We start from the raw sequence: 72,089 nt of genomic DNA on the forward strand, positions 1-72,089 counted from the left end.
GGATGCACTGAAGTCTTCTGTCTTGGTGTCAGACGGGTAACTTCTCTGCCAGATCAGAGCTTGATTTGAAAAGTCTCATGTCCTAAATGTTTTGTTCCATTAGAGAGCTGGTAAATCACTCCTTCTAAACATTTTAATACATTTCTAGTCTTGGCAATTTATGAGACATCACATTGGTGAACATCCTAATAACCTTTACAGAAAATACGTAGTCATTTATAAAATGTATTTCTTACTATTTCTCTCTCTGATTAGTGCATGCCTGGTCAGAGGGCCAGGTTTAGAAAAGTGTTCCTATTTTTAAAGGCCAAATTTTTTAGAGAGCTCAGCATACAGTGATTGACTCTCGTGCTGCTCATGGCTTTGGACACCTCTTGGACAGGGGCCATCTTTCCATTCTGTGTCATTCTGTCAAGCACTGATTCACAACTATATTTCAGGCAATATCATGCAGTTAATAATGATCATTAGCAACTGTACATATCACCTGAGGCACTAAAACTAGTCAGGAGAGATACAAAGTTAGTTCTAAGAACTCCTGAAACATTTCTCAAACACTTTTTTAACGCTGCATGCCAATGATAGGTTTGTAGTTGTGAATTCCTATTAGGATCCGTTTGGAATGGCTTTGCACTCCAACTAGGGAGAAGTCTCTCTGTGAGTACATGCTTGCACGGAGCACACATCACATCTGACACAGCAATGTGCCTGGTGTTCTTCTCATTCTCATTAGTTTATTAAAACATCCAAAAAAACCCCAACATGGTGTATCACAGGAGTCACTGGCCATGAGCTTTGCTCTGGAAGACATGACAAATATCTAAGCCATAAGACATTAAACTCCATCACGCATTATGCTTGTTAATGTTATCTTAGGCTAGAGAGAATATTGTGTACAGTCATGGATGAGGGGGAAGGGTCCTGATCCTGCTGTTTGAGTAAAAGTTGAGGCACAGTTCCCCAGATAAGATTATAGTCCTCTTTCTCACCACATATAAACACATTTTCCCTTCCTCCCTTCTCAGTGTATGTAAGAGCTCAGTGGAACTATGATGCTGAATTGGCCTTAATATAGCTGCATGTATAATAGGTGAATAGCTATTTTCTCAACTGGTTCCCCTAGCAGGATATCTCAATAGCAATACAGTGGGTTAGCTTGATCTTGCCCAGTTCCTTGGAAACTGTGGTCAGATGTTCAGTTCTGGAGCTTTAAGTGATGCTTTTACTCTTGGGCCACAGACCTGTACAATTGTTCCAGTGGTTCTGAGATCAGACAGTAAAGAACAAAATGAACTCAGCTTTGTTCTAGTCCTTGTGAAATACCTGACACATCATATGTAATAAAAGAGAATCCCTAGGCCCCATATTAGATGTAGTGCAAAAAAGCAGTTTGAAGCTCAGTCTCCATGTTGATTTATGCTGGATTCAATTTTCTGCAAACATACTAAAAAATGGTGGCATTATTTCCAAGGGAGCAGGGAATCTTCCTCTCATTGCTGTCAGTCAGAGCTACATCAGCTTGGCAGTGAACAGGGTTGGGAATGGTGTTGGGAGGAAAAAGCCTTTTGGTGTCCTATAAACATTGTTCCTCCATTTTGGGTTTTTGGATTATTTTTAAAAAGCAAAAGTGGTTGAAATGCCCACATTTAAAAATCTCAGCCAGCTGAACTCCTTTCAGTTAAATAAAATCACAATCTCTTTGCATTTGGAAAGAAAAAAGGAAGAAAACAAAGTACTTCTTATATTTTCCCTGTTCAAATTTAAGCGAAACAAAATGTCTTCCTATTATCCCATTGGACAAATCTAACCAGAGGTATTGAAGAAATTCCCCCCCAGAGCTCAATGCCTCTGTCTATAATGAAATACAAAGGAAAACAACCACTAACACAAGTAGACTTTGTACTGCGTGAACGACTTTTCCTGTATTAGCAAAGCAGACTACTAATATGATATGATGGGACATTACTAATGCAACAGAGTGTAGCTAATGCAAACAAAATATGTTGGAGTGCCTAGTTGAACTGAATAGAGAATTTGTTTGTCTGGGACCCAGATTCTGAAAATCAAAGTAAATCCCACAGAAATAAATCTTGGGGATAATTCAATAAACAAGCCAAGCCCATCAGATGCACCAAGCCGTTTGTGGATGCTGGAGGTACGGATAGATCCAGGCACCTAATTCCCACACTGACTTTTGAAGGGAATTCGGTGCTCGGCTGTCCTTGGCACTTTGGAAAATCTCTTTTTGTATAAATAATAAATGATGATAATTTGCATTGACATAATAACTAAGTATATGTGATTATCAGTAAAGGCTGTAAAACTGCTATTCAATTCTTCGAGAGCGTTGCTGTCATTGAATTCAAGGCTGTGTGTTCGTAGCAAGTTCATCTCTGAGAAACAGCTGGTTATAATGCTCTCTTAAAAGGGTAGCAGTGATTTTTTTTTTTTGCCTCCGTCCCTCTCCTCCCACTCTCGGCTCTTAATGACGATATTGTCTGCTGTAAATGGATAGGTTTGAGCAAATTAGAGAATCTTATCCCTAGTTTCAGCTGAGCGTAATATCTCCCACAGCAAAGGGTCTGCTTAGGCTATGATGCATTTCACTCAAAAGACCGTCTATTAAATTGAATACTTGTGTACTCTCCCGCAACCTCGAGGGCTGTATGCTTCAGTGGGAGCTGCTTTGCAGCCAGTAGCAACTAGTCGCAATTTGTTATTAAAACTGCAGCTCCCCACTGCTTGCTGCTGCTGACTACCATGAGGCTGGAGTCTGCTCAAGAAACGCAGAGAAAGCAGAAACTGAGAATATTCCCAAGCTCACCTTTTAATGAAGGCATATGGCATTCAGGATATTGTTATTCATGTAGTAATTGGCAACGGCATACACATATTTATGGTACTGCTCATCATGCTTAGGAAATTTTGGAATTGCTCCATTTTAATGGGCCATAAACACTTACCTAAAGTAAAAGTATATAGCAAATACAAAGAAACATGAATAATTCTTTATAATTACACACATACATTTATGTACACACACACATAGCCATCAGGCAAGGTGAATTCTTTTTTTCATAATTATTACTGAACTAGACAGCAAAATTGTTCTGAATCCAGATTAGTAAATTTGATTTGTAACTGCCAAGTGAAAAATCAAATGCAAGGTCCTGACACTTTTCCTAGGTATTTGGGGCTGCATGTGAACTGGAAAGAAACAAGATGAATTAGACTGTCTGCAATTAGCTACAGAACTTGATTCAAACATTTGCAGTAAAATTGGGGCTTGACAGAAAGCATCAACTCAGGTAGACAAGAAAAAATCACTTTATAGTCCTCTTTCTGTTGGGATATTAGAAAGGTGGGGGTTTGGTTTTGGTTTTATTAGTGCAATGAGTACTTGGAGTTTTATCTGTCTATTGATCCTTACAGCAAGATGTGAGTGTGTGGTTTATATCCCTACTAAGGAAAACTTCTGTTCTAATCTGTAATTGTAGAATTAAACTTCTGCTGCCATAGCTATAGAGCTATCCATATGGATATTCTAGTTCCATTTTTATTTCACAATATTTTTTGTTTAAATTCAGTTGACTTATTTAAGCTAGAAATAAGAGCTCAGGTTTCACATGGAAAGATAAGGAACAACAGTGGTTTAAACCCACAGATTTAGAATTCTGCTACTGAAAAGTTCAATCAGTTTGAGAGTAGACTCAATGAAAAGAAAGGGTCTGCTTAGAGGAGGACATAAAAATAAATTTTATGTGCCAACATTGGAGTCTTTGTCATGAGGATTGAAAGGGTATGTATTTCAAAGCATTATAATAAAGAAGTATATTTCTGTTTGTTCCAAATTCACCAAAACTCACCTAATTATTTAGACATTTAGGATGTATTTTCAGGAGGGTGCTCAGCTGAGGACTCAGCAGTACCCATGTTCTGTATGTAGGAGTTTAAAGACCTCAATACTGATTTTGATAATGATCTGCGGACGCAGACCTTGTAATTCTCAGTGTCTAAAAATGGGTGTCTGGGACTCTTTCCTCTCTTCTCCCACAAGCAGAAATTGCAGTACTTTTGTCCCAGCTTAATATTTGAAATATAATGCTTGCAAAGACCACCCCAGTGAGGCTGGATTTTGTATTTCTGTGTTAGAACCACAACTCCCCTTTATCCTTCTACTTCGACATCTGGTGTTGCAGGTAGGATACTCTGTCTCACAGCATCTGGGCTGAGAAATGTTTTCTCTCCTTGGAGTCCCAGGTACTTCAGAAAAATCCTTCAGAAACCATTTATCAGACTCAATGCTGAAATGTTCAGTAAAATTTACAGTGAACCGCCTTCTTTCCCTTCCTGCACAGTTGCCCCAGACTCACTCCAGCAGAGCAGTTGTTAACAAATTGGTTAATTGCCGGTGCTTTGCTGATGTTTGCTGTTCTGAATCAGGGATAGTCAACTCCATTCCTACCAATTTGGAAATGACCTTAACTGTTGTTCAAAACTAAAATGGGATTTGTTTTGAAGTTTAAAAATCTCTCAGGCAATAATTTCTTCTGGTAATTGACTCTCAGCATCCGTACTCGTGCTTCTTCACTGGCACAAAGAGAAAAATGAAGAGTTTTATCAATAACGTGCTTGCTGGCAGCTCAGAAGATCTGCTTCAGTGCCTGACTCTGTCACGAATCTCAGTCATGATCTTAGGCAAGTTCTGTCATCTCCCCGCGAGACTGGAGTGATCTTACTTCATTTCCTGCTTTTTAAGATGTTGTTTCATCTCGATTGGAAGCTCTTTTCGAGAAGGGTTGTGTTTGTAGGATTGGATAGAACCTGCCACAGTGCAGCCTCATTAACATCAGGAATTCTCAGATGACACGATAATATTCATAAAAGTAAGTAATGGAGGTAACAAAGAGATATCAAGCAGAGGGGTGATCTTGCAACTTTTCTGTCCTCAGACTGAAACCATAAATTTCAGAAATCTTGTGAAACAACTTAGTCTCCAGAGTTTACTACTTGGACTTTGAAACAGTAGGATTTCAGTTGTTTGGCTAAAGCTGGATAAATATCCAAACTTTTGGGTGCTGACTGGAAACCTCCAAACTTTCTGAGGTTTCTCTATCATTGACATAAACCATGGTCTGTGGCTTTCAACAATAACATTTGTGCTGATTTTAGCAATTCAAATCCAGATGCAGCAACTGAGCTTGGCAAAACAGATGAGCCGCAGACCACTTCTATCTATCTGAATGTGCAGTCATTTTTGGTAACCGATTATCTACACCATCACAGACAACCAAGTTCTCATATGGCTTCTCCGATACGCAGGAGCAACGTCAGTACCATGACGGTCTACAATGGACGTAAACAATCTGGAAGTTTTTGCTTTGGAGTACCTTACTTGCATATCTAGCTGGACTGGCTTCAACACGTAGCTGAGTGTGCTTTTGCAGGCTTTATGGGCATAAATTGCCTCCTCAGAAAGGACACCTCACTTAAAAATTAAACCTGCGGGGGAGAAATTAGCATCTTCCAAAAATGCATGTATGAAAGCAATTCATAGAGTGATGGCAAATGCAATGTTTTAGTGGTATGCAAGTATCTAGGCTCATCTAGATGTAACACTTGCTTTTCCAAGGTAGGACACTTACTACATCTGCAGGGATTGTGTGTAGACCACTGTCAGCCTCTACTGGCAGGTGCCAGAGTTGCCCAGCAAAGCGGCAAAGCCCTAATCCTCCTCTTGTCCAAGTGTCAGTGTTTGGAAGGGCCAAGCAGAGAGTACGTCTCATCGGCACATCTGTGATTGCCTACAGTCTTCAGATGTGAGATGATATTGAGGCCTGCAAGGGAAAGTATAATAACAATAGACTTAACCGAAGCTTTGATTCAACTTTATGAACAGGAGAGAGGCAATTCACACTGCTTACCCAGAAGCAACGCTCACGCCAGGGAGTTGGAGGGAGATATTCAATTAGAAGTATCACTTCACAAGGGAAAATTCTACCCGGAGTGAGATATGAAATGTGAAATTTCAGTGGGAGCTGCATTTTCTTTGGGGGAGTTCAATGGAGAGTTTGTTTTGGTAGCCAAGCTCCTAATGGAAAGATAACTTCATCCTTAAATCTCAAGTGATTTCTGCCAATTCATAATAATTTACACCTACAGGGCATCAGCAAATTAAGTCCAACTACATCACTGTCATGCGAAGAAGTATTGGGTACACTGGAGCATGGAAAGACTGACTTACGGAATGACATATGTTAAGGAAAAGAAATAAAATTCAAGAGTCCCAACTCCCAGTCGCCTGCTGTAATCATTGTACCTTGTTTTTTAGTACTCTTCCACTGCTGGAAATAAATGAATTATTTAGGGTCTGCCTGACCATTTTTCTCTTTCCTTTTTTAGCATTTTATGCCTCAGCTTTAATTCATTCCCAGTATTTTTTCCATTTCAGTTTCTAGCAATAACATTATTAAATTTCATGTCTGCTTCCGTTTTTATTTCCATCTTTCACCAAAAAGATATAAAGTGAAATGAATCCAAATGAGAGAGCTTTTCTCTTCAAACCGCTCTCGGTATCATCGTTTCCTTAATTAAGTAATTGAAGCTCTCCCAACACACACAACGTCATTCAATCTACTGCGGTCTCTCGTATATGCTGGCACTTAGATTTGTTCCTATAGGGGACCGTTTTTCCAGTCCATCAGTCTCTTCTGCATCTTTCTTCTAATAACCTCTCAGGCCTGTTCCTCCTGGTACCCCATGGCACACATGCAACGTGGCTTTAAAACAAGGAAGCAACATAAAGACAAGATTACTTTAGTATTATTCATAAGGCTCTATATCCTGGGGCTCATACGGGACCAATCTTGATAGATCTGACTTCCTCGCATTTCTGGCTGAACAGTTACATTCCTTGCTTCAGTTTTGTGTTTGTGCCCCTAGTTTCTTCCTTTGAAGTAAAAGGTTTTACTTTATTAATTACTAATTTCCTCCTTTTAAATCTTAGGCTGTCCAAATCTCTTTTGCCGCCTCTTTGCTGAGGAGTTGCTGTCTTCCTTGGATTCTGGAATGACATTTTTCTATGCTTGAAATCCTGGCCAGAAGAGCTTCCAGCAAGAAATGCATTTTCAAAGGGTGAACACCACAAAGCCCATGCTAAAATTTGGCAAATTCTCATCCTCATGACAAGATCACCAGGAAAACCTCATAATAGCTGTAAGCTCTACTAATTTAGACAGATCTTCAACACATCCAATATTGGATAGCAATGGCTGTAGTTGTTGGGAGTCACAGAAAATATTTTTTCTGTTGAAAGTTTCTCAATGGAAAATTTGGATTCTGTTTCATTATATTTTCCAGGAAAATGATCCCCTCAGGAGTGTAGATGATATTTTTCCTGGGGTTGGAAGGAAAGGAAGGGCAGCCAATGCTCTACGTTTCTTCTCTTCTATGGACCTTGGATCAATCTCTTCCCTTCTCACTCCTCTTCCATCCTTGCAATGCCAAATCTAGTTATGGGTGAGGGACTTAATGTCAGTAATTTTTCTCTTCCCTCTGAATTTAGGATGATAAGGAGATCCTATTGCAACTGTGTTTCAAGCTTGGGAAGAGGTGTAAAGAAGCCCAGGAGAAGGCAGAGAATGGGACTGTACTGTGGACATGGTGGTGGTAGAGCTGAACCATGGCTGGAACTGATTTGAACTAGAGTTAACTGCATAGGTGGGAGGGCAGGAAATTAAATGAGTGAACTCAAACTTGAGGACTGAGGAGAAACAGCTAGTAAGAGGTGGATTTGTTTGGAGGAGATCTCAGACTTAAAATCTCATGACACACCAGATGGCACAATATAATCTTTCAGACCCCTTAATCTCAGTGCCTTAGCATAAAGATCCTGAAGTCTAATATCCAAACTCATTTTTCTGTGAGCACCCTTACTACTTCTCGCTGTAGTCTTCATTCTCCTGAAGAGACCTAGCTCTGATTCTATAATAGAATTATTTCTGTTCCATAATTGTATCAGATTATAGTTGTGACAACCTGATGGTAAGGAAAGGATCCAGATCGACTTGGAATAACTAATTCCAAATGTAATTAATGAGTGTGTGGGGGTTGTAACATCAACAGGAATTCACTCCACTCTTCTCTTGCCGAGAGTTTTGCAGAATGGATCTGTGTGATGTCTTTTGTAGGCTGAGCATCCATAAGCCCAACCTGTGACAGTTCAGCTCATCACACATCTGGTGAATGAGTGGCCTCCCATCTTACGGCCACTAAAGCAGAGGAATTTCACCATCGATCTGGAGAAGCACTTGAGACGATGGGAGTAACAGGGCAATAAAGACTGCAATATATCACCGGACTCGGCTGCTGGCTTGTATAGATCAGAGCTGCATTAAGATCGTTACAGCCTGCCTGCAACTGATCTAAAGAGAGTAAGCCAGCTGTAGGAAGGGAAAGAGCTGCTGACAAAGAAACAAAACCAAACTAACTAATGGGAAAAAAAAAAGTACCAATGTGACAAAATTTCTTTTGCCAGTCTGGACAAATGCCTTTGAATTCCCACTCTGCTGTAAGCATCTGTCAGTGAAACACATGCACAAGCTAAAGCAAATTATTAACCCCACCTTGCCCCCACAGAAACATCCAGCTTCTCAAACCATGAGTTACACTTAAAAGAAAGGGCAAGGCAACCAGAAAACAGGAAAGAAACAAAGACCAGCGATCCACCTCCTATATAAGTCCATACATCAGCAAGATGCTTAAGCTGGCCTCTTACTGGAAGCACAAAGGCAGGTGTCACTGCCTTCACCAGGCTCTCTGGTGCCGAGACCTGGGGAGGTGCTTTCCTGTCCCGTTTGCTCAGGACGGCCCGGTGAGACCGTGGCGTAGGTCCCAGGTGGGCTGGATGCCGGGGCGAGGTGTGCACCACTGCTGCCCTTGCCACGCGTGCTTCAGCCAGGAGCCTGCCCGGGTGCATTTCACATGTCCCACGGGATCACAGCGCTGTGATCAGGGTTTTTGGAATTGAGCCCCTGACGCACGGTCAGAGAAAGAAAAGCTTTGATGTGCCTCGAACTGAAAAAAGCAAGTGGAGGAGTAAATCCCACCAGCCTAAACCTGCCCGCACTTACTGCTGTGGAAATACAACCATTTCTACCAGCTAAGGATTGGCCCAGCAGGTGTTCAGCTTTTCAGGACACGTTTGTCCCCTGGGCATTCTCTTCTTTCCACGGCCCTGCAGATCGCCTGGATTCTCGGAAGCTTTTCATGTGCAGCAGATCCACTGATAACCTGTAAAGGAGCCAAACTAGAAGCAAGAGCGATTGCAAAGACCCAGTCACACATGGTGACTCCTTGTCACCGGAGACAACTCTAAGAATAAATTCCCTTTTCTGGCCCCTAATCTTTCATTACATGTAAAGAAATTTACTGTAATTGTCACCTTCTTATGGAAGAAAGAGGTGGAATTTGACACTGTGTAGAAAATGAAAAAAGCGTCCATTAACAGAGGAGGAAAAAGAAGACGGACTTTCATTCACGTGTCCCCATGCTCCCCCAAGTCACTTCCATTTGCTATGGGTTTGCCAGCACCCGGAGGATGCTTTTAACATGCACACACTTAAGCAGCTACTTACAGTGCATTGAGCTAGGTGTGCCAAGCTATTGAAATGCATTCTTATCAGCAGGCAAGGGCTTCTGGTCAAACTGGAGAAGCCTTAATCCTCCTAAATAGAGTGAAACCTCCCTGCAGATAAAAGACTTGACTGGCTTGTTCCAGAGGGAGTTGGTGACATGGTTGCACCCTCGCCCCCTTCTCCCTTAGGAAAAGATGGCCCTGCGGGAAGAGTGGAGAGGGACGATCAAAGGGAGCTGCAGTTTAGCTGCCTGCTTCCAGCAACAGAAAGGCTAACCCATCATTACCAGGGAGCAGCGCTATTAGAGGTGAATTGTGAATGGAAGGGATGCACACTTAGGATCTTTGGCAGACAGAGGAATTGGAGCTATGCCACTGCGTAGGAGAGATTTGGGCTTGGGAGGGGACCTTGTTTCTTCCCACTCCTTTGGCAAGGTAAAACCCAGGTGTGTCCCTGGGAATCCCTAGCTTTTTAACTCATTTAGGAGTATTAATGAGTGGATGGTAGTTTTCACCTGCACAACTCATAGGTAACTCTGGACTGGATTTCCCACTGCATTTTGCCTCTACAAAACCTCTCAGTCTTTCTCCTTATCTCCCCTTCCCTAGAAAATAAAAAGCAAGTGTCCTCTTTGAGAGCTGCTTTTTTTTTTTCCTCTGGCTTTGGAGTATGGGGAGGGAGGAGGGCAAAAGGGCAGACTTCCTCGGAGTTTTAAAGCAGGGCTAAGAACGTAAAATGATTCTCAAAACAATACATGTAACAGTGCTGGAGTGGGAGCAGGCTGGGCAAGTTCTGCACTTTCTCCTCTGAGTAAGTGTTGGCTGCCTTGGGACGGGGTCCAGCTAATTATCAACTTGCATGAGTTTTGGAGGCTGAGTGAATAGTCTTAGTGAGACATTGGAGGATGTTGGTAAAAGCATAATTTTCAGCTGGCTTTTTAAGACAAGCTAAATGGAGATTTATCTGTTCAACAGCTTGCCTGCATGAACGTGAAGCTTTAGCTTCAACATATCCATGCTACCTGTTCTCTTACTGCGGAGATGGCAACTTATAGGTTTCCAGCACATATTTGTGTTCTCAGTCCCAAGCATTGACACAGGGAGCCAAAGGCAAGCAGTGGAGCAAACAAGGATTAATTAATTAGTGATCCTGTAGCCCATTGAGATGGGGAAGGCTGAATGGACGTGGAGGGGGTGCAGGGAGGGGATTTACATTCACCCTGTGGATGAATCTGCCTCTGGGATACGTATATTGAGGGTGGCTGGAGGGTGGCTATCATGCATAGCCCTGGGTGGCACTACCGTTCCCTTTAGAAAAGTGGCAGAGGGCAGTGTCCACTACCAAGTCCAATTGCTCCAGCAGGTACATGGAGCAGACAACCCCCGCCATCCCCTGTAACAGGCTGTGTCATGCCTTTCCCAAGGGGAAATCCAGTTCTTCTGGGTGCAATTGAGCAGGACATGGGGCCATGGTTTCTCTGACTCCTTTGGGTAGCCCAGCATTCCTGTTGCATCCAGCCTGGAGCAAATCTTGCATGTGAATACAAGGAATGGGGTTGAATAATGCCTTTTGGGAAGTCTTCTGGTGTCTCTAGCCCTCCAGATCAGAGTCAGAAACAATCAGGCTTTTGCTATGCCAGAATTCATCACCTGCCTATTAGCATTTTATCCATCCCATGGTCTGACTGACATATATCCACCTTGCTACACAGAAAACTCTATAATTTTTGATTTTTAATCCTTGAGACTGGAAGCTCCAAACAGGGAATTTCCAAGCAGGCAAGTGGTTATTAATAATAAATAAAAACAACCTCTTACATGGATGGAGCACCTCTCATAGAAAGAAATAGATCCCAAGGTGTTATACAGACATGTTTCTGCTTTTAGGAATCACTCCCATATAGATTTACAGCACAGAGACATTTTGTCCTCTACCAAAGCAAAACCACATTATCCATCATTGAAAGCAGCTGGCTCAGGGGTTGAATGAAAGCAGTATTTGCCAGAATTAGCAGCTAATAGCGGCTATCACTTGTTTTGCATATTTTTAGGAATATGCTTTAATCTCACCTAATACTTAGAGACTCTGAGTTTCTGTTTGTCGTGATGAGCTCTATGTCTAAAACTTGGTTTGAGCCCAGATTCCACTTTTATTGAAGCACTCCAACACAACCTTTTAGCCTTCCCTGGTGAGACCAATATTTGCTTTCTGATAGGCTGAATTTACATACTTTTTCTTTTTGTGTGTGTGTGTGTGTGTGTTATGATGAGAAGTTTTAAAACAAATGGAGTTATCCCCAGCTGCTAAGTTCTGACATGCACTTTAAATAAGTAAACCCAGGGATGTGGCAGGCTATGAAGGAAGGGAGAGCAAAATTGGCTTACGTGTTGCACTGATCACAGAATTATCATCTGCTATCACACAGTTTACCATTAGACCCAGCTGCTGCCAACCTGACCGGTGCATTTCTTCAAGCTAAGCTAACAAAGCACTTATTTGTTATCCAGGGAACTACCTCTAATAGACTTCCAGTGAAATAATATTTGCTTTCCAACCCTACTTTGAATCCCACTCACTTTGTTAAAAAGATTGCCTCTGGCTGTCTCCGCTGGTCTAATCTAATAGTTTCTAGTTTGTACAAGCAAAGCGCTTTCAGCCAACTATATAAATAACTTAAAGAGAAGAAGACACTTTTACAGCGCTCTGTGCCGGGTGCTATAGAACATGACAGATTAGTAAATGACGCCTCAGTGGAGCTCATCTGGGAACCTCTGTCAGTTGAATATGAGCAATTACAATATTGTATTTGGGCTGAAAGGGTTGTCTGTCTTCTTACAAAAAGGCTAACAAGAAAAATCATTCCTGTCTTGCTTCTCCTGTGCCTGAAACTGATCTCAGTGGATCGAGCCCCTTTTCTCTTCCCCTCCCATTGCCATCGCAGCAGCAGGAGGGGGGTGTGGGGGGGGGAGAAGCAAGCGAGGAGAGAAAAGAGAGTTATTTTCTTTCTGTTTTCACTTTTGGTTTGAATTGAAAATGAAGAAAGAATAATATTAGGAGACGGGGCTCCCTGAGGTTTGAGAGGGGACGTTATATCATTATATCAAAGAGTACTTTCTGCCGCCCGCCTCTTCTACTCCAGCATTCCAGTGTGCTGCTTAAAGAACGAGTGCCCCGTGCCTGCTGGAGCAGGTCGATTTATCTCAGCTCACCTGCCAAGATCACCAAGGGCCTAGAGGTTCAAACAGTTGCCCAAGGTTTACCTGTGCTATTCCCACTGTTGGATTTTTTTTTTTAATAGAAATGCTGAGGCTGAGCATCATGCGACAGAAAATATACCATACAAGCTGTGATTTCCAAAGGAAAAAATTTCACATCCCGTTGAAATTTCCTTGAGGCTCTTTTGAAACTGCCTGAAACATGTGCTCCTCTAGGATCAGTGAAGTTACACCAAGGAATGTGCCTTTGTGATAGTTTGATGTGGGGATTTGCAAACATCTACAGCCAAAGCCATTTCTTTTTTTTTCTTCTTTTTCTCTTTTTCTTCCCTTTTTTCTTTCTTTTCTTTTTTTTTTTTTTTTTTTTTCCCCTGAAGAACCACCCCAGTTCCAGGAATTTCTTTTGTTTTCATCTCTCTTTTTCTCACCACAGCCAGTTACTGTGCCTCTTTTCAGGCCTGTTAGTAATTGCATGCAACTGCAAGCACATGAACGTACACCAGCAGAAAATTACGCTCCTGTTGAACGAGGTCCTCCTGCTACAGAAAGAAACCCAGTGTCATTCCACCTCCCTCCTGCTATTAAAGCAGCGTGTGCCACGTCCTGTGCCACCCCGAGGCTGACTAGGAGTTCAGATGCACAGGCTGTATCTGCAGTTATATAGGGAGGTCTGGAACAAGATGAAGCCACAGAGGTCTGAGTATTAAACCACTCGCCGCTATGCCAAACAGGCCCTGGCATTCCTGGGGTGGAAATTATTTTCTGAGGCCCAATAGCTACTCTGGAAGAATACAGAGCCACGATGAGAAGTGACCAAGAAACTGCCGTTCACTGAAAGTAAGTAAGTCATGATCCCGGGGGGTGTGGGGGGAAGAGAGTCAAAACATCACATTTCAGTTGGGATAATGTCAGGAATAATATAATCTAAAATCTGGACAAAATTCTCCCTCTAGAACAAAACCAATACAAGCCTAATTCTGCCATTCAGATCTAAAATCTGCCGTGGGTTATGCTCCTGCTGCTACACCCGATGACAGTGCAGACTGTGATTTCCCCCCCACTAGATAACCATGCAGTACCAATGCGGAAAATACGTCTGAAAACAGATATATGAAACCGAGATCATTTCAAGCAAGTCAACCAGTTTTCATCCTGAAACACCTATGATGCCACGGGCCCCGTTCGCGGCTCACGGACGTGATTGCAACCCCTGTGAGATCAGAGGCGCAGCGCTCAGTTACAAATTGCAAGCTCCTGGCACCTGGGAGGTGTTTAACAGGATTTTGATATCTGATTTCCTCCCCGTTTTGCATTGTTTGATCCTAGTTGATTTAATCACAGATTATCTTTTTTCAGATAGAAAGTACCTGTGCAACGAAACAGCAGTACGGAATGTAACGTTACCTCCTGAAAAATAAGGCCTGGACGGAAAATTAAAGAACACGTCAGGAAAGACTGCTGGAATGAATAGGACAGCGGTTCTGAATCAAAGGGCCTGGGCTCCTTTCACGGATTTGGCCACCAAGTCAGTGTTTGATCTTGGACATGATATTTCATCTTGCTCTTGTCTATTTAAACTGTGAGCTCCATGGGGCAGGGCTCATCAGTCTGTGGCTGTGTAGTATGCAGAACGTGGAAAATATTTGTCTTTCAGATTGCATTCGGCTTTGCATTTAGAAAAAGGAGTGCAACCTCTTTGTTTTATATGAAAAAAGTACAAAATGTCTTCCTTGGGTTTTCAGAACATGGTCACTCACATCTTCGGTTCTAAAAGCCAGAGCTGGTAAGTCTTTGTGTTTTCAAAATGCCAATTTCAATCTTGACTACTTTTTTTCAGCCTTGGGCACCATATTCTCAAACATAGGTAAATGCAGTTTTTTAAAACTCTGAAAAACACAATTTAGAAATGAAAGTTTGTGGGAAGTCTCCCTGTTCCTGTGGGAGGTAAAAAAGGCAGAATTTGGCAGCTTCAGCAGATTTAGGGATCAATCTGTTTCAGTTTGGATGCCTTAAACACTTTGCAGTTACTGGAGTGGAGCACTGGTAGCAGGATAGGGACTGCCAGGAATGTCCGATGAGTTTGCGAGCGCGGTGCCAGCAGTGCCACAAGCAAAGGCGAGGGCAGTATCTGAGCATCCTGGGCATGTTTTTCCCATGAAGCCTTCACAAAATGAGTGGTTAGATCCACAAACTGTTACAGGGTTGAGCAGAGCCAGATCTCATCCTTATTATGCAGAAATCACCCTTTAGCTGTACCTAGTCATAGAGATCCATACAGATAAACTGATGCCTCTGTCCACTCGTTCTGATTAGCGTTATGCTCCTAAATACATTTATGGATCTGGGCCTCTGACCACTGGCTTCTGCGCAATGACATAATATCTTTCCCCCATCTTCTGTTTTCCTAGACTGCAAAATTAAGGAAAAGCATTCCACTACCATCCCCCAATTTTCCCAGTTCTCAGGAGGGAGAGGTGCCCCTCCGAGTTTTTGTCTGATTATCTCCCATTGAAGTCAAGGCCAGCCGCTTGCCCGCCCCAAGCTCAGCCCATGCCCCGCTCCTTGGAGGACCAGCCATGGAACAATTCAGCCTGTAAGACCTGTATTTCTCAAACTCAGGGTGGGATGAAAATCAGTGTCTATGTATCTTTCACATCCTTAATTGTAAAGTTGTTAACCTTGCATTTAGTGCTTGAATACTCCTGTGATGGGCACTAGAGATAAACCTCTGAGAGCCAGACATTGAAATAACATTGTGCGTATTTTTTTTAACCCAGAGAGCTATTATTGACAGGGTGTCAGCTGCTGATGAAGGGCCCTGAAATATTTTATGGGATGTGACAGCTAATAAAACAGGTTGTTGTTTTTAATTGTTTGGCAGGTAGCAGTGAATTGTGAACAGATGTGAACTGGGTGCAGAGGAATCTGTAGGTTTCCCTCAATACCTTCCATGTTTCACTGCCACCACCAACACTGAACATGAAGAAAATTAGTCCCCTTACTTTCACCCTGTGCCTTCCTGCTTTGGTCATATTTGAAAATTGCACCATGCAACCAAAAACTCCTGAGTCCCAATCAGCCAAGGCAGGGGAGGTTGATTTCAGTACTGGAGGGTTCTTTATGAAACAGGCCATATTTTTCTATATAAAGTTTTGCAAATGATCGGGTCGCAGTTGATCTGCCAGTTGCACAGATGGTGTGCCTCTGCTGCACCGAGGACCGCTCTAAAATGTCCTGAGATCTGTGTCCTTATGAGACTGCCCGAGCTAAAAAGCATCTGTGTTCCGCTGTGGATGTGCATGCACCCTGCACGGCAAGAAGGGAAATTTGGGTCTTTACATCCCACTGCGCAAAGCTCTGCTTTCCGGAGCTGCTTTGGGTACAAAACTTATTCTCGGTTTCAGCCCGGTGCCTTGGCTCCTTCAGCCTGCTGCATAATTAGCTCCTAACACTTTCCATAGCACAATGTACTTTTGGGAGGCTCCAAAGAGCTTATTATATCTCTGTTTAAGAGACCCAGAGGGACTGCGCAGGGCTTGCATTGTCTGAAATGAAAGATGTCTCATCGGGTTACACCTTTTAGCTCCTATCTGTATAAGCATGCTGACAAGTGGTGCTTTTTCTTCCTCCATCCCCCCGCTCCCTTTCTCTCTAATATAATCTTTGCCAGATCTAGTCAAAGCAGAATAGCTGCAGGGGATTCATTAATCCTAGTCTGGAGCTAACCACCACCACCACCACCAAATCATAAAAATAAAAATTTAAAGCACCTCAGTTTATTATTCACATACTCTCTGTCCAGCCTTTTCTTCCTGCTCCCCGGGTACGTTTGCCCGGAGCTGGGACCCCTCCAGTCGCTCCATCCTCTCCCCGATCTTCTGTTAAACAGTTATCAGTTCCCGAGGGAGACTTGGGATAAAACGACACTCCTCCTATGTGCCGAAAGCTGCCAGGGTTGTGTACACTGGCACAAGTACAACAGAAACTAAGCCTTGGCCTCGAGCAATGTAACACCCAGATAAACAAGTCTGCCAGAAAGGGGCCGGGCTGAGGCTCCGCGCTCGCAGCACTCCGGGAGAGACTGATCCAAACACTCGTGAGCTGCAGATAGCTGCAAGACAGGGTGTATCCAGGAAACCCAGGCTGCTCCGTGGTGTTACATCCCTCCTGGCAGCAGTCCAGCGCATCCCCCACAGCCGCCCTCCCCATGCCAGCCTTGCCAGCCAGAGAGGTGTTCCCAAATCATGCAGGGCAAAAGACACCGGCAGCGCCTCGGTGCAGACCCGGGCAGGGGAATCCTCCTGCTCTGTTGCCTCGATGTATTTGGGCACGGGAATGTGTTCGATGTGGGGAGAGGGGAATCGTTGGCTTGCCCAAAGCCTCGGCTGAAGCTTTGGCATGGCTGGGTGCACCCTGGGGATGGCGGAGGCAGACCGCAGCTGTGCCCACAGTTCAGGTATGAGATTAAAAGAACAGCAAAAATCTGTTCTCTCCTCTACAACCTGAGAGTATCTCTGCCTTTCTTAGCACTGGGCTCCAGCAGCACTTCCTGCCTCCTGCTGCAAAGCCTCTCTCGTGCTCCAAAACTGGTTTTGAGAAGAATCATGATCTCTGGATGCCTGAGTGATAGACCTCTTCCTGCTTCTACCAGTGGGAGCAGGCAGGGCCAGGAGAAGATGCCTCCCATCTTCTCGTCCTTCATAGAGGTGTTCAAGCTGCTATCCCTTTGCTTTTCCATGGCCTTTGGAAAGACTTGCAAGAATCCTGTGCCCAAGGAATGAAGATCACAAGCCCTCCAGAAGTGATAGGCACTCTCCAACTCCAGTCCTCCCCCCGAGCCTGCCTGGGATGCATGCAGCCACCCATCGAGGGCAGTTTTGCTTGTTCAGGGAGGGGATGCTGGTCTGGTCTGTGCCTTAGTCTCACCTTCCACCTGCACAGAGCAGTTATAGCAACTCAGGCCACAGGGCTGCTTGCATGTTACATACAGCCCAAATGTGGCTGCTGCTGTCCACTGTCGGGTTGTACTTCATTAGGGTTTAGATGGATTGGAGGTATAATAAGCACAGACTGCTCTAGGCACCCACTCCTGCCTGTCATGTGCTGCAGAGAGCTGCAGAGAGTTGGGATTTCAGCAATACCATCACCCCCCCCCCTCTTCCACCAAACACACCAATGGTGGGAAGTGGTGAAGAAAATACCTGGAGGGTGGCTCCATTAGTATCCAGGTGCTCTTTGAAATTGAGGTTATCCTATCCTCTCCTACCATCGGAACTGGTCTGCTTTATGGAAAGCCATGAGCAGTGATGAGCTTGCAAAGTTCTGTCTGCAGATAACTTCTGTGACTGAGGGTGTTTGCTAGCTAAACTGGACTGCCTTCAGTGAGGAGAGAAAGTTCAACCAATTAAAAATACTCAATCAGTGTAGAGGCATATGCAGAAAAACCCAGCAAAGACCAATCCTGTTTGCAGTGAAGAGACTGGCAGTCTTAACATAATGAGAAGTGCGGGCCATGTGGTGCTTTGTACACCGCGTATGTTCACGGGGAATCATTTTGCAAAAGCGTGCGGGATCTCTGTTCATAGCCCCCACTGCAGAAAACTGCAATTTTGTTATGAAGCCCACCAGCAATACATGGTAACTGGAAACCACTGAGCCAGTTTTTCTATGAAGTTTTTTCTTCTATCTTCAGACTGGAGAGGATGCCTAAGTACTAAGCTGGGAAGGGCACTTTAAATCAGAAAGAATGATACACACCACCTGGGCTTCATTTTGGGGGATTTAGGACTGATGAATGACTCAGGAAAAAAGTTTCCGCAAAATTAGACTCTGATTTCATCAGCTGAGGGACGGAACACCATCAGCTCTGCCACAGGTTCTGGCTGGAGCAATCAAACGCTGAAGATATGAGACAGAGGCGAGCTGCTGTGAAACTGAGCGATAATTGATACTTAATAAGTTTAAGTGCTATCAGTGGTATTGTTAAATATAGTTAAATGCAGTTTATCCACCTCTAATTCAGTATTGATCCACTTCTCCTGTACACCAAGGAGGCTGAGTGCACTTGATTTTTAGTGCTTCACTTCAGCATCGCTAACTGCCCTGGAACCGGCGGTGCCCTTTGGAAACCGTGGTTGGCCTCGGCAATATCCACTCCGATTAGCTTAATGCAAGCCCTGTGATAACTGCAGTTTCATGAGCAAAGCTCCAGCTCCTTGAGTCATGCAACCATCTGAAGAACTCTTTGTCTTCTTGTTTCTTTAAACACTTATAAACTCCAGCATGACACTGAAAAAGGCTCAAAAATCTGAGCCCTAAAATCTCAGGACCTAAAATTCAAACCAAAAGGCTTTGACAATTATTATTCTCTAAACCTGCAAGCTTTCAGCGAAACTCATTGCGTTTTTGCAGCCTGACTCATGCTGCCCAATCGCCCAAGGCTGGCAGTATTGCTTCCTCCTTGAAGGACAGCATCATGGTCGTGGCTTTGTCATACACTCGCACCTTCCTGCATTTTGGAATCTGTACACCAAGCCAGGGCAGAGAGAGAGCAGCAAATGTGCAAGGGATCAGTTCTGCAGCATGCCAAGCACCCTCCTCTTCTTGCTGGCTCCCACTCTTAGCACCTTGCAGGATCAGGCCCTTTCTTATGAACTGTCAAGTCATTATCATCTTTCCCTGTTTGGCATTTAACGTCTCTTGGCAAAAGATTAATGAATTGACTGGCTTTCAACAGGTTTTATGAAGCAAGACAAGAGCATGCCAGCACAGACAGAATATTAAATGTGTTCAGCAGGGAAGCCTCGCATGCCTGTTTGTGTCTGTGCAGCCAGTGTGTGTGTGTAGGCATGAAGGGCTCCGAGGGAACCGTTGGCTCAGGATGGCAAGCAAGGGGGAAAATTGCAATAAAAGCAACATGTGGCCTTTAGATTACCGCCTTACCTCAGATGAACCTTCATTAAAACTGCTCAGAGCCTGCTGATTTCACACTAACCCCAGCCACACACGCACCATGAAGATGATGGTCATATATATTCACGTGATGGAAACGTACGATTCAGGGATCGGGGGGTTTAAAGCATCGTTCCTGTTTCCGTGGTTATTTCACAGCCATGCCATCGGCGTTTGGGTACACAGGCTGGCTTTGTCACCTGCTGCAGGCAGAGCTGGCTGCACAGGTGAGGGTAAAGAGAACAGTGAGAGGTGCCTGGGTGGTTTATACAGGGATAATCCAGCCAAAGGGTTCTGGTGACTTCAGAAACCACTGGAGCAGAGACCTCCCAAAACCAGATTTCATGCCATGTCACGTGCCTTTTGGTTGTTTTGTTTTTAAAATATATGGATTGAGTGTTGATTTAGGTCTTTAAAACAAATGAACCGTTTTATTCAAGTAATAGCTGCGTTAGCAGTGACTGAAACTACTGCAGAGCCTATTTGCACGCGAGGGTAAAGTCATGGAATTTCAGGCCTGATGAGATCAAGCCAAAATGCTCCTGAGTGTCAGAGAAATTTCAGTCCTGGACCTACTTTGAACTCCACTACTCACGTCCCAGACCCAGATTTTTAATCCTCTTAGTGATTAGAAGTATGTGGCACAGCACATCTGCTTTTGGAAAGTTTAAAGGCAGAAAACCATAGCCCGCTGTTCTGATGTTGGAAGGTCCTGACACCGTGAAGTGCTGAGAGGTGCAAGGAATTTCTGACTCCCATGGATGTGAACGGGAAATAAATTTGGTCAGAATCTCACAGGTTTAGACTTACTAAGACAACTGGAATGATGTGATGGTTTACTAATTGTTGCCTCTCCCCATAAAATATTGGATGGTTACTTTTCTAATGGAACTTAACAGCACCGGATCCTCAGCTGGAGTCACCCGGACTAGATCCTATGGGAAACTAAGAGTCAGGCTTTACACCATGTCTCTAAAGCCACGTGGGATTTGTAAACCTCTCCGGATCTTTGGCCTGGTCCTGAAATACCTGCTCAAAGTAACCAAGAAAAGCAGTTCACAGTCAGGAGCTCCTTTGGAAAATACCTAGGGGAACCCATGGATCAGGAAAGGCGACAACGACTGCTCGAAGAAGGGTACCAAAAGGCGCAGGAACTGTCCTGGCACTTGTGATAACCCGTATGAGTTAGCTGTCACAATGCTGGGATGGTGTGCTCTGGGTTCGTGGTGTGACACACAGCCCCTTTCCTCGCACACCCTTTGCTCCAGGGCTCGCGAGGGCACTGCTGGCCGGCAGAGCAGCGCTGCCCTTCTCCAGCTGCTGCACGGGCAGAGCCTTGGCAGCTAGACGGCGGATCTGGAACCCAGACTAACGTCAGGTCTCTCATCCAGCACAGACAGATGACAGAAATGGCAGAGATCTCATCTCATGTCCTTCCTTAACAGACTGCGTGGAGATTTATGACACGTGTTATGTAGGTAAACATTTCTGCTCATATTTACTGGACAGTGAAGTTATCACATACCGCTACTCCTGCCAGGAACCCATACGACCAGGAGAGCAGAGGATGTCCTTTTTCAGGTGACAAGACTGTGCTAAAAATTTAACATCCTAGTTCTTTTGGTATTAATAATAAAGTGTGCTACTATGAATCGGAACTAAACTTGCAGGAGTCGTTCCTGTCTGGCTGTGCTCCTGAGGCCAGCTGTATGGTATTGAATCCAGCAGAAAAGCAGTTAGCACTGGGGATCCTCCTTGGCAGCCTCAGGGGTAGCCGTCAGTTGATGCAGAGGCTAAAATACACCTTTTCCCTCCACATGGGTTTTCCTGGAATGAAACTGTATCATCGTGTGAGGGTCCCCTCCCTCCCTTTTTTGCAGACAGGTACGGGAATGCAGGCTGCCACCTGGATATTCAAATCATACCTGTACATACAAACCATTATGTTCCCTTGCACGGGGTTCATCTGACTGTCATTTTGCAAGTGGTTTTCTTTGATACGACATCACGATCAGCATGTTCTAACTGGAACGGTGACATCGTTCCACACCTTGAACCACCCACATGTATATCACCACAGCCTCAGCAGATGCAATATCCTTGTGCAGGCAGGAGTTTCCCAGGAGAAAAAAAAGAAAACCTGACTGAACCTACTTAGGGAGCTTGCAACACCGTGTTTTCTATTGTGTCTTTGGCATTTTCTGCCATTACTGCTGTGGCCATGAAGTGAAGCCTTTAATGGCACCGAGGTAATGAATACCAGGCACGCTAGGCAAGCATTGCGACAAACTTCCACCAGCGAGAAGTATGAATGACATGAGTTACAGCTTTTGGAATGTCCCATTTTTCCAGGTACCGATTCCACACAATCATCCTAAACCTACGGCTTTTACATACATGCATTTAAGACTGCATTAGTGCAGCAGTAGTTTTCCTGCTGACACCAGCGCTGGGCTGCATTTACACACATACAGACTTTTGAGGATTTGGATTAAGCTTTTGTCTTCTCGAATTTTGAGATCAGAGAGCTTTCCATGCTCAGAAATAGAAAAAGCTCTCAATGCATATTTAATTGCAGCTTGGATTTTCTTTTATTATTATTTATTTATTTATTATTTGTCATCAGCATGCTTCCTTGAGGCTCTTTAGCAGAAGGACTGGCACTCAGAGCTTGCACATGCCAGCAGGTGGTGATGACCACATCGCTCCGCAACATCAAAGCACTCTTTGGATACCCTGGAAGCTTCGGTTCTCTGTGCAGGGGGAAAATGTGTAGGTATTTATTTGCATGAAAAAATCCTTTCCATGCATTTTGTATGGGTAAAGGATGGGGCAAAGAAACTGCTTCACGTCATCTGCCTTCAAAACTATTAATTTGTATGCCACCATCCACTCTGCATGAAGCGTGTGTGAGTGCAGGTGCTGTCGTACGGGTCTGGTGGAAGCTGTGGTCCCTGCAGCCCCCCCAGCTCCCTGCCACTGCTGTGCTTTGTGCCTGACCTCCGAAATGGCCGGGCTGCCTGGTGCTCATCGCCACTGGGAACGCACAGAAGGTGTCACTACGCAACAAGTGAAATGGGTATTTATTTGCCAAGCAGAAGCAGAGGGGGAAGAGATGTAACTCCCCGGTTTACACACACACATCTGCAGTGTGTCAACCTTTCAAAAGCACAGTTTAAGGGCACATGTGATCTCAGCTGCAAAATGAAGGGCTGCTCTCAGCCAAGAAGGCTGAGTGAACTTGCGCGAGTGACAGATTAATGCCATTGCATTAACGGATAAACCAACAGTTTAAATACAGCTTACGTACTTTGTGTGGAGCAGTTCTATACCCTGATTCACACCCATCCACGCAGGGTTAACTGACTAATAGTAAACGAGATCCCTACAATGCACGCATTCACAGCCTCATCCATAGCACACCAGCCTCGCTTTTTTACCAAGTTGGGCTGTGAAACTCTTACTGTCTGTAATTTTCCATCCCTTTCAAACCCCCCACCTGACAGAATGCCCACCTGGGCATGCCCCACACCCCCATCTCCCTGCCAAATCTTGTAGCATTAATGCTTAGGAGATAACGACAGCTGTCATCAGATATCGCCCCACCAGCCTATCTTGTCTTAGGAAGAGTCATGGTCACCAACCGCCCCGCGAAAGAGGCAGGAAGCATCCCAGGCAAGGGGAGTTTTGTCCTCGGCTGTGCCAGCTCCAGGTAGCATCCTCAATGAAAAAGGTGCTTTCTGTTCAAGTATGCCGCTTAAAAAAAGAGAGGATACTTGCAGCTGTAAAGTGTCCACAGATCTGTATAAAGTCAGCTCACCCTACTCCCTGCTGAAATGTAAATGATCATCCTGAAAGATGCTGTAAAACCTCTGTGCACAGCGAGATCTGAGACAATTCCTAAAGTTTCTGAGAAACCAAACGAACTTGAGGGTGGGGAGGGGATTGTAGCCAAAGGACTTGTTGGACTGATTTCAAGAGTATTCCTTGAAAACACAAGAAGGAGCAGGAGTGTATGAGTGTGTGTGTACACATACATATACATCTCTCTCCTTCCAACAGCTTTTCCTGCTCATCCTCTCCCTTAATTGAGATTTTTTAGCTCCAACAGTGGATCACAGCAGTAATTATTTTCTTGATCTCTTGCCACACACGCTCTTTCATCTAAACTATTTCACCCACTCACTTTTGTGCAACTAAATGAGACACAGCAAACACGTGAGTTGTGCATTCACGCAGCAGAAGGAATAGGAAAATTCAAATTGGGGCAGCAGGGCTGTCTCCAGGCTTGCAGGGCTCCATCGAAAGTGCCTTTTGGGCCTTACACAGTTTCTTCTCCAACTGTAATTTATTTTTCCCCTTTTCAAAAGCCTGTGTTTCCAACCCTCATCATGCCAGAACTCTTCATGGCACTTAGAAATGAACCTAGATACTCTGTTCAAATTACTGGGAGAAGCTCAGAAGAACTCCTGACCTCTAGAGTTTGATATAGACATCTCCTGGCATTTTTCTTGCTGCTTTAACCAGAGTAATCTGTCAAAAGTAACTGCCATTGATTCATTTCTGTTTTTAGAGAAACAGAGGTTTGGTTCTTTCTGGTGGAAAAATGTTTTGTCAGAAATATTTTGACTTTATTTCCAAACTGTGAAGAGCTTGCTAGTTCCTTTCTGTAATTATTATGCATTTTTTACATGTCAGGGAGAACACTGAAATGAAAGGGATGCACTGCTCTTGGCAAACCTGATCTTCTTTCCCCATTGTTTCTTTTCCATAGCTGAGGGAGGAATATATCATTTTGTTCAAGAAGGGAAAATTCCTGCTATTTTCAGTGCTGTGAATGCTGGGAGTTCTTGCCAATGCAATGGGACACCAGTGCAGCTGTATTTTTGGCTCAGTCCTGTGCTTTCTAGGAACCACTTCACAGCACCACCACCACCGCTGATTAGGAGTACGAGTGAAGGGGGCAGAATCCTGTCGCAACACCTTATCCCTCTGTTACACCTGCACTGAACCTGACTTTTGAAAAGGTAACGAAACAGCACACAAAACTTCAGGGAGTGCATCACCGATGCACACTGAGGAACCACGAACCTCCTTCGTACCGGGGTTGTTGCAGAGATGCTCTTCGTGCTGCGCCTCGGCTCCCTGGCTTTGCTCATGCACGCTGAAGTTGGCACCGGGGTTCTCCAGCTCCTGACACCTGCGCATGCTGACACTTGTGCTTGTGCTCGAAGCAGTTTAACACCTGCAGCGTGCTCAGACATCTCCACTCGCCCTTTCAAAACCTCCCTAGGGGTCATCTGTAGTTGTTAAATGTTTTTCTTCCTCCGTTTCACTTTGTGTCCCCTGTGAGTGGTAATGACAGAAGCCAGAATTTAATTCCAGCCTTTGATATTCATAGCATCTGCTTTTCAGCTGTGGCGTTCTTAAATGTGAATGATAGCAACCAAAACATCCATTTCTACAAAGCTGCTAACAGACTTCATGAGCAGCAGCTCTAGGAAAATGTAGGAAGTGTTCCACCAGCAGTGGTCTTTAATGGCAGTCACCAAATACTACCTGTACCGAGACAGCAACAGGTCTGAGACTTGGTGTTAGGCTGACATCTGCTATCGTCTTCCTCTTTATCTGGAGGTTTTTTTGCTATCTATCATCTGGGATAAAAAGCCCGCCCCGAATAAGTGCACATTAAAAACAAAAAAGAAAGCCAGACAATTCAGAGGATGAAAATGCCTTCAACTTCATACAAATATGGTTAAAAGTGTCACTCATGAACTCAGGAGTTGTCACTCATGACATTCTTCCGAATGATCTTTCAGCTGCCTTTATTTTATTCAACAATAGGCTCGTCCATATGGAGTCCACAGGAAAATTAAGCCTGGGAATTTAAGGATTCTCGGGGAATGCTGTGGGAGGGAATTTAAGGTTGGCTGCTTAAGCCACAATTGACTGCTGACCTCAGAACACTTCAATTTTTCTTTAATACCATAAATTGCCTTTTATAGAACCATAAACAGCATGGGCAGTGCTGACAGTCTGCGCAGTCGTGAGGGCTTGTAGAAACTGCTTCCTGCAAAATGACTGAAGGTAGGATAGCAAAACTAGGTGCATCACCTTAGCACTGGCATCCTGGCATGGCTAAAGCAACATAATTGCCCTTCAGTGGTGTTACACTGTTACTAAACAGGTTATTAAGCAAAAAGGGAAATTAGGTCTGGTATTTAAAAGCTTTTTTGTCATTTTGTACATCAGTATTAACTTGCTGGGAAAGAAAACCACCTTCCTTAGCAATACAAACCCACCAGTAGCAAGACTGAGCAAAAATCAGAGCCGAGGGGCAGTGGTTATTTCACCCTCTGTGGTTCCCCTGCTTCCAGATCCAGCTCCTTGACACCAGAGCGGGTGTCAAACTCCCCAGTACACATGCAGGAAGTCAGCAAAATAAGAGGCTGTTTCTCAAGCTGCAGACAAGATGTTTGCTGTGTTTCTAAAAAAAAATAAATATCTAAATGTAGAGTTTCTTGAGATGAATTAAAGTGATCTGGTGCCACGGTAGCCCAGGTGATCCTTTGCAAAACTGTTCACTGAAAAAAATCAACATCTGCCCTACACATTGAGATTGAAAAGCAGGCAGGAGGACTTACCCTGCTGAAAAAAAAAAAAAAAAAAAAAAAAAAGTCATCTTTCCTGAGTGCATATGCTTCACCCAGGCTGAAGCCATCTGTTCTGAAGAGTGTGTCATCTTACAGCGGGCGAGCGAGTGTGTGTATATAGGAGTGTGTGTTTTTTGCTCCCTGACCTAGAATCATGCTGTTATATAAACCCTGGGATTATCAATAACCTCACATTACAAACCAGCTCCTGTTCAACTCATTAAAGGATTGTGTCTCTGCCTGTTCTGACTCATTTAGCCTCTTTGGCATTCTTTCTGTTAATGAAGATAGCAATTCATTACTCTGCACTAGCTGAAATACCCAGAGGTTAACTCAGTTTTCCCTTTTGAAATGATTCTTTTACAACGGTATTGCAGCAGTTCCTTCTGCCCTGGCAAAACAGGCGTCAGACCAGTCAGCAGCAAGATATTCCAACCTCAAATACTTGCTTCTGAAATTACGGCTAGATGTATCTGAAGTACCCAGACCTGGATAAAACCAACAAACTTCCACCACTCTCAGCCCAAGCTCGGTTCCCTCGCTTTATCACGTAAGACATTACATCACTGCCTTGCAATGAAACATATAATCAAAAACCCAGAAGCTAACTCTCTCTAGGGGTTTTGGAAAAACCAGTTTTTAGGGAGAAGAAGCTGAGATGTGACCTTGTTTCTTTAAGCTTTTGCCATATTGAACAAAACAACTCGTCTGTAAGTAGGTTCATAACACTGTCCTTTTCTTCTTTAACCAGCTCTACAATTTACCAGGCCAATGGGATCAGCAAAAATTCTGCAAGAATTCTTCCTTGGAAATCCAGGAATTTGCTGTTCTGGTTCTTCTGGCTCTCAGCTCGTGCAACCTGCTGTCTTGCGTAGAGCCATGCTCCGTTTCCCTCCCAGCAACTCATCCTACACAATCCACCGCGAATGCTGAAAGTCTGCTTCGCAGGCTGAAAGGCTCCAGCCATTTCTGATCTTTTTTTCTTAATGGCCTTCATGGGCTTTGATTCTAAACACAAAGAAATCAGCCCAACTTGAAGGTGTAAAATTCCTCAGTGTTGGCCAGTGTCCCATGATTTTAAATCCCAAGGCAGCCACGATACATTTAAAGATACTTCCAGCCCGAAAGTGATGTTTCTGTACAGCCAGTGTCACCTGAAAATGTAGTGGAGACAGTTTTGAGGGAAAAGTATTTTACTGGCTGAATAATCATCACTCTAAACAGGTGAATTTCGAGGTCACTTTGTAAAGGAACAACCTGGACAAAACCAGAGTAAAGAAACAGGAACTAAACCAAATCCACCAGAAATCACCCAAGGTTAGAGGGCACCATGGCTGGAACTTAAGCAAAACAAAACAAAGAGGTGAAAAAAAAGAAACATAGAAGAGAAGAAATGAGAAGAGACAAAAAGCAAAATTTGGGGCAGTTAATTTTTTATTTATTTTTTTTTTTAAAAGAAAGCTACAGGACTGCAGGCAAAACCAAGGAAAATTATGTTGCTCTTCCTGTGGAAAAATTATGAAATTCAGATTGAGAGAATGTTCTGATCTGTCTGAGGTTGGCATTTTAATGGGGCTGGCTTCTCCAAGGCAGCCTATTACAGCCCCATTCAATAGTTCTAACCATTGTGGAAAAATGCCATGTGCCAACAGCTATTTTCCACAATTTTCTTCAGAAAATCTGAAAGAAATGCAGAAAATTGATTTGCAGCCCTGGCAGAGAGATAGAGAAACAGTAGCACAAGGCTGCAGGCCAGTAATTTATGTTTCGAATGTCGCTGAGTGCTTTGCCTATAATTTCAAGGGAGAATGATAATAATTAAAAGCACAAACTCTCCAGTCATTTCTTACGAGGGAAAAAGCTGAATGTAGTAAGTGTAGGGATTTCTTTAAGTGCTTAACTTTTCCAGTGGAGTTTCAAAAATTAAATATAGTAATAATATCTGTCATCCAAAATTATCCCAACGAGCTTTCCAATGTAGACAGGGGAAGCACTTCAGCCACCACTAAAATACAGCCACTGCTTGGATGAAACGTGGCAGCTGTTTAACACCAGGGAGCCCTCCACAGCCCCTTCAGCCCACAGATGCCGAACGCTGCCCTGGGACATGCAGGAGCTGCCAATGCTGTCACTGGGAGGGCAGGGAGGGCTCGGTCGTTCCAGAACGTTCTTATCCAGCACTGTGAAGGGTGGTGAGGAGACATCTGAGCCAGAGATGAACCAAGGTCCTGCATCAAGTGGATGTGACAGCTTGTATCAGGACTAGCTCTTTTGGATTTAGCCTGGGATCCCCTGCATGATGCTGCGTTGCACCACTAAATGAGTTTTTCATGAGGAAGCAGTCCGTAGTAAATCCGAACATACAGAGCCAGCATAGAGACAAGAATGCGAGGCAGAGTGTTATCAGAGCAACCAGCTCTATTTCTGGCTTAAAGTTCATGAGCTGTAAAAGATGACCTCTATGCACAACATTGCCTCCAATTTAATGCCAGTGGTGGTTGCTTGCAGTGTATATTCAGAATGCAGCGGTTACGGTTGGGTACTTACTTGGGTCTGCACATAGCCCAGGCCTCTCCTGGGCTGGTTCTGTAGCTACCAGGTTCCAATCCCACTCAAGTTGCAGGCTACTCGCTTAGCTGTAGAGAAACAAGGAAAGAATCACCGCAGCTAACCCAGTCCTCTGACACCCTGCCTATCTACAGGTTCTTTGGCAGGGGACACAATACCAAACTGCAAACTATAGTTTGCCATCGCTAGATTTCCACAGGAGTGTCCCATGGGAATCTCTGAATCAATGGCTGAATTCACCTCCATCCTGCGTTTGAATAAAACTAAGTGTGCACGCTCCTGTGTGCATGGCCCAGGAGGGTGATTGTTCACCCTGCAAACACAATGCACTTTCCTATCAGTGGGAGCAGAAACCCAAGTAGCAACTGAAAGGGCGAAGGATACATACGAGCCACACAAGCATTTCCACTTATGCTTTAAAAGTAAAGTTAATAGGAATTAAGTGTATGCACCTAAGAGCAAACTTTCACTATTCTGCAAATAGGGATCATTTCCTCTACAAATTATTTCGTTTGCCAATGGCTTTAATCTATACAGAAAAAAATGCATTTGTAACTTTCCACATCCATTCTGACAACCATAGGGACATTTCTCAAGTCATTTATTGCACCTCCTGAGAAAAAAAAAGACAAGTAGTACTTTATATGCTTCAGAAAACTAGTGAATGGTCATATTTCAGTAGGTGATCTTAAATGGAGAGCAAAAACTAAATACTGTATTTATAAAAACAAAATCAATATATAAAAGAGAGATCGAAGAAAAAATTCTGAGCTGAGGAGGTATTTCAATTCTGTTTTTTCAGCAATGTGCTCATTATATTAAGACTTTTTTGTCTAGATTTTTTCAAAGTGAATCATAGAATCTTTATGGGTACAGGCAATATCTTTGCAGAGATAAATGGTTTTCAGATAGAAGTTTCCGACTGTGTAAACGTTGACCCTTTGTCCACAAATAATCATAATATTTACTGAAATACAAAGGAGATGTATGTATTGCTACGTGCATTCACATTTTTGCAGCAGAAAATTCTCCTGACACTGTCTCATTGATTATGAACAGGACTTGAATTAGGACAGGGTATAGTAAATTTGTGTATCAGTGCTGCCCCCAAATGCTTTTTCTTCCTGCAGAATCTAAATCTTCATTAAAAATAAAAATATCTTTTACCTGTACTTATAGGTGTAAGATTAGGTATTCCTCTTATAGGAGGAAAATTTTGGGAAAGTATTTAACTGTGAATGACATAATCTAAGCCTGCCTGAGTTTGAAGAGAGCCTGAAGAAAGGAATAAATAAATAAGTCCTGAGTTCATCTCAGTCGGGCATTAACTCACTTGGCTTCTCACACATGTAAGAAAGCAGAAAGTGATCTCACAAATTGCTGTGATGACTTGTTAGAAAATCCCACTGGAAACATTCAGAAGGAAAATTATCCCCAGGGATCACACTTTAACATTCCCAGCAGCTCACCTGGGTACATTTAGCCTCGTGGCGGGGTAAAAGCAGCAAAACCCCCCAAGGAATGCAAAGCCCATGGAAGAGGATATCTGAATCTCCCTTCTATGTGTTACTAGGGTGGTGGGTGCTTTGCTGGACACAGAAATCCCATCTCAAGTCATTAATACTTCGTAAAAAGTAGATGATCCTACCTACGGCAAGGCCTTTTGCTCATTCTTGGAACTGGGACACTCCTGAGAAGTGGCCTTTATTATGAGTTTTCGATTGCACCAACACAATTGCACACGTTGCTGATTTAACTGAGGGTAGAATCTGACCCCCAAGCCTCATTAGCTCCACGCAATGTCAGAGATGCTTCGACCACTGGACCTATGTTCCAAGCCCTATTATGGTATGTTATCATGTAATAAATATGTGATTAATGATTACTAAGCATCACTTAATGAAAGGTTTCCTTGCTTTTTCTATTTATATTACTGGGTGTAATTTGAACCTTGGATAATTAAATGCTACATAAAATATTCCAATACTAGCGAACCTGGGAGCATCTTTTTGAACACTTGGCAACCTTGTAATGGTTTGTCATTAACAAGCATGCCCTAATGTGACATTCCACTTCAGCAGCCTCTCTGAGAAGGTCTTTTTTTTCCATTGCAGCAAGGAGATGAAGACTGAGTTATCCAGAAGAAGCAGGTGTTGCAGCGTTGCTCCCTGTGGAGGTTATTTCAATACCCAGACGTCATTAGCACTGAGATACAGTACATTGTAGTACAGTAAATGCGTCACGTTGCGCTGGCTTCCATGGTACTCTAGTGCATCCTGCCATGTATCATCGCAGGTTTCTGTCAGCAAAGGTTGTTTGAAAGGGAGGGACTAGTCACCGTAAGCAGGAACTGCAGAGCAAAGAGGAAGATTTTAATCTTTTCTTTCCCCCCCTTTTACAGACACTATCTTCTTTGCACACACTTGGCATTGAAATAAAAGAAAAATACTGCAAATTCAGAAATCACTGGGTTCAGTTTAGTGTAATTCTATAAACAGCAATATTAGCTGAAAAAAACATTGTAAGTAATACTGACTGACAGCGATGTCTCTGATGGTGCACCAGTGCTCCAGCGGTTTCACCAAGGACGGACTTAGCCCTGTTGTCGCATTGCCCTGTGGCTGGCTAACGATACCATTTCTCAGTAGGTAACGTCTTACCAAGGAAGAGGTGGGTGGGACACGGATGTAGGTGTCTGTGCAACCTCTTTTTGCCATGTGGGAGAGACCAAACTAATCCTGGGGCCCTGCAAGTCCCTTAAGCTCCTTGTCCCCAGAAAAACTGCAGGTGCTGTAAAACTTAGGATGTCAGGATAATTCAGGTTCAAAAGGACCTCAGGAGGGTCTGCTAGATCAGAGCAGGTTATTGAGGGCATTATCCAGTCCTGTCTTGAGAACCTCCACGATGGAGACAGCACAGCTTCCCTGGGCAACCTGCTCCACTGCCAGTCTGTCCTCACCTTGTTGTGGTGCCAGTGAGCATGCAGAGTAAGTGGAAATTACACCCAGAGTGAGTACAAAGCGATGCAGCAAGGAAAGCAATTAGCACGAGCGTGCAAGATAAAACAGGGGTGAATTAGAGGGGTTTGTCTGGACTGCTCTCTCGGATTACACCTGACACAGAGATAACCTGATCTAGCCTTAAACTTGCAGCTGGGCCCCACGCTCATTAGCTGAGTAGATGCTGATCATTTTTGGCCACTACCCCCTGTCGCTCAAGATTTGACTGTTTTGATTAGAATAACTGTTTTATTATTCGACTCCCTCTGTCAAGCTGCCTTCTCCTTCATCACACAAGTTAATAATTCCACTCATTTTTACACCCCCAAAAAACATCATTTAATGTCTCAGCTGGAATGAATGGTGAAGTCTCTTCACTGAATTCAGCTGGGTTTGTGTAGCTTTGCATGAAGTCTGGATTGATTTAGTAAAACCTGATGTCAGCAATGCATGAGGAACCAGACAATCTTACTGTGCATGATGGGGCAGGAAGGTATTGCTAATACAGCAAGGAGGAAAACATAAAGCTCTGGTATGTGGAAGTAAAACTAGGTAGAGACAGGTACTCTTAATGAAACAGTTCAGAATGAGATGCTGCTTCAGCTCCGCAACTGTAAATTTAAAGTAAGAGAAGGCCCCTGCAGACACCCAGCGAGCTGACGGAGCAGTCTGAAGTTACTCAGTCAACATCTGTTTCGGTGGGAGCAGAACTTGCCTCGGTTGTTAGTACAAGTCACAGTTTACACAGCATGAAGCATTTCAATTTCATAATGAGGTTTGCATTTGAATGTGGGTCTCTGGGAATACAAGAGGATAATTTTATCTGAACCGATTTATCCACCCCTAACAATTTTACCCAGCAGGTCTCAGATGCCGAGTGGAGATTCACGAGTGGCTCTGCCTGTGTATTTGCAGGAGGTGCCTTTTTTAATTCCTTAGCAATTTCTTTGTTACTGGAGGATGAGAATGAAAGGCTGCCTGAATGAAGGGAGGCATGACCCCTGTGTCTTAATAAAATAAAATCCTCTGGGGTTGGCCCAGAGGTTATGCTTCCATTGCCATGGGAGAGACCTGGATTAATTCCTGCTCTGGTCCTTTGCTCTGAGGACCAGCAGCAGCGGTGCAGCGTGTTGCAGAGGTTTCGGGCGGCGATACTCAGCAATGACCTTTCTGATTGATTGTGGGACCGTGGATGAGCCCCGGGGGGACCCAGCCCTCCTCAGCCAGGCAGGACTGCTGGGGGGGAGCAGGGAGAGATGACAGCCCAGGGAAAGGAAGAGGACTCCGGGCTCTTTTGGGGGCACAGGAGTTGTCCTCATGTTTAAAAAGCAAAACACATACAAAGTGACACACCCCACTGCCATAGCTAGGCAAGATGTGGGAAATTCAACAACATATTTGCTGGAAAGAAAACGTACTTATTTTTTAAATGTGGCTCTCAGTGAAAACCACGTTTATAAAATTTCAAACAATGTATGTTTTGTGGTTGTTGGGACTGAGCACAGCACTCCTCACGGAGCTTTAAATCATTTCATATGAATGCAAAAGCCCTCTCTGCTTTGCTGAATCGAGAGATCTCCAAAAAAGCCTGAATGTGAAAAGAAAAGTAACAGCTGAAAATTCCAGCCAGCGGGTTCGAGTTTTCCAAGGCCTGTTTGCTTTGGCCTGCCTCTGCCATTCCTTCCTTTCTTTCTTTAGAAGTGTGAAACTGGTTGGTCGCTGGTATTTGTTCTGCGGTCTGCGCTAACTGTTCCATCTGTGTAAACTCCGACTTGCCAGCCTGGGAGTTTAACAACACTTTCCCTTCAGCTGGAAGGAAAATGAAAGTCCCGTTAAGTGGCACTTTGAAGCTTTGCAAAACACACTGCGTTGAGTTTGAACGTAGAGCGGGAAGTTCTGCTCCTGCCCGGGGCTGCTCCTTGCCGTCAGCACAGGATCAGCCCCGGGCTGGAGCCGGCAGCGGGGTTTGGGGGGTGCCCGCTCAAAGCACCTCGTGGCATTCTCAAAAGCGCATTAGCAGACTAACCAGATGAAACCTACAGAAACGCAAGGAGAAACACTTAGCCAAGTCACCTACGTTTTTAGTAGGGGTATCTCTCTGTCACTAGTTACCAAAACTCTGATTTATGAAAGTATTCAGGTTCTAAAACGATGTCTTAGGCAGCCAAGTAGGAGTTAAATGCCTAAATCTCTCAGTGGGTCTGGTTTCTAGCTAGTGTCGCACATTAGAATTGCTGCTTTTCTTGTGCTGGATGTCCAGCTTAGTCCTAAAGTGTAGTCCAGTTCCCCCCGATCAACCAGTTCAGCTGTGCCTAGCATGATCACATCTTTGCTTGCTTTTGATTTTTAGGACTGATGATATTTCTATGTTGGTATTGCCATTCCAGGTCACTACTGTAATTGATATTTTATGTCTGTGGATTGCCAAGCTGTGATTTAAATCTGAGTCCATCTTCCAGACAACCTTTGCATCATTGACCAAGTCCTGGGGAGCATAGGCTGAGGAATGACCAGCTCCAGCACCCCGTTGGTGTGATGGAGGATGGACTTACTCTGCCATGTCAGATTGACCTTGGTAGAGGATTGATCCCTCCCTGGCAGGGCTCCGAGATCAGCTCTGGTGGCAGCTCCCTCTTGTTGGGCCAGTTCTAATCTAGAGCTAAGTCTGGCTCAGTTCTCATTTAAAGATAAACTATAAAAAAATCCCTGATTAACTCTGCCTTGATGAGAATACTCTCAGCCTTTAATTTACACAGAAAAGATGGCTGAAATGCTGTCTTGCCTCCCATTTCCACACTGCTGTTCTTCTGATCCTTGGTGCATATTTGTCCTTCCCAGGGTTCATCATCCCCACCTAGATCATACCGCAGAGCCCCAGGCATATGGCTGCCTTCTCCCCTTCCTCTTTTTTTTTTTTTTTTCCATGTTGTTTTCTTTTGTTTCCTGACTGTGTGCTTAGCAAGGGTATATTTTCAAAACTACGTATGTGTTTTAGCTGCCTGAATCCTGTTACGGCTAACAGAGAAGCTGTGCTGCTAATACACAAATAATACTTTGAAAATGTGTAGTAAAATTCAGGATCAGTTAATATCAGCATAGGAGAGGGGTATATCAGCTCGGAAAAACTCACTGCTGCTGAGAAAGCAGAATTCATCAGATTCTTCTAAAATAATTTTTCTGAACATTCATATGAACTCCCAACAGCTGTTGAGTTCAATCGTGTTTACTCCTCATCAAAAAATATAGTGGGTTTTTTTCAGAGAAAATTTAGAGGAGGGGAGCGGGGATTGCAAGTGTTTTAAACACAACTACAAGTAACACTGGAAGTAAATGTATTTTTGAAGATGACTTTCAATAAAGAACCAGCTTACTGAAAATGCCTTTTCCTGAAACTCAAACTAAAAAAAAATAAAAAAAAATCACTGAACATTTTTCAGATTTGGCTTTCCCCAATGTCTATTTCATTTAAAAACTGATTATTTTCAAATACTTTTTACTTCAGCTGCAACATCTTATTTCTGCTGAAAATAAATTTCTATTGAAAAGTCCAACCAGCTTTTTTCTGTGAGGATTCAGATCTCTTCAAGAAATGTTAGCAAAATGTTCTGTCATATGGTCTCTGCGGCAGGTAGCCGGAGATATTTGTTCTCTGAAGAAATCTCCATTGCATAACGCAGACACCTTTCATTTTTTCTGCACTCAAGCTCAAAAGCCTGTACCTGCCAACTTACTTTGACCAAAGAAAGGTCAGTTGTACATTTGCATAAAATTGAATATATTTGCATAAATCAAGCCGCAACTTCCTATATTACATTGATCTTGAATGCATATTCTGTTTTTCGTGGTGACAAGGGATGAGAGGCAGCAACAACCAGTTATAAGAGTGCCTATCTTATGCTCAATCCTGCATTGAAATGATTAGAGATCAATCCCTGAGTCTACCTGAATGCTCACAGATGTCAGTGAGACCACCGCAGACAGTCAGTTCTGCTTCTGCTCAGCTCACTAGAGGATAAGAGACTATTTTTTCCCCACTTTTCACCTGTTCTGCTAGGCAGAGCTCTACTGAAGTCACAGAAGCAAACCTGTAGGTATTCACAGGTCCACACAGGCTGAGAATTCAGATTAAACTATGCAAAACTAGGCTTTGCCAAGATCATCAGTAAATTAATGCACCTGAGGTTTTTATACAATAAATTTTAGTTCATTTAAGTTTACCCAAAGTGGGAAGGTCATGATACATTTGGACCCAATTTTTTGTCTGATTTGATGAAAGTGGCAGAGAAAAATCAAGACTCTCCTGACTTTAGGAACTTAAGCCTTCAAATTAATTTCAAATTCCAGGAAATAGCTAATAAAACCACTGCAGCTGGCACTGTTCACATTGCCCATATATTCAAAAGCAATTTAGAAGCACCAAAGCGATGACACGCTAGGCCAGCCTCTGCTACTGCTCTGAGCACCCAGTGCCACCAAGTCCCGTGCTGGAAAGCCAAGGGGCCAGATCACCCCCTCTCAGGGCTGACCTCTGGCAAAGCTTTTCCTTAAGAAACCACATAAGCAGCTCCAGACTGACTCTTTAGATAAGATATGTCATTCCTTTCACCCTTAAATCCACCTAAATGAGATTTCCAAAAGGATGGATCTTAAAAACAGACTCCTGCAAGGGAACCCCTTTTTTTGTTTGGAGAAGAATCATTTCATTTCTTATCACAACCAAAAATTGCTTTCAAACACTGCACCCGGGCGGTGCAAGTCAGGCAGGCAGGATTAGCTTTTTGCAGAAAACCCCCTTTTAAACTACACAGAGAATTGAAGCAGTGCCTGGGCCTTTCAGTGGCTTCCTCCCTGCAGCAGCTTTCTGTGTATGCCACCGTGGGGGGGTTAGCAGAGGGCACAGCTAACAGCATGAAACATTTTGATTTACCTGAACACCAACCAGTTAGCTCCAAGAGAAACAACTGCTGTCAGCTCCGCTACTGTGAGTAAAAATTAGATTGCTTCTCCAACTGGCTTTGCTTTGATCTGCCCCTTTTTTTTGGGTATCACTGCTGTCCACACTCACAAGCAAAACACACAACAGAGCCAACAGCACCAAACACCCCCAGCAGCACAGGTCACCCAGTCCCTGCACAGAAACAGGACACAAAAAAGCACCCAACAGAGCCCCACACTAACCCACAGCACACCCCAGGTTAATGTGCTGCTTACATCCAATGAAGTGTGGGAGGTGGGATCCCTGTGCAGGTGATCAGAATCAGGAGACACCAGAAAACGGTAAGAGGAATCACCTGGAAACCAGCAAAGTTTTCCTGAGGGGGAAGGGTTTGATTTCTTTTTTTTTTTTTTTCTTTTTCTCTCCTCTCACCTCACTTGTGCTTCTGCGTTCTCTTTAGACCCGTGTTTAGGTTAAAAACTAGCTGTTGCTCATTTTGGTACATGCATGCCAAATCACAGGAGTTACCAGGGCCCAGGCCCTACCTTTGCAGTCAGCAGCCAGACGCTTTAGGGCACCCTCTCAGACTTCGTGGTGGTGTAAGTGTGGAGCTGTGTGTGCGGTGGGACATGGGGCAGCCGGGGCTGCCCAATCCGTGCTGGATGGAGCACACGCTGATTTGTAGGCTCTCTGCAGAGGAGCTGCTCCGTGGGCAGCTGTACCAAGCACGGCTTGATGGAAGGTTTTGCAGAAGTATAGGACCATGGTGGTGCATGACATGACAAATGAAAGCAAAAGCAGCTCTTGGCCTGGGTACAGAAGCTGTTTATTACCTGCAACTGCGATGGGCTTCAGGGGATGCTGTTCAGTGGCCAGCAGCTCAGCTTGCAGAGCTATAGAGGGTGAGATACGGTGTGTGCCAAGGCCTGAGCTTCCTCTCATTCTGGAGCAAATCAGGAGGAATCCTACCAGGTCCATGGAGAACTTGGCTCCTAGTTTCTAGAAATGCTGCTCTAGCAGGAGCAAGCTGGTGTATCTGCACCTGCATGAAATAGCCTTGAGATCTAACCCCTCCACCGCAAATTAAGCAATAATGCTGTAAGAAGGCAATAGGTCATAAACTCAAACCTTTGATGCTATCAACTAGGCTAATTTCTGCTCCAGTATTCAACAGGAGCTTTTGGAAGGGTGAGATAATGACTTGGGAACTGCAGCTGGCCTGAGCATAGCGCAGTGAAATCTCGATCAGGACTAGCTGAGAGCATGACACATTCAAAGCAAATCATCAGTGTATTTATTTCATTATCATCTTGTAATAGCAACAATGACCTCAGTGTGGGTTCTTTTCTGAGCACTAGAGATTAGCTGGGGTTAACAGTCCCCAGGATGCTGATCTCTCCAAGGCAGTGATGAAGACATGGAGCCTTTTAAAAGGATTCGTTACCGGCACTGAAGTCTCCATTAACAGCCCCAGAAGATCTAGGCATGGGTTTTAATAATCCAGCTCTGGCCCTCCATCACCCCATGCATTGCCTCCTCGCCAAAACTGCTTTCTTCTGGCATTTTTAGCAGCGTGTCTGTTCTCACTGCAAGTTCGCTTCCTTTGCGGTTTTGTAGCGTGTTGCCTTCCATGCTGGTAGGGCCAACATAAGGGGAAGTAGGTGGGGAAATGCCACTCCTGTTCCTCTGCCAAAAGCAGAGGAGAACTCTGCCTTCTATCTTTAGCTTGGGGGAAGCAGCATTCCCTCCTGCTTCCCTTTCCTGCGCCGCTGTGCAAGGAGGGCTCCCCGGCAGTTCAGTCGGTTTCGGCTGGATGAAGGCAGGAGTTGGTGGTTGTTAGTCAGCTTGGAGACGCTCAGTGCTTCTCCTTCTGCATGCCTGCCCTTGCCCTACTGAGTCTCAGGGCTTTTGCACCACAGTGCATGCGATAAGAATCAGGCCAAGGGGAAGCACACATAAACTTAAGACTTTATTTAAAAAAATCCGCCTTTGCAGAATGATTAAAAACCTTTTAAAAAGCATTACCAGGATGTTGAAAGTATCAAGAACATTTTGGCGCCTGTGCTGTCCACAGTACATTGTCCTGGTGTATTTCTTGGGTTGCTATGTGATGTTTTAGCTCCTGGATGGGTGATTATCAGACAGATATCCCATAATGCAGAAACATCAAGTCATTATCAGCTCCTGGAAGAAAAAAAAGTAAATCAAACTAAATACAAAATAAAGTGATATCCTACAAACAGGTGATCTGTCTGATACCGTTCTTCTGCTGGAGGCATCTCCATTAAGTTCCAGTGACAGCAGATGGAAGGCAGGAGGCAGAGACGCCTCTAGGAAGACTTCAAGCCTGTGCAAAAGTTGCTTTTAACTACAATTACAAAGTCAATTAGAAAGTCATTTCAGCACTAATGAAACAACGAATGATTGATACTTAATGGTCTTGGCAGGCAATCCAGCCCAGTAAATACAGCTGAACAAAAAAAGGCAATTCAAAGTTACAAGATGTCAAAAGTTTAGGGGTTTTGTGTGTCTGTCTCTGTATGTATGTATGTGAATGCAGGTATGTTTTCCCAAATCAAAGCATTTCTGTTTGGGGTTGCAAATTAGTATCTTTAAGAAGAGCTGAGTTCGTACTCCTGGCTGTTGCTGTGTAACCCGCAATGTGCTCAGGCTGGGAAATCTGGTTCCAGACCCCAGGCTGGGTTGGGAGCACTCCACTGTCCAGCTCAGGTGTCAGGCCGTCATTCCGCCTCGTCTCCTTTGTGTTTTGTGCAGAAGTAGGGGTGGAGGAAGCATAAAACCAGATGAATTATGTATTATGTATATTATAGATAGATACATTGTATTTCTCTACAAATATACACACATATAGGTGTATATATATTTCTAGATGCCTCTGCCTTAAAGAGGCAATAGGTCAATGTATTATCCTGTTCTCTCTCCTGCGGCTTCTATCGCTCTCTCTGGGTTTAAAAGCAATATTGATGTCGTGGTGTCTTGGCCTAAAATCTAATCCCAGATGAGATTAGAAATCCTCTCCGCAGCACGAAGAGAATCCTAGGGGGGGATTCAGCCTAAATCCAGCTGCTGAGATAGAGAGGTTTCTAAGCTTTGTCCAAACGGAAAATCTCAAATTTCAATCCTCCGAGTAGACAAGTTTTCCCTTCGCCGTGGTACAGCAGCGCAGAGCCGGGTGACTGCAGGGCACTCCAGCGCGAGCGAAGGCAGATGCCCAAAGCTGATGCAACGCAGAATTAAAACAGCTGTAGGGAAAGTGCTGCAATACAAACTATTTGAGCAAAAACTCTTTCATGTAGATATGCCGTCCACACATAGATCCAGTTTAAAACTTAATATTAGAGCAGAGCTGCTTGTGTGTTATAATTATGTCATAGAGGGTTGATTGGCAAGAAGAGTTTCCTTAGTTCTCCTGTAATCCTCGTGAAACTTGTTTGCGGCAAGAAAACCTTTTTGCGAGGAAAATGAAAGTTCTGGGATCTCCATTTCCAGTGAAAAATGCCACAGGTCAGTGCATGGTGACACTTACGTCACTGTAAATGCAGGATAACTCCACTGGACACGTAAAGCTCGCTCTCCTCGTGCAGCCTGTGGTGTGCTCGACGTGGCTATGGGGCTCCTCTAGCATTCGCTCTGCAGTGATTGTGTGAAGGTGCCAGGATCGGAGGCTGTTACCCTTGGCCCTGGACACACATGCAGATCCTGTCTGAAAGAGTTTGACCGACTCGTTTTAACCATGCTTTATACGTCCCGGCTGAGGATTTCAGTGTGCTTTAAAGGTATGTTCACAGTGTCTAATCATCTCTGAGGCAACCACTCTCCTGAGGTCTTGGGTTCAGAAAAGTGACGTGTCTGTGATCTGTGCGAGTACCATCATTGCCCACCCCGTGCTCTTTCCATCACTCCTGTGTCCTGTATCTCTTTTCTCTGTGCAATTACATGGAAAGGTGCAATTTAACTGCAAAAGAATAGCAGCGCACAGAGCAATTGGCCAGATTGAAACATTTACTTAAGGCTGTTTGCTTATAGCATCCTTTCGCTCACCACAAGACCTTTTTTTGTTTTAATCCAGACATATGAGGGCTGCATCTTACAGATGTTACAGGCTTAAGCTGCCCTGAGAACACACCACCTTCCTTACTCCCGGGACCCATGAGCTGGGTTTTTCTCATAATGCCTTTGGTCTGTCTCTAGGGAGGCTGCTGTAAAATGATTGCTGAGCCCATCTCCATTTCACTCCTGCTAATTAAACACCTCTGGTTCAGTGCTCACTCGCTTTTTTTTTTTTTTTTTTTTTTTTGACTAGTTCCAAGAGGATATTATTTTTAGCTCTGGAGGGTTAAAGGGGAAGGGAATTGTGCCAGAATCAGGTTGTTAGGGGATGGGGAGAGAGGAAAAAATGCTGGGGGTGGGGGGAGATCTGCAATGATTAAAATTCCATCGAATAATAAGACAGAAAGCTCTGGTGCACGGGCCCAGCCTAAATTAAGCTCCTGAATTAGAAGCGCTTTCCAAAATTCCTCTCTAGACAATTTAATTAGGCGACAGGTATTTCCGGAGTCACACGGTGGTTCCACTTGGCAGTAAATAAAGACTCCAAGAATTTTTTTACCCTAGAATCCAATGAAGAAAACAAAACAAAACCTTCAGCAGGAGACAGAGTGGCGTGTTGTGAAATTGGCCCGGCTCCGCGCACCGCGGGCATGCTCTGCCTGCAGCCGTCTGCCCCCTCCCTCCCCGTCTCACCCCCTGCCCAGCTCTGGTAATAAATGGTGTACCAGCACAATCCTGATTAGGGGGGCAGGAGGTTAATCTCTGGGTCGCTATCTGATAAAGTCCATATCCAGGCACTGTACTCCCCAGCCTATTGATAATCTTGGGGCTTACTATTATTTAGTGTCAGTGCTGGATCGAGGTGTACAGTCTGCAGTCCTGGCACAAACGATGCGATCCATCTAAGTCAGCTTTGCTCTTTTCTTATGCTGTTCACTCCCGTCAGCCCCCCCTCCCTCTCTGGCGCAGTGATTAAGGATGCAGGATCCCCAGCCCCTCGCTGACAGCGCTGCGCACAGAGGAGAGGTGATGCTTTCGGGTTAGGCAATCAGGAGGAGGGGAGAAAGGGGGACTCGAACCAAGAGAAAACCCTTTTGCTTCCCCAAACCATCAAACTCTTTATTTATTATAAGACTAATAAAACCAACTGTTTCCTTTTATGGTGTAAATGACCTTTGTAGCCCATGAAAGCAAGACTTATACCCCTCCCTACAAAAAATCTACCCAGACATTGCTATTCTGAAGAATGCGTAGTGACACAACAAAGGAGATGCATTACTTTTACCCGAAAGGTATCACTGGTTTTATTTCAGACACAAGGACAAGTGTAACAACTGATAGGAAAAATGGGAATTTCCAGAATTCCCAGAAAATATTCCTTCTAGCCACACTGATTTTCTCATCATTTCCTTTCTACTTGCTGGTCTTGTACTTATTCTTCCTTAATTCCACTCCCAAACATTAAAAGTTGCCTTAACATTGTCTTGGAAACACTACATGTGTAAAAATATTCTTCAGATTTCCTTAGGGTGAAAAAGAGAGAAATTAAAAAACAAGAGTTATCAACAGAGTGTCCTGAGTTGTAGGCATCCAGCTCTCATGGAATATCAGTCTGTGTTACATCATTAAGTGACTTCAAAAGTCCCTACTGGAGACCAACGTCTTCACCAGTAGCCTTTCCAATATTGAGGGCTGGATGGACAGACAGGCTGAGCAACACTGTATTCAAATTAAGCACCCAGAATGAGTGGAAATTTGGAAAACTCTTAAGGATTTTTAGTCAACTCAATGTTTATGGGAAGAAGGCTTGTTTCTGATGTGGGTATTCTACCCTTTAGCAAACACAATCTCTAGGCAGAATTGCCTAATTTCTTCCTGAGTGGGTCCAAGTGTCCAGATTAGGACCGTGTTCAGTTGGGGATAAAGCATCAATTTTTGCAGCAGGCTGGAAGAACAGAGAGTATTTCAGTTCCTTCTTGTTTGTAGAGAACTTTGAAATTACTCAAATATATCTGCATTCCCATTCAACATATAATAATGATTTCATTTAAATCTGAAGGGATTCTTCTAGTTGCAAGACTTATTACCCCATGTTAATTAAATATCCATTGATTTCTAAAACAAAGGAAAACACTCATGCTTATTGAGATTTTACTGTGATATTCAATATAACATGGGTCTATTGTATGGTTTAATCCTCTGCAAATTTGCATTTAATAAAGGACAGTGTATATATATAGCAAAAGATTAATTAAAAAAATTTAATCAGATGGCAAAAAGGTGAATTGGTGGTTAGTTTAAAATCAGACTGGACAAAGCTCTTGCCCTGAATTCAAAGGTACTTTTGTCATTTAATTCATGTGGAGCAGTTCCAGTTCAACAGCTCTGCGCAGAAAACCAGTTTATGCTGCTAGTGGGATGTTGTGGGGACCCTGATAGATTGTGCTACTATGGAACTAATTTTATTTCAATTGCTTACGATGATATAACAGCTCCTTTGTGCAACCTGCAGCTTGGCACCTAGCTCTCCCAGTGCTTTGTATGAGGCTAGCTCATCTGACACGTTAAGGGAGTCTCTACCCCAAGTTCAATAGCCAATAAAAAAGTCACTGCCTGATTGAACTTTATTTTCTTCTGTAAGTCTTCTCTGCATGTAGACTTTCTCTGAGACCTTTTTTTGCACCCAAAACTAATATCAAATTGGAGGTCCATTTAAAAATATCATTAGGAACATGAAGTCCTTTTCATGTGATAGGCATTTTTTTTCCTCTTTGGCCAATACATAATTGGAAATACTAAAAAGTTAAATTAATTTTTATCTAACTTGTTTTTGGTTTAGTTCACAAGGGAAACATTGAGGTCTCATGTATTTATACAGCTAAGACATTTTAAAGTACTATTTGGAACAGTTATTAAGTCTGAGAGTCAAGGCTGGAAAGCATTAGCCCAGAAAGTCTGTTTAATACGGACTTGATGATATGTGCTATAAAATCATTGCCTGAAAAAAAAAAAGAGAGGAAGAAAAGAAGAAAAAAACACCCTCTCAGCTCTCACTTACCTGAATTACAGCTTCAAAATTCTTCCCCCATATTCACCATATGCACTGCTCTTCATCCAAGTGTTGGGTTTCCCATGGTGTTGCCAATCTGGAAAGTAAAATATTAAGGCATGTAAAAAACAATGAATCCTGCCCATTAATTGTTTATTTTTTTTCATTTTGTTCCTGCCTAGCACGACATCTTCCATCTGAGAAAGCCATTAGCACTGGGAAGACGGGCACCGAATAAGCATTTTGCTGGAAATGGGACATGTTTGCTTTCTTTGGAAGGTGAAAGTAGTGGAAGAAATAGAATTTGATAATAGGGTGAAACTGCAAAAAAATGGGGGTGGGAAGTGGATTTATAAAGGAGACAGCATGTGTTTCTTACCATAAGGATTTCTGTTTGGATCTTCATGCATATCCATGCTCCTACATCTTAACATCTGCTTTGTAATACCTCTGTCCTGGTAATAAAGCTATGGATTCACCGTCTCTGAGCTTTTTTCCATATGACTCTATCATATTGTCTGTGTTGCTAAATTTGGCTTTAATGTAAAGTTAAGAGGAATAGTCCTGCAGTGAGCAGAAAGCCCCAGAGGCTCTCCTTGCAGGCAGGTGATGTTCAGCCTGTCCCGCACAGCTCTGCCAGAGCCCCTCAGCCTTGCTCTTCCATGCTTTTCCCAATATTTTGATCTAATTCTGGTCCTATATTCCAGATTAGGCCAGAATTGCATCTGCTTAGACCTTGGTGGTGCTGCAAAAGATGAATCAACACTGCAGACTTCATTCAGATACAAGATTGATTTGCATGATCTGTACTCACACGTTTTCCTGGCATTGTGCTGTGCAAATATTTGAGGCAATCGACTTTCGCTTGCACGGAACCAGGTAAATGATGAACTTCAAGTGGCTGCATTCAAAAGTGACTTGGGTTTTCCTCTTTTTGGAAGAATCTCAGGAAATGGAAGCCTGGAATAAATTGTCTCTCAGTTAGGACCTGGGCAAGGAGGATTTAGGAACCTTTTTTCTTATATTGTGTCAAGAATCATACCCCCGAAAAAAAGAACTGGAAGGAAGCTCATGAGATTGTCTAGACCATGGACTGGGACTAATTCAATGGGTGTCTCTCCTGACAGATGGTTATTTAACCTGTTCATAACAGTTTCCAGCAGTGGAGATTCAGCATCTAAACATTTCCATGCGCTGCAGAACACGAGCGCCCTGTCCCTCCCGTGACCTCGGTTTGTGCACTGGTGTGTCCAAGTGTTTTGAACCAGACACAGACTTTAGGCACAGCCCTGGGGGAGTGGGTGGGGTGTAAAATTCCTCATCTCAGGACCAGCACCGAGATGACACTTTGTCTCAATCTCTCCTTTAGTCACAATTCCTGTGTTGATTTTTCTTTCCACCAGGAGGTAAAAAATTTACTGTTGGCTTATAGTAGCAGCAAAGCAGAATCCTTTCCACTGCAGCTGAGAACACGCTGGTCAGACAGCACAAAGGTAAATCCAAGATTTTGCCGTACCCTGTATGTTCCTTCTCTTATGCTCAGTTTCCATTCTGCATTTTTTAAAGATTCAGGACTAGTTAGGACATACAAAGCTAAAAGGGACTTTCTGGCGCTCTGCTGTAGGCCACTGTCTGAGATAGGCAAGGAAAGAGAGTTAAATATAACCTTTGCACCCAGCCAACAAATCTCAGGAGGGCCGATTTTTCCTCCAGGATGCTCCAAGTTTAAAACTCCCTTAATCTGTTTATCAGATCCTACTCCCTTAGTATCCATACCCCTGGTGGATTCTGATTTTCTTCCTGACTCATAAGATTTATAGCTGTCACTTGGAGAGGAGAAATGATGCCGTGTGATCCATGTGACCAAGGCATTAGCTAAATCAGACCATATTTTGAATACTGAACTGCATGTCCTCCATGAGAATTGTTTATAATCAGTCAATATTATTTATTTTTAAAAGGGCAAAAGATACCATGGAGTAAATTTGAATAAGAAATAAATTTGGAGAAATTGTAATCAGCCTGTGAACATTTTGCAAGCAAAGAGAAAAAGAAACAGGCTAATTTAATTGATTACATTATTTGCAGCAAGTGCCTCTCTCTGGTCTGATCCTCTTCTCTGTCCCTTCAGTATTTTGGTAGCATACCTCAAGCCTGACCTGAATCAAACTCTGCAATTCCAATCAGAGCTCTTTCCTTAGTGGAGATTGCCAGTCATACTCCATTAAGTGATGGTTTTGCATTGTCGGCAAATGATCATTAAGGGAGCAGGCTGATAACATAAATCTCATTTTTACTTGCAAACAAAGTCAGGTCTTTAGATGCAAGAGAGACTGATGTATTTGCTCTTTGATTTTTTTTATTTTTTTTTTTTTGGCTTCCCACCCCACAAAGGGCCATGCAGTCTTCAGGAAGGTGTTTACCACACACAGTAAGTCCGTAAGTCTCTGGTTTTCCACCTACTGAAAAAGTGCAAGTAACATCTGATCAGCTGTAGCTTCACATCCAGGGATGACCCTGCTACGCAGGGAGATTCTTGAGGATAATAACAGATGGGGGCTTCCATCTGAACCAGAATAGCACTAAAGGTTGGAAGACTTGTTGATCTCAGCATGGAACCTCCCACACTGCAAAGCATTCACCAAGATGCTCACCAGACTGAAGTGTACGTGCCAGAGGACTCATCCACTGAAATAGCTTCCTGATCTTTCCATGCTTTTGAGCTCAACTTAACTGCCAGGAATCCCCAGGAAGGAAGGAAGGAAGGAAAGAAGAATATCCTCTTGCTCCTCCGTACCCCCTCGTATTACAACTCAGCACTCTGCTTTGATGCTTTGCTCTAAGAAATCCTTGGCCCGCAGCTAGAAGATATCAGGACACAATCATAGCACTCATTCTCCATTTCAGCTCTGCTAGGTGAGGAGGCTCTGGAGCTTTCTGATTCCTGCCTCTTGCAAGTGGAAGCTGAAATTTCCAGTATAAGAATGCCTGACCACCGCAGCAAGGAGCTGAACTGTGCAAAAGCCTGTGCTAGCACAGCAGTCTGTACTCATGCCACTTTCCTTGGTTCATAGACCCTGAGGTCTCAGTATGCGTGTGAGGGGAGTTTGCATAACTGCGTATTGGATGGGGGAAATACGAGGAACTGTATGGAGAGAAAAGTTAAAAAGAAAACGTTGAAAGGAGTATGATGTTGGCATTTCTGACCCCAACATCTGCACACAGAGGGCAGCAGCAATATTGCTATAAAAGAACAAAGCAACATCTGGCATAGCTTTTACCCAGCCAGGAGAGAAGCTGCCAGGGAAAGAGAAGAGGATGAATCTGGAATTTCAAATACAAAACGAAGAATGAGGCCACTTCATGGAGATAGGGCGCACTGCAAGTGCCTTTCTACTTCCCTCCTGCTGGCCGTGGTGAGCAGGGAAGGGAGCAGCAGTAAGCCTGCTGTAGTCTGCAGGGCTGGTTTGATTTGGTTCGTTGAGCTAGTGAACCTCAGAAAGAGTGAATTATGGGCAGTTTTGTGTAAACCACTTCAGGTGAAGAAGGAGGCGGTTGTGATTGATGCCAAGAACTTACTGAGCTGAGGTGAAAAGTGTTTGCGTATTTCAATGTAGCGTGACATATAAGCCCTTCCAGTTACAAGGTGCTACCTACCATAACCCTAGCACAAGGTTTGCCTTTTCATAATGCTAACCTGTGATGATGAAGGTTTCAGTTTGATGTAAAGTCTCTTACTTGAATTTTTCATTCTCTTTCCCAGCAGGGCTCTGCTCCTCATTCTTGGAATGCAAAAATGGTGGTAAAAAGCCATAGTCTGTCTTCACCTGGATATAGGCTTGGCATTTACAGCAAAAGCCTGTTCAGCATGGCTTTTCCAAACCATGCTTCTTTGAAAACTATCTGCACCTACCCCTAAGCACATTAGCAGTCCCATTGACTTGTACAGCTGTGCTGCTCAGGTCCTTCCCCAGCTGCTGAGCTACAGGCAGAGGTAGGTCACTCTTCAGCCAGGACAACACTTGGGCGTTCCCAATAGTACTCTTCCACTGGGAAGGAAACTAACAGAGCTTGGTGGAAAAACACCATGCCCAGAAAAGGAACCTGCCCTTTTTCTTATTTTTCTTATTGTGAAAACAAGAAAGACGTGGATTTGTTTCATCAGCATAACACAAAAACAGCTGACGTTGAGACTTTGACTACGCAGACCAAGGGGCAGAGGATACCAGTGCAAAGCAGGAACGGCTCACAGAGGCAGAGCTGCAAGCCACATTAGCAGAGCATGCTACAACATATACTTTCTTACTATCAGGTTACTATTTCCCAAATAGTAAGTTTTCCTTCCAGCATGTCATTTGAAGGCTAAAGACTGTAATATGGAAGGTTACAAAAGAGCAAAGAGAAAAATATAGAACTACCTCATGGACCGTCCCTACACAAGCCATTCTGGTTAACTGTGATTAGGTAATGAATCCAGTGTGATATGTGCTGAATTCTCGAATTTACAGACTTCTTTTAACCTATGGGAGAGACAAATGTTTCAACATGTTTTAGTAATGACTCTGAAAGATGAAATTCAGCTCCAGCCTGGAATGCAGAAGTCAAATTCCCTTGGATGCCAAGCCTCCTCTGCAGATGCAGCTCCTAGCACCGCTTTTAGACATACCTCAAAAAAAAAAAAAAAAAAAAAAAAAAGAGACAATGAAATATTTCTCCCTCTTGAACAAAAACTGCTTTGTCTTTGATGCAAATAAAGATTCACTTCCTCAAATGCACTGTGTTTACCCTCTTTATGACAATAACTCAATTTTCACAAGACACTGATTCACAAGTCTTGGTCAGTGGTCTCCTAAATACATGCTGAACACATCTGAAAATTATAATTCTTCCATCAGCTTCCCAGTATAAACTAGAAGAAGCACAGGTTACAAAAGAAGCAACCTGCCATCATGTTATTTTCTGACAGGTAACATTTCTTATGACAACTCGTAGACTTTTTTAGTCTTTCTTTGAACTTTTATTAAAATATTAGTGTCTGACCAAAATATCACATACTACTTATTGCTCTGAAAGTGTATTGCTGCTTCAGAGAAATACTGAACTATGTTTACATATATATTGGTCTTCTCGTTTCCTGAGAAGACTGAACCACTATGCACAAAAAAGCTTCATCATAGTTTGTTTGAGGATGTTATGTCAGGGAAGGCAGTTCTAGCTTGCTGAGAAATTTGCTTCAGGATAAGGCAATGAATAAACACAAATTTGGTTCCGTTATATCTCCAGACCTTTGTTCCCTTATGTCTGCCTCACTGATATTCAAATATTAATTTTCATTATGTTGATGGCCAGAATGTCTGCTGCTCCTATCAGTTGTGAAGACCCACGCACCTGCACAAGTAATGCTCTAAGAATGAACAAAGCCTTTGAGTACAGAATGTTAAAACGTGGATATTCACTCCTCTACAGAGGCATCTATAGTGATCATCCACAAAATTAAGTACGTCATAAATTAAGACAGTTATCGGATATCAATGCCTCTCTTAAAAGTGTATCTGTCCCCAAAAGGGGAAAATCTACTTATTTGATCTCATATGATATTTCTGTTGTACTCTGTAGAGCAGCACTGGTGGAACTTGTGCATATGATTAAAATCAGCTTCAGTGGCAAAGAATTTAATATAACTACAGTGTTCCTAAAGCCAGAACTCTCCCTAAGGAAAGAAAAAAACCCACTCTACCATAACAATCAAGGTGAAAGAACTTTTTCTTCCTATTTGATCTGGAGATTTTGAATACATGAATGTGTGAATGGAGGACAAAAGCCCCTCAGACTAATCGGAGTTAGAGGTCATGCCATAAGTTATTGGAAAGGTAATTTTTTCTAGAGATGTAATATGGGTTTGAATTTGACCTATGACATCTCAGTTGTTACCCATGACCCCAAATAATCCAAATTCAGCTCCTTGAAGGCTATTAGGAGTTGAAGGTCATGCCATATGCTTCCACATTTCCAAGGTAAAGTGTTAGGCCAAATTATAGGCCACTTGGAAAATCTGTAGAAAATAACCTGGTGAACAAAAACATTTCTTTATGTTTCCCACCTAATAGGATGTGATTTCAGATTAACTTATAGTTGAACAAGCCTCTAGCAGATTATGCTTCCTTATTTTTTGCTGAAGCCAAGGAAGAGATGACAATTAGCTACTAAATGTTACAAGTTTAAAAAGTCAGATATATGTTTATTAAGGAAAACCTGTTACTGTGATCTGTGCTCATACAAATACCCAGATTTTTGTATTTTTCATGTTATTTAGGAAAAAGGTGTGAGATGATTGAATTTGTCCAAACTTTCACTGTAGATATGTATACTGTAAATGTCCAAAGACCTCTATATGAGCCAGTTGTGTAGGTTCTCCTACAGACTATGGAGAATAGTCAACACAATTCATCTCATCTTGATGTGCTTGACAAAAATTGGTCATTAATCACGATTTAGAAATCCCTGCTTCTCTCCATTGACGTGACCATAAATGAATCATGGATGACTGGATCACACACAGTTGTCCATACCAGAGTTTTCTGGAGTCAGGTGAGATGAATCCCTCTGTCAGTTTCTAAAGAGATCCACACCAAAGACAGATCTCTTCTCCAGAGGAAGCTAATTCAAAGCTTGATGAAATTCATGTTTCCCTCAACTTCCGAGGGAAGTCTGGGACAGGAAGGTTGTTAAATGCTCACTTTCTTTCTCTCCTCTGTTAATTGTATACATTGTGGTTCTCTTCAGCAATTTGTTTGTAAAGACATGTTAGCCTGTTCTCAGCATTTGCTGCCTTGGTGATCTAAAACTTTACAGAATAATTTCCTTCCTAAAGAGCACTGAAGAATATCTGCCTTGAGTGCTCCTGGTAAATTACAGTAGTTGGCAATGGGACTTTCAAGATCGTAGCTCTGAAGCCAGTTGTTGCAGATCTGCATACACTAAAGCCAAGCTCAGGCCACCAGTTGGGTCAGGTAAGAGCAATACTGTGTCAAACTCCAGTTCCTCATTGCTGTTGTGAACCCAGAGTGATTCCATGAGCCGAACGTCCACCAGCAGTTACACTGGTGTGCCCAAGGGCCCACTTTGATATCTATGCAAATATAAGTATTTGTTATTTTTCAAGAAAGTTTCAGCTAGGTGAGACTGAACTGTATTACTGGGAGTGACTGAAGCACAAAAAAATAATCAGGACCTTCAAAACAGACTTAACAATTTGGTATTCTCTTAAATGAAAAGTTGGAAAACTAAAATGTCTTTTCTAAAATCAAAGTTCCCCTAAAGGTATCATAAATGTATGCATTCAAAATTGCTAAGTTTTCAAAATCTTAAACATCATAGCCTTTGAATGCTGTTTTCTGTTCACTGGGATTTATCAAACTTATTTTGTTTCTTCCACATTCTCCATTCATTTAACTTCTCTTATTCCACTTCCCCAAAGCCCCAACACTTAGTTTAATAAAAGCAATGATAACCTCCATCTATTTCTCTTCCAGGCAAGACCCTTCAAATGTACCATTTTTTGTGAAACTCCACTGTCTGGTAACTAAAAATGCATGTAAGATGAAACTGTGCCTGTCCCTCCATGTGACTTCTGATGAACTGAGACAAGTGAACAGAGATGTGAAACTTTGAGGAAAGGGGAAAAAGGGGAGCAATTTAAATGCTGAATGAGTGGGTCATGTTGCCTCATTCTTGCTCATTTGTTATCATCTGATGACTCAGCATCACAAGGGGAATAGTGACTCTGCAGTTCTTGTAAACCTTGTCTAGTAATTCCTTCCACATCGCAAGTGGTGGTGGGTTTTCTTCTAAAGCAGCTGAAACTGGCTTGATATCTGACTTTGAATCCTGCTTATGTGCTGCCTGCAGTTTGTGTTTTTCTCCTACAATGTAGAATGATAGAATATACCAAAACAGGGGCATCTCTTTTCCTGGATGCTCTGCAAAAGAAAAGAAAAAAATGCAAAAATTAATTCTTTACCTCAAAGAATTTGCAGTGTAACTAAGACAAATGCAACAAGCCATACCATGCTGAGGAATAGCTTTGTGTTGTGTTGCTGGAAGCTTTATTTCATAGAGAAAAAAATGAACACTTGCGGGGAAGTCAAACCAGTTTAAACACAGGGTGTAGATCTCACATGATGACTGCTACGGTTTCTTGTAACTCTTGGTAGTGCAGAGAGCACAGTCAGCAGAAATGATGTACAACCAGAATACCCTTACCCTCAGCTTCAAAGTTGAACAACCTCTGCAGTGCATTACTCAATTGTGCCTTATGATTTTTTTTTATTGTAATATTAGTTTTGGTCATTGCCAGCAATATGGTCTGTAGGATGTGTCTGATACAGAGCTTGGAAATGTTGCAGGCTTCTGCTGCGAGGTAGCTTGGAGAATGTGCTTCTGCACGTGCACTGCGGTCAATGCTACTGTACAAAATATCTCTGCAGAGATGTTTTCAAGCCATTTGAAATCAAAAGGTTCAATGGCAGGACATCCCCTAAAGCAGAGCCAAGTAATGTATTGTAAGCTGTTCCATCAGCTCCTGATAATTTCTTTTATTTTCTTACAGCCTGCCTCTCTTTGAAGGACTTGGCATTTTTTCTGTGCAAAACTCCTTCTTTCACACCCACCATATGAAATCCTTCAGGGAGATACATCTGTTCTCTTGTAAGACACATTCTTCTCCTGTGAGTTGTTGACCCACCAAACTAGGAATCTAAAGGTGGTTCTTTCATAGAAGGAGAATACATCTGAGCTAATATGTTTTTGAGCTAAAAAGAGAAGTGGGAACTTTTATTTCTGAGGAAAATGAAAAAAAAAAAAGAGCTCCCTCAAGCAGCATTGCACTAAAATAGGACAAGAAGGTTCTTCTACCATAATCCCTTACGTGTTTTTGAAGTTAGTCCCCATTCACTATCAGATTTTCCTTCACAAGGTGTCCTATCTTGCCTTGATTGTAAGATATAATAGGATGTCTAGCAGTTGTTTCCTGTTTCTGCAGATGTGCCTTTGGTATTCAAGGCCTCATTTTTAATTTCAGTCCAAATCCCTGAGTGGTAAGAACAAGGTGGGAAGCTCATAGGAAGTTATTTTGCTTAACTAGTCTTGTGCTTCTTAGTTACACCAACTACTCTGAGTAGATGAACAGTACTAACAGAATGAGGAGTTTCAGCTGTACCAGACTGCAGTGCTTCTAACCAAAAGTCCAGCTTCTACTAGTACCAAAAGTGGGACACACAGGCACGAACCCAGCGGGGTGTCTCTGGGTGTGATGGTGTCGTTTTGACCAACACTGGGGATTCAGAGCCACACATAGACCAAAACCAGCGTATCTGCAGTGCAGTGGGATCCAGCTGTTAAAACCTTAAAGAAGCAGAGGAATCTGAGGACTCTGTTGGGGAATAAAGAGAATAATGGGAAAATGCCAAGAGATTATTAGCTTAGCCAAAGATTACACATTTGCACTAGTAATTAAAGTATTTTGCATTTGATGTAGGCTTTGGCAAGTACCACTGACAAAAGATTTCACACATGCATGCGTGCGTGCAAGTACACAAGATCTATCTCACACACACACACACACACACACACAGAGGCAAACACAAAGAATGAAATAAGCCATTAAGAAATATTTCCGCATAATGCAATTATTACAGCTGTATAATTGAATGGGGAAACCATTGATCTGTAGTAGAAAGGAAATTGCTCTTTTCATTGTGTTCCTATGAATATGTGAACATTAATCTCAATCTATAATCAACGTTCATTTCAAATCTGATTGCGTGCCACTAAACACCCGTAGCTATGCTAACATTATGTTAATACGGTTCAACATCATAGCTCCCAGCTTCACAGCACAAATATTTTTCTTTGGCAATCAATAGTAATTTCAGCTGAGTGGATGGAAGTCACGTTTTAATGGTAATCTTTCCTCCAAGCCTCCAAGTGGAAACTTGACTGGTACCTTAACACGGCCGCAGTGCATTGCATGTAATCAGATAAATTAACCTAAAAGAGAGAGAGAGAGAAAACACAGATCAGAAATAAAAAGCGGCGCCAAGAAGCTCTACATTTTCCTGATAGATTAAAGTGCTCATTACCATGAGAGAGAGAGTGGATTTTGAGAGGGGGAACTGAATTCCCTTGGCTTTGAGCCGTGGCTGTAGAGGCGGCAGGTCAGAGTACGCGCGGCGCTCGGCACAGGCGGGGGATGCCTCTGGGGAGGGGGAAGCAAGGCAATTCAGCGAGGGCTGACCTGGACTCTGCTTCCAAGAGCCTGGCTGGCCTCAGGGCACCGGTGTTTGTCTGAGAATAAGGAGTCTCAGTTTTAACGTTGTGGTGCACTGCAGGCTTCCTGCGGGACCTTGGGTAAATCACTTATTCTACTTGTGCTTCGCTTCCCTGGTTTTGTAAAAAGGACATACTAGTGCTTCACTGTGCCCTGGGGATGGTCTGAAGATTTGAGGGTGATCAGTTCCTGGGAATGGGAGCTACAGAGCTATGTTGCATTGCTGAGATACCTCTTGGCTTTGCTGTCTCATAGAGGTAAAGCGCAGGAACTTTTATGCTGCTACTATGTTATATCAACTGCTTTATTTCCTTAATAAAATCTATTTTTAGGTATTTCCAAAGCCCTCCTTTCCCGGCCCCCCCCCCCCCCCCCCCGGATTGGAGGGGCCAAACTGCTGGATTGTGTTCCTTAAAATCTTCCTTTCTAAAGTAGAAAAAAACAGGGGTCATTGCAAAATCTAGACAAAAAGAACTAGGTACAGACCAGTGTCATCTTCACAGTTACCAGGAGTTCCATAAATTACTACCTCCATAAAGGTATTCAGACATAAGAACGTAAGGATAGGAAATCATCTGCACTGATATGGACCAAGGCCTGCTTAGCTAGATATCCTCTCCTTTAAAGTGGCCGGATAGCAGGAGCCTAGGGGAGCACGGGAGAACTAGTCAGACATATAGATACTTCTCCATAGCACTCTCCTGGGATCTGGTGGCTCAGGAGCTCCTTGAGCTATAAATGTTATCTTTACCCACAATAAAAGGTTTTGGGTGTCTGGGTTATTTTTTAAAATTAATTTTCTTTTTTTATTTTTTTTTAAACTGTTAAATGTGTACTTCTAAGAAACCCCAAGGGGTGTTGTGGTTTCTTTTTTTTTTTGTCCAAGAGGTTTTCCAACCCCTTTTTGAACACTTTCAAGCCTTTTGCATCTTCAGCTTCCTCTAGCAAGAACTTCCTCAGCTGTGCCATGTGCAGGAGTGAATTGCTTTGAATTCTACTGATCTTAAATAAGATTTTTCAATAGCAAATATAGTCTGTGGGTTGCCTTGGTAGTACTTATTTTGTTCCACATTATTTTTATTCCCTACCTTGAGGCAGCTTTTAAGGACCCTGATCTGTAAATCTGTTATCTGTAAATCTACTTCTTCTTTGAAGTCTGGTCCCTCCTAGGTTCCTTAACAGATTTAGGTGTCTTGACTTGTGTACCCCAAAAGACTCTCCAAACAGTGAGTCACTTTAAAAAGTCTTATCTGTGTTATTTTGCCTAGCGCTGGATAAATTCCCAGTAGCCCATTAAGCCAGGGTTACCTATGAAGCTGTTCTCTGTGGGAGGCAATCTTCTCTGTGGTTACTCCAGGGTCCTGGCCAGGGTCTAGCAGAGGTTCTTGGGGCTTTGCTCCAACCCAGAAAACCTCCCTACTTTAGTGGGCATGTTTTAGGGGAACAGGGTCCTCCTAAATGGCTGCCATGTCTAATTTTGCAGATCTTCATAGGAACTTTTCTGCCTTTCTAGTACCCCCAAAGGTATTACCTGCTCAGATTTACCAGTGAGGAAAGCGGAAGCAGAAAGACAAGCTCCAAAATGCATACAGGTTCCACATGAACAGGCTCCTTTTGTGAGAGTACCAATTCTCCCTGCTTTGGGCCAAATCAGAAATCCCTCAAACTATTTGATCCTTGCAACTTAAACATTTTGACTTTTCACTCTGTGTAATACCAGAAATTCTGAGTAGTGTCAACTTTACTGTCACCACTGATTCAAAGTTTTCTTAGTTTTGTTTCACATTCATTCTCATGTCCCTCCTTTTACACCCCTTGGTTTTCTACATACGAAATATTTAACCACTTGGTACCCTTGCATTACTAAAGGCGTCCAGCCAGACTGCAATTTGTTCGATAGTGTTTTTCCACTGCCTGGGTGGGAAGTGTGTTGGAATATGGGACTTTTAAATCCGTCTTGGCTAACTTGGATACATCTAAGGTAGGTCCTTAAAAACAATGTTATTTCAAAATTAAGAGAACATACTTGCATGTGCGTAAGGAGTGAGGTTACAGCAAAATGCAGTCCCTTCCCTCCTCTGAGCTGAGCCGGAGTTTCAACTGGCCTCTGGCTTTCCCCAAGATCAGGAAGCTGAAAATGTGACTGAGAGCCAACTATATCTCCCTTCTCCTATTTGATTTCTGTGCCCAAGCCACTGAGGACCTGACCCCAGGACCTTCTGACTCTAAAAATGGATATTGTACTGCCCAAGTGGCTCCGGTAAAGTGCAGAATTGGAAATGCAGTGTTTGTAGTTGTAATGATTTGCAGAAGAGGTGGGTCTTTGGAAACAGGGAAAATTGGCTGCCATCACCTCAGTGGCTTCTTTATGTGGTCCAAAGAAAAGGAGAACCGATATTTCCTACTTGCTGCACATTATTCAAGTCTTCCAGCTAATGGGCTAAATTCCCACTGATGTAAACTGGATTAGCTCCACTGAAGTCAATGGAGCTGAGCTGTTTCACATGTTGGCTTAGGATTTCTTCCGTTGTCTTTGAGCATGGGTAGAATAAAAAATGTAGCATTACAATTAAAGTCCGTCATATGCTGTGGATGATAATCCATGCCATTTCTTGCCCCTTTGGAGCCAAGGAAAGTTGTCTCAAGATTACGAGCCTTAGATGTTTAGAGCAATTTTGACTGGATCAGAGGTTATAGCCTCTGCTTTTTAACATTCTGCTTTTATTTGCAGGCTATGAAGTGTAATAGTTCACCATTTTGGTTTAAGTATCACAATAAAAGTCAGTGAGATGGAACAGGCAATAAGCAGCCGTTTTACATCAGTGCTGCTGAGACGGAGTGCTTAAGTCTTCATTAACCTACAGAGGAAGGAGTTGCAGAAAAGACACTTGAAATAAAATACCAGGGATGAGGCTCAGATCTCTTCTGGATCTGCACAGGCAGGCACATCGTGATACTGGTCTCCAGTGTGAATGTCTCTTCATGTCTGTGCTGTCATGCAAAAAGTGGGAGGGTGAGGACCCCCCGCACTGGTGTGGCAGGGGCAGAGGTGGCCAGCTGTGTCACCACTGATGGACACCAGGAGCTGAAGTTAGTGTATGCCAGACAGGCTGTACTGCAGGGTTTTAATAACTCAGGGATGGCATCTCTGTAAGGGGAATTTGCAGCATCTCTTTGTTCTTCCTGAGACACTTTATTAGAATTACAAGACTGCTGGGTCTCCTTCTGACACATGGTATTCTGTTAATGGTCCACATGCTTCTACATATAGTCCAGGAGAAGGTGGAGACTATAGTGGTAGGTGGACAAATTTCAGATTTCTAGGTACCAAACCAGTACAAAAGTATGGCAAGGTCAGTTAGCTCAAGGCATGCTGCTAATACTTCTGAAAGTATTATTCAACTGTTTTCCAAATATTTAGAGCTTTCTTAACATGTATTCAGTAAACTTATGAAATCCTGCTTTTACAATTCACAGAAGATAATGCTTAGTAGGAGGCAGACAACTGGGGAACTGAATATGAATCTGTAAGATTTGTTGGAGGGTCAGGTGAAATTGTCTCTTAAATTCAGCAATAGCACAGCTCGTCACCGCTGGAAACATGGCCATGTTTTCACTGCACTTGATGGTAGAAGAGGTAGGCTAGCTGTGAAATGGTAATAAACAAACAAACAAACAAACAAACAAATAAATAACTCTCCCTTCCATCCCCTGGGCAAGTTCCACCACCAAGAATGTTCCCAACACCCAGCTGCAACCCGGAACGAAATCCCTTTCTCTTTGTTCAGACTGAGGCGGAAAAAACCTGTGTCCCAGTTTTCGGGGCCAGTGTGTGGATAACTGGCACAGAAAGCTCCTGCGTAGGGCTGTTGGATGGTACGTGCCCAGGTGCGTCCCTGGAGGAGCTTTGCTTCCCTCCGAAGCCCCTTGGCTCAGGGGGTTGTGCCCGTACCGCTGGTCCTAACCGGTGATGGAGAAAAGGAGTGACTTGTGTGCTGCCCTTGGGAGCGCAATTAATTGCAGTGAATTGTCTCTCCTGTGAGCAAGTATGGGGGAGCCAAAGGCAAAATGTAGCTCAAAGACTGTATTTTGAAGGCAGGAGGATGTGTGTCACAGGGGAGGACACTGGCATCACAAGCTCCTGGGCTTGTCAACAATTACATTTTTAGAATCATCAAATCATAGAATCATGGAATGGGTTGGCTTGGAAAGGACCTTTAAAGGCCATCTAGTCCAACCCCCCTGCAATGAGCAGGGACACCTTCAACTAGATCAGGTTGCTCAGAGCACCATCCAACCTGACCTTGAACGTTTCCAGGGATGGGGCATTTGCCACCTCTTTGGGTAACCTGTGCCAGTGTTTCGCCACCCTCATTGTAAAAATTTCTTCCTTATATCCAGTCTGAATAGTTGATGGTGCCCTACGCCAGAATTCAGAATCATTTTATGAAGGAGAAATCACACACTTTCCCTACATCCCAGAATCAGGAGAGCCCGGCTTAGGTGAAGGTATTGCTGCTTTCCCTCCTCTTGAACGGAGCCTTCTCCCTGGTCCCAGAAATGCAGCATCCCAGCCCTGGGCCTTTTGCAACATACTTTTTTGCTGCTTCTTTAAAAGGTCTCCATGAGATTGCCTCTATTTACTTTTCAGTATAATGAAGATTGTTTCCCTTGCCTGGGGGAAACAGAAAGTAAAAATGCTGAAAATTTACTGTTCTGGCTTATTGCTTAAAAGAGATTTTGCTGTTCGGGGGCAGAGCTTACTGTGCCATGCGTGTGTCTCCTCCTTGTCCTGGGTTTTGCAATGTATGAGCACTTCCAACACTTTTGCAATGTCTGCAGGATCTTTCTGTCTGCTGGGCTTCTGTTTGAAACCCAGTGCAACTATTACAAACTTTCCAAAACACAGTCTCTGCCTGTGTTTGTGATTCACTTTCCCCCCATTCTCATCTTAAATTTGCCCTTTTTCCAGGCAAGTTAAACACCTCCTCGTGAATGCTGAACAGAGAATGATAACGTATGTTTTTGTTTCCTAAAATAAAGCTGGGCAGAAACAATACACAAGGAAAACATCTCTCTTAAAACAGATGGATATACCTGTCTACTTCATTTATTTTACTGCAGGAAAACACAAAAAAATTAACCAGCTGTAGGTTAAAAAGACAGTGTTTAGAGTCTGTTCAGTTTTCAGCTTTGTTACAGGCTTCTTAAGGCACTGACTTACGTGGAGAAATTCAAAGATATCTACCTGTTATTTAAAGTCCTCATTTTCTGTGATGTTACACAGAAAATGGTTGGTTACAAGTAATTTTGCTTTCAATTGAAATCAGACATAGTAGTCTTCTGGAGTACATCTGCTTTGTCAGTCCACGTTGCCAAGTGGAAATTCGCAGCTAGGTGTAAATGAAGTGGAAGCAATATATTCACATCAGTGTGCGTGAACCTGGGCTACTTACCTATGCGGGCTGGCCACGCTGCATGGATATTCAAATCATGGCTTCAAGTCCCTCATCTTGTGCAAGAGCAGAAAAGTGCTTTATTTGCATGACAAAAGCAATATATTAATGATCAGGAAGATTCAGGATAAATACTTTAAAGACTACTAAGCGTTTTGATGCTACTGTGGTGAATATAATATAAGTAACTAAGATAAAGGGATGGTTAGGAATAAGTAAAAAAGTAAACAAAAGTAGATAGTGAGTGCTTCATAAAGCTCTGCTGTTTCTTCAGAGAACGATGAGCTTTCCTGGTGTCCTAAGATTAGTAGGTTGTGTGTGATTTTACTGGCTACCAAAATTGATGTGAGAAACTGAACAAATCACAAAGGTCTTACTTAATTTTGTATCTGTATTTTCAGGCCTCTGAATTCCTGTGTGTGTCCTTGCCCTGAGAGGCAAGGACGTGCTAAAGCTGTGCTGGAGCCTGCATGGTTTTGAGCATAGACTAAACGAAGCACTTTCAACTACCCAGCTAGTGACTCAGTGTAAATCGTATACGCTACTTGGAGATAGCATCTAAAATGAAAGTGTGTGTGGAGGTTTCCCTCTCTTTTTCTCCATGGCTGCTCTTGTCCTGTGAGAAAGGGCTCTCTGTGTATTTAAACATTGATGAACTCTTAAGTAAAGAATCAAAACAAAGGGAAAAAAAAATAGTCCCCAGGAGCGTGTGAACGGTGAGGGCTTTTCTGCCTTTGCCCTGATTTTCTTTTCCCCCTTCAAACAGCTGTAAATCTTCATGATCTCTCTCCTGGTCCACTCACTCTGCTAGAGGCAAGTGAGCAGGAACATGCACAAATATTCAACCCTAGAGAGAAAAAAAAATGCTGAAATAATCCCTACCTACACCCTACCCGCCATTTACTCTCTCCCCTCTCCATGCAGCTGTGCCAGTGCCAAGACATGTCAGCACATGCAGGGGTTTTATCTGATGCCTTTTTAGATCCCTGCTATTTGCTTGCAGGACTTAAGCAAGTTAGAATTTTATAACAGGCTGATCAAGGATGGATAGAAACCTCCTGTTATTCCCATCTCAATTTTCTATTTCTACCTATCAGGTTTTGGAAAGGGGTCACTGTCTCTCTCAGGGTCTTTTTTCTTTCCTCCAATTTGTTTTCTCCAACTGAAAAAAGGATAAATCCATAAGAAGTGTGCGGCAACACAAAATTGGCACCATCCGGTTTGTGCCTGGGAGTCCTCCTGTAGAGGTGATGGCACATCACATTCACTGGGAGTCCTGGTAGCATCACTGGGATGTTGCATTTATCCCACCCAGGGATGCGGCTGAGATATCCACGTGCCCCTCTCTGCTCTCAGGGGCATTGGCTGTACAAATCTGAGGCAAACACAGAGCAGGAATGACGTATCTGGTACAAGCCGCCTCTATAACTACAAGAATTATAATGTAAATAGAAACAAACAGTGACTGAATGAACTTCCAAAATCTTCAAGAACTGAGACTCTAGAGGACTGGGTCTATGTTGGTTTGTTGTTTGTTTTTGTGACAAGGTTACTCTTTCTCTCTTTGTGTCAATTGGATTTTTATCATTGCCTTTTAAAGGAGTGTAAGTTCAAACAATATTAGGATGTTTTTCTCTTTAGCCCTGTTTGATTTTTCTATATGAAGTGCAATGAGAGGCAGTATGTCATATAGAGACTTAAAAGGGCTTAAGAATTAGTATTTTTCTGTCATATCAGACACATACAGGCAATCAAGACCTCACCTAAATATGCATTTAGCCAGAAATTCTAAAGCTGTGTCAATTTTTGGCATTTAGCACCTGGGGACCTGGTGGTTGAGTCTCAGTTGTGGATTTGAACACACAGCAGGACTGATACAGGGGTGACTCCATATGGTCTCTAATGTAGTGATATGGAAATGAAAAATCCCTTACGAGTTGCTGAGTACATCGTGTACATTTTAATCACCAGTTAGATGCTCTGTGCAGTGAGCACAGCCAGAATATCCTTATTATTTCTCTATGAGAGAGCGCCTGTGCCTTTAACCACGTGTGACAGTTCCTTAGCCACTGTGCCCCTCACCAGAGGTTCATTTTCTTCCCTTGGGACATCACTCAGAGTAATTGTCCCCAGTAATAATCAATAAATCCAAATTATCTTGAATAAAGCCAGATTTATTTAACACAGTGTAACAAATAGAAAACCAGAAAGAAAATCCATGTAAATACAATTTAAAGAGAACAGACTTGTCTGAGACTACAGACTATGTAGTAAGCACTCCAGCTGGCCAAGATACTTTACAACACTGTGTAGAGACTAGCTCATTAACTCTTTCTATTTAGGAAAGTAGATTTCTGACTTGAGAAGACTGCAGGCTGCACAGGACCTTCTTTTCTAAAACACCCTCTCAAAAACAATTACTCAGCTCTCTGCCTCATTAACCTGCCCGGTAAGTAAGAAGTACCAAAGACAGATGCAGTTCTTTAACTAGAAAGTATTTTTGGTTAATGCCACTCTGGAACTTCTCATGGAAATGCCTTAAAGGTTTTTTCTTTTTCTTTCCCGAGGTGGGAGGCCATCAGAATATTCTCTGAAATCATCTGTTGGCCCGTCAGCAGTTGGACTTCAATGACACTAGGATCGAATTCATACAAACCAATTTTTTACATCAGATTTCCTTCCCATAGCTTAGAAAATAAAATGCCATTCTTGTTTTTCCATAACTTGTTTTTTATTTCCCTGTTCCTAGAAGACAGGTTCTCAGAGGCTGTGATTTCAAAATGCCATTTGCCTGGGACCGCGGGCTTCCAGTACTTCCTCTCTATTTCTGTGGTGATAGAAGTTTCTCCCAGAGCAACACTGCTGAGGGTCTCTTTCTCCAGCTGATTAAAAGTTTACACCTACAATTTATCTATAGTGTTTGGTCTTTGCCTCCATCACTGAACACAGGTTCAGAGTGGTGCAAGTGGGATTGCTCTGCCCCTGGACCACTCCTTCAGTTGCTCTTCCCCATGACTGTCCCTTTATTTAGCTTTATTTGATTCTTCTCTATTAAGTGCAGTGACAGCCTGCGTCATTCAGAAATTTAAAAGGGATTTCAGTGGGATGTTTTGGTGCATTTATACTTTCTTTCGTTCTTTCATGGGCTGGGTATTTAGAGGCTAATTTTCAAAGCTTTCCATGTAAGATGATAGTGCTGTGATGCCATTCTCCAAGAAACTTCTGCTGGAGTCCCAGAAATCAATTGCTGTATAGAAGGCTTTAAAATTTTGATGGCTACTTAGTTAAAAAGGAGGCTTCCGACTTCAGTGGTTTAAATATGAATTAATTTTTTTTTAGTTATAGCTTAGTGTAATGTTCAAGCAAGTAATTTAATGAACTTTGGGAAACTGATTTTATTTTATGTGCTTGTGCCTCCAAGTTGAGGTCCCGTGTGGATTCTGCACTAAGGTATCAGTGCACGCTGCCGCCTTTCCCTTTACCTCTGAAAACTTTAGGACCTTAATAACTTTGAGAATCATGCCTCTGCCAAATACAGTTAAAATTAGCCAACTCTTTCAAAAGTTTAGTGTGCTTATGCACATGCCCAGAGCATGAGTGTGTAAAACCTTATTCCCTCAGAGAACAGAGCTAAAAGGAAATTGCCCACTATAATTGAAATTGATAAAAGTATTCAACATTTTTTAACGGAGCAAATCAAGACTGTTCTTATCATGTTCTTGCTTCTTTGCAAAAAATTGTAGTGACCCTCATCTTCATATTTGTTTATGTCACTGAATGCAAGATTGTGATAAGTGAAAAAGTATGCAGTGGTGAAGTATACCCCATAATAGCTGTGGGTGCAGTTAATTCCCCCTCTGAAAACCGTGTTTGACCAGATTATTGTGCAGTTTTTAATGTGTGTATTTAGAATTTGTGGGCAGCTTTTAGCATGCACACAATTCTCTACAGACACATTCCTTCTCACGCCTGACCTCCGTTTTACATGATTTTAAGCTGTTTTCCTCTTAACGTGAAGCTATTCCCAGTGCATTTCAACAACATATTTAGCATGCCATTAATTTTTTTCCCTTCAAATCTCATTCCATCTGATAGCCTGGCAGCTCTGACTATAACCAGTTTCCTTCTCATTACCAGTCCTTTAAAAGAGAGGAAGACATCTTCAGGATTTCATTACTTTTCTTCTTTTCCATTGTGAATTTCCTACTTTGTCAAAAAACCACAGAGATTGTTGTTCACAGTACACATCCCACTGACAGAGAAATAATAAAACCATAATGCTCAAATTGAATCAAATGCTGTCATTGTATTGCAGATAATTGAGCATATTTTTAGAGTCCTCCTCTGTGGAATTATTTTGTTTTTCTGTTGAGTCATCCTCTGCGCAGGATTTTTTCTTTGGAGGCAGTTGGCCACATCAGTGATCCTAAAGCCAGAGCAAATGACTGGACCCAAGGATATGCAGAACATGACTGATTTTCTCAAAAAAGTGATCTTCCCTCACTGTGTACATAAGTTCCATAGATTCAGCAGAAAGACAGAGAGGGTACGACTCAAAGACTGTTAGCTTCTCAGAGACGGGGTTTCAGCAAGTATTTCACTTCCAAGACCGTGTAGTTCTGCACCATAAATGTGCACAAAGCTCTGCTGAGCAGGACTAGACTTAACACCGGGCCTCAGATTTTCACAATTTGTATTATTTCCGCATTTTCTTTTCAGTCTGTGCATCTCTCGTACTTCAGCCTTGCACATTCAGTTCCCTGATGGTCTGTAACAGCTCAGTTTCTGAAGCATCCAGCCCACCAATGTGACCAGCAGTCTAACACAGCCTTTGCTGTTTTCCTTAGGTTCTATCAAGTTGTTGCAAGGAAGGTCTGGTCCCGTCTCTACCCCCATATTCTGGTGTTAGTATCAGCAGAGACTTTAACTACCAGTTTTGTTTCTTTATTTTCCTTCCCCAAGAAGAGGTGCAGTTTGGCTTGTTGGCTCCCTTCCCATCTTTTAATAGAGTGGGCCTTGGAAGTGGAGTCAAAATGAAGCCTCAACATACTAAGCACACTGAGATCTGTTCATTTATATGTCTTCCACAGGAGAGGTTGATTCATTGAAATTAAACTTGTCTGAGTTTCAGTTTAAATTTTTCATTTTCAGGTGTTTCACAAGGATTTGTTCTAATTGCCAAAACCTCCCTTCTGTCTTATTTTTTTAAATGAAAAGATTCTGACTTTTGTTCCAAAGTGATTCTTTGGATTTTTAAAATCGCCTTTCATTTTTAGCAGAAGATTTTACACTTTCATTGGCCAGATTCTGCATTAGGGGAGACTTCCGTTTGAAAAAGTACTTGAAGAGAGTTGTTTTTATATTGTCGTCCTAGTTTTGGATAGGAAAATATTTCAAAGCTCAAAATCTGATGGCATGGAAAACGCTTTCCTTCCACTTCACTTTTTTTAATAACTGCCTCTGTTGAAATATTGTTCTGCTTCTTTTTCTTTTTCCTAGTACCCATCAATAATTCATCACATTATTAGGAAATGGATAAAGCTGGAATAAATCATTTAATATAGTATTTTCCAAATTCATATCAATGTGAGCTTGAGTGTGTGGGATACAGAAGGTGATTACCATTTTCGTCAAGTAAAGGCAGCAGATCAACTGTACAAAATACTCAGTAACTGATATATCCTCGGAAATGCAGCTTTCTGGCTCCCTGGACGTGGCACAACCCAGATCACTAAAACCCATAAACATACAGACCCAAACAGTGTTCGATGTGGCTGAGTATGACTGGGCTGTGAATTGCTAAAGGAATTAAAGATTGTCCAGGAGCGATAGCTGGTTTTTTTCCTAAAATATTGTGTAGCCTCTGACGTTGTGCATCATCATCTAAAGCAAGGCGGTTTCTGCCCCTCACACCTTTCAACTCGCAAATATGGAGCAGGTTTTTTTAATAGAGCTCCTGGCTGGATCCCCAGTGTGGAACTGCACCTCTTTTAGTCCCATAGTCAGCAATGTTAATCAGCTAAGTAAAAAAGTCGTGCACGTGCTGAAATGCTTTGCTGACGGGGAAATGCAGGCTTAAACAGTTTACAGCCTGCAGAGACCTAAACTGGGACCTGAACACAAAAACCACTATAATATCCCCTCTCCCAGATAATTCCCCCACCTTTCAGTCTTCCTGTAGGAAGACTGTAAAACCTCCCAAACATGCAGACTCTGCCCAGAAAGCTGGTGAGAGCACAGCCAGCGCTCACAGACATCACCAGGGGCAGGGAGCAGCATGGGGTGCCTTCGCGGGCATTTAGGCTTTGCAGAGGGAGCTAAGCTGAGACTTGAGGACAAGTTTAATTGTTCTAAAGTAGGGCTATGGGAAGGAGGGCTTTAGTTAGCTTCTCCAATAGAGCTATCAGAAAAGCAGCCGCTGACTCGGCTTATTTAAAACTGCCTTAGGTGGCATGTGGTCTATAGGGCAGACGTGCCCACTTTGAAACACTCTGGCCATGGAAGTCCATTCCTACTTGATTTATAGGAATGTGGAACAGGTAGTTGTGGGACAACCCAAAATGTATTCTTTCCATGCTCTTTCCCCAGCTCATTCTTTGTGCTAATGGTATTAATAAGGATTAATGTAGGCTTGAAAGAATTAGGAAGGTATCCTGTATGTCAGACATTCAGCAAAGCTATATCTTACATTTATCATGTTTATGAACCTTCCTCGCCAAAAAAAATAGAAAAAGAAACCCTAAAAACCCTCTTGCAAGCTAAGATCTGGTGGCAGAAGAGTTCTGAAGCTGAAGGGAGGTGGAGGGCCCTGAAGACAAGGACAGAAGAGAGGGGCAGCTCAGCCCTGCTTCGGGGGCTAATGCTGTTTGAGTGGAGGAGCCGCAGGGCTGGCTCAGCCCCGGTGCCAGCGCCGTGCTCCGGCGTGCGATCCAGCTGGCAACGGGACCTGCAGAAACACTGCCTTCTCGCTCAGCAGATCTGCTCTTAATTACCTGCCTGTAAATCAGGATTCATTTCATAACTCTGTGGAGCTGGACAGCATGTAGGCTACAGTACCTGCAAGCCGAATTTCTCCGCTGTGTGTGTGCGCATGTTTCAGCTGCTATTACGATCACCTTTTCTCACAAATGCTACATTTTACTTCACGAACCAGAACTAAAATAGTCTTGAGTCAAAAAGTTAGGTTCAAACATGACTCGTACCGCAAACAAGAGTTTTCCAGCTGTAGCAGCAGGGCAAAGACACCAGCTCCCAGCTGCAGCATGGGGCCGGATGCTGCTCTGCAGTCCCCAGTGCTGAGGTACCAAAATGAGGAGGAATGCAATGGTGTGTAGTCTGCACATGTGAGAAATATGAATGAGGACAATTTTTCTGAATGGAAGAAAAAATAAACCCCAAACCTGATAAACACACATTTTAGAAGGCCCTTGACAAGGTTGAGCTCTAGAGGTTAAAAGTCCCTGGCAAAACTGGCTTAGATGAGACATGTCAGAAGTGCTGACTCCAGCTGAAAACTCAAGCACTGACTGCTTTGGGTACCTTATGTTCTCTTTACAGGTTTTTTTCAGGTTGTAGGATGGCGTATTTTATTTCAGAAGAGCTGAATGTGAGGGCTCTGTTTTGGTGCCTTTAGAAATGTGTTCACATCAGAAAATTACTTTCTTTTCCATTACTTTCTGAACCCTCTCAAAAGTAACCCACACAACTTTTCACTCCAGAGTTTATCCAACTTTAGATTGCTGTATTCCTCCAGCAACAGCCCTTTGGCTTCCATAAGGGATGAGTGACTGGCTGTCTGTCACAAAAAAAAAAAACAAACCCAAAAAACCCAAAAAACCCGAGCCTCTTCCATCACTGTCTTCATTTCTAATTTACATCCACTGGCACCTCCAGTTATATTCCTAATTTTTGGCTCCTAAGAGGGAAGCTTTTCATACATTCATCGTTAAGCAGAATGAGCCAGTCCATCAAACACAGGAGAGCTCGGGGTAGTGAGGAGCAAGGTCTAAGTCCACACCTTTGGGTTCTAATTTCAGTTCGATGGTGTTAAAAAAGATCATCCTCTGTGAAACAAGGTCAATGCAACAGTAGCAGCCTGGCTGCAGAGCACTCCCATATGCCCAGCTATTAATCATCCCATTTCTCGAGTTGTACCAACCAGCTTAACTCTGGAAATATCATTAAGAAGTAGCTAAGTGTTAAATTGCCAGGAATTTCCAGAATAAGGAGGGAAAGGGAAGAAGAACGAAAAGAGCAACCTTCTTTTTTTTTTAAAAAAGCTTTTTTTTTTGTACTGCAGCCAGATGAAATTAGGGCAATTGTTCACTTGCAAATACTATGGAGATTAATGAGGTCCAGAGGCAGAGCCATGAGAAAATAGAAATGTAAAAAAAGTGAAGTTTCCAAAAATACAGCCACCACGATACCATAGGGATGGATCAGTTTGAATGTTTCATCTCACAGCCTGACTGGGCAGGCTGCCTCACGTTCTTAGCTTATTAAAAACCTGAGCCCTTCTTTTCACCCTCCTAGGCCAACCCCTGTGCAAATGGAGCTTACGCTCACAGACTTGCATGTCTCTACCCAAAGAGTCACGGGCCCTAACTCTGCCAAATGTTTAAGAATACGCTTAAACTCATCTAAATGTTTTAGGCTGTTATATTTGCATTTCTTTGGTGAGCTCACTTTGAATTAACTTATGTAGCACTGACAAAGTGTTTTCTCAGTTTTATGAGAGAGGGAGAGAGCACTGGGAGGTTGTGGTGACTAAACCGGGGACTCAGATGCAGATCTGGGCTTCCTGACTTGGAGCATTTAACTGAGGAATGCTGTGAACCCAGCAGAATATATAGGGACCCTTAACTCTTCCTACTGCAAACGCAGGCTCTTTGGTTAGATGCTTACAAGTGATTGGCATGTCTGAAACTCCAAAGGGTGAAGTCCTTCTCTTCTTCTCCAAGGTCAAAAGGACATTTCCACTGAATTGTAACTTGCAAATGCCAAGATTCCACCCTCAAACTTTACATGCGTTGGGAAGTGCCCATAGTGTTCAGCTACACGTCACTTCTCAGCTTCCCAAGGCATGATGTGAGGATAAAAGCTGCCTTGCAAATGACTTCTGCCACACTCTTGCTTGCAAAGCGCTTTCACAGCAGCAGAGATGATGTGCGAAAGAAAACAGTAGTGATACACCTACCCACCCTGACCTCTCCGGAAAGGTGTGAGAGATTGTTAACCTGGATACCTGAACACGCAATACAGCCCTGATGCGCAATGTTAGGAGGCAGTTGCTGCCTACTTGAAGTTGCCAGTTACTGAAGAGGCTGTTATGTCAAGCCATTGGTACAAGAATATCTGCAAAGGAGTTACACAGGCTGTGGGTCCAGTTTTCTTACATACCCATGGCCAGTACAGCTTCTTAGTCTTAAAGTCGTGTGTGGTGAAGGAATGGGGAGAGGGGCTTAGAAAATAATTAATTTATTTTTATGCCTTGTATCTGAGTGTTGTTTTCTAACAGTTCTTATTTTTATAGTAAACCCAAAATGGGCTTTATTAGAGCAGGAAATACTGTTTAAAAGCGTTGCTTTAAACCATTAGATGTGGTCTGAACCTTGCTGTGTTAACAAAGCGTAGAAAGGAAAACTCATGAGGCAGCTACTGAAAAATTTCAATAGTCAATGCATGGGACAGTTAAATTTAAAGCAGCTTAAACGACTGTTGTGTTTTACCTGCTGTTGCTGCCACACACAGATCTTGTCACTTTAAATCTTCATTTGGCAATTTTCTGTTCCATAACTGTAGGGTATATACTTGGATCCACAGAAGTATAATATTCTGACAGCTGTTTCCTTTGCTAGCAGTTTATTTAAGCACATTATTTGGTGCAATTTAGACCTCATTCAGAACTGCTTCAAAAACTTTAAAAAGACTCATTTCTCCCCCTGCTTGTCTGTCTGTCTGATACCACTTCAGTCTTCAGAGCTTCCAGTTCACAGTATCATTTCAGCCATAGTTAATCAAACTCAAAGAGGAAAGGCATATGCTTTCAGGCTAGATTTAACCTTTGTATGAGTGCCAGAAAATCCTTGGACATAGAAAGAAATAAGAAGAAAATGCTTCTGTTGAGAATAGCAGGAGGGTATCGCTTTCATTTACAAGGGCTGCTCCAGAACTTGGATTATATGGAGCAAATAAACTGATTTGAATGAAATATGATTTGGGTTTAAAATTCTATGGGAAATTCTTTTTCTTTATGCACTAGCCCCTGGAGCTCAGACACATGCTCTCAGAGCTGCAGACAACCTCAAGTACCTGACTCCTGTTGAAAACAGTGAGAATTCAATTCCTCAGCCCAGCGAGTAAGGAGGGGGTTTTGGAGTGAAATGATTTTACAGGAGCAGATGGAAAGACAGGGGTTATCTACAAGGCATGGCAGAGGTTTGTGTGATGGAGAGATGGCAGAGGCGTCCCCGGCCTCGCTGTATTTTCTGCCCAAGTACAGGGAGGCAGCAGAGTGCCTAATGCCAGCTCCTGAGATGATGCAGCACCCAAAAGTGGGGAAGGCAAAGCTGGCTTCAGGTAGGTGTCGTAGACGCGTGGTGGCTTTCACTGGAGTTAGGTCAAACAAAGAGTCAACTCAGTCTGGACTCATGCCTTAGTTTTCCTGAGGCCTGAATAAGCATCATGTCTCATTTGCTGTTTGAGCCTCTCTGCCGTGCCGGGAGCCAACAGGAGCTTTTGCAGGCGGCGGTGGACAGGGAATCATGGCAATGAAATAATTTTGCAACCTGTGCTGAAGGAGGGTCATGCCAATTTCTAACCTCCCCACCCCAGAGCACTAAATGAGACAGAGCAGTCCAGGTCTGTGCCTTGCAATCAGAGTTTCTGACCTGGTTGCTGCGCCCTGACAAAAAGCAGAAGCCGTGTGTCTCTCTGCGCATCCCTCCTGCACCCGCTGCCCCAGCTGGCAGCACCGCCTGTGCCCGCCCTCCTGCCCGGACCTGCGTGTGCCGCAGGAGGGGCTGACATCAGTCTTACTAATGTGGCTCAGCAGCCAGAGATATCAATCTCCCAGAAGTAATTAAATTAACCAGATTTACGCAGGCATTCACCACATACTTTGGATTTTCCAGAGGGCTGCCAAGATGCAGGGCTGAGCCGTGTGGTGGGAGGGACGGGAAGGGGACAGGAGGCTGGAGGTGGCCATCCCGAGCAGAGCGCGGAGGAGATGTCCCTGCCTGCTGCCTCAAAGCCGTATCTTTCCAGCGGCTGGCAAAGGGCAGCGTCACTTCGGGAAGGGCCCTGCCCTGCTGCAAATCTCCAGGCAATCTTTGACTGGCGAACAGGTCTTTCCAGGTTAGAGCTGCTCCTACCCTCCCTGTGCTATCAGGCTGCATCTGATGTGGGAAATCTTCCTGAGTTATAAACTAATTTGTAGCGGGCAGCAGAGTGTTTGGTGGTTAGAGGAGGGAGGGTAGGGAGGCATCCCTGCATCCACCAGCTGATCCAGATGTTTCAGCCGGCCGTCGCAGCTCAGCCCGGCAGATTAAACCAGCTGATCTGCTGCTAATATCTGAACTAGCTCATTTTAAAGTGAATTTCAGTAGATCTAATCTACAGTTCAGTCACAATACACTGTGCGCACTCAGTCATTTATTCAGTGCCACATCTTCCTCTTCATAGTAATTTAACCAGACCCACTCACCATAAGGAGACTAATTGCCTGGATGAGGTGCGTGAGATTTAGCCAATGCTTCAAGTATCTGGGCAAGTCATTTTAAAAGCCCAGTGACTCAGTTTATCCATCTGTGTAATGGGGCATTCCCTTTGTCTCGGTGCTGTTGAAAGGCATAATGAGATCTAGCAGAGACGTTGGGCTGCAGGTATTCAGCGTCTCTCAGGGCTTGGTCATTAGGTCTTGATGAAGCCAACCTTGCTCATGAAAGGAGAGGCAGAGACTTTCAAGAGTCCAGCAGGACTGCTCAGATGAGGAAGTGCTTTCAGCTGGAGAATTTGCTTTGTGAAGTGCTTTGATGCTCTTTGGAGAGAAGCAGCTATAACATGAAAATTCTTGCCCTTGCTTATTTTAATGAAATATAACCAAGTTTGTTTTAGTGGGTTTTACTTCAAAATGTACTTTTGTGTCTGAAGAAAACAAAGTGGCTTTGTCAGCTTTGCTTGTGAGGTAACAACAGTATTGCATTTGAAGTGGAGCTGCGAAGGAGCAGTC

Source organism: Balearica regulorum, chromosome 16 (genome assembly GCF_011004875.1).
Source record: "Balearica regulorum gibbericeps isolate bBalReg1 chromosome 16, bBalReg1.pri, whole genome shotgun sequence".
NCBI classification, from domain to species: domain Eukaryota; kingdom Metazoa; phylum Chordata; class Aves; order Gruiformes; family Gruidae; genus Balearica; species Balearica regulorum.